This window comes from Dromiciops gliroides, chromosome 3, assembly GCF_019393635.1.
Source record: "Dromiciops gliroides isolate mDroGli1 chromosome 3, mDroGli1.pri, whole genome shotgun sequence".
Taxonomy (NCBI): domain Eukaryota; kingdom Metazoa; phylum Chordata; class Mammalia; order Microbiotheria; family Microbiotheriidae; genus Dromiciops; species Dromiciops gliroides.
In genome coordinates, this window is record NC_057863.1 from 617321397 (window position 1) to 617375153 (window position 53757).

General features: G+C 43.3%; 1 pseudogene; it reads left to right on the forward strand.

Moving 5' to 3' along the window:
• The first annotated feature begins 2576 nt into the window (after positions 1–2576).
• On the forward strand, positions 2577–52607 carry LOC122748154 (annotated as a pseudogene).
• Positions 52608–53757: the final 1150 nt, after the last annotated feature.

Below are 53757 nucleotides of genomic sequence, written 5' to 3' on the forward strand. Positions count from 1 at the left end.
GACTTGAGTTCAAATCCGGCCTCAGACACTTAACACTTACGCACTGTGTGACACCCTGGGCAAGTCACTTAACCCCAATTGCCTGACATACATACATACATGAATGAATAAATAAATAGATAAATAAATAAATGAATGAATATTGTTGACTTGAGTAAGTAGAAAAGGAGCTGCTTCTGAGTTTAACCAATCAAGGTATTTCTGCTTTAGGGTTTCCTCCTCTTGGGAGTTGGGGGGGGTTCACTCTGTACCCTGCAGGGCTGAAACAATGATGTGGCAACACCTATGTCTGAGAGTTTGACCTTGAAGACAATTCTCAAATTTTTCAGGATACCTAGCATAAAAAAGATGAACATACTAGATAGAGATAGATCCCAGCTCAGGGTCAAGAAGATATGTATTTAGGGGCAGCTAGGTGGCACAGTGGATAGAGAACCGGCTCTGGAGTCAGAAGGGCCTGAGTTCAAATCCAGCCTCAGACACTTGACACATACTAGCTGTGTGACCTTGGGCAAGTCACTTAACCCCAATTGCTTCACCAAAAAAAAAAAAAAGAAGATATGTATTTAGTTCCCACCTTTGACACATACTGACTGTGGGACCCTGGGTCACAGCTAATCATAATAAGTGGCATTTATACAACAAGCTTTGAGGTTTACAAAGTGCTTTATACAGGGGCAGCTAGGTGGTGCAGTGGATAAAGCACCGGCCCTGGATTCGGGAGGACCTGAGTTCAAATCCAACCTCAGACACTTGATACTTACTAGCTGTGTGACCCTGGGCAAGTCACTTAACCCCAAATGCCTTAAAAAAAAAAGACAAAGAGCTTTATATATCTTATCTCATCTGGTCCTCCCAACAGCCCTGCCAGGTAGACACTATTATTATCCCCTTTTACAGATGAGAAAACTGAGGCAAAGGTTAAGCGATTATGCCCAGGGTTATGCAGCTAGTGTCAGAGGCAGGATTTGAACTTGGCTTTTCCTGACTCCAAGTCCCACACTCTATTCACTGTGCTAACTAGCTGTTTCATTTACTTAACCCTCAGTGCCCCCAGAAAAATCTCTCAGATTCTAAGTTGCCAAGCAGGTGCCTGTCATCTCCTTTGAGAAAAGGAGTTATCTCACCAGGAGTCTCCCTGCACCACTGAAAACACGAGTCTGATTTTAGAAAACTAGCCTCTCCAATAATAATATTCTTCCCTCTAGATCATTTTGTAAAAAGCACTATGTACGTGCATAGTGTATATACATACATTCACATATATACATACATACACACATACATACATGTTATATATATTTTTAAAGCATTTTATCCTCACAACACCCCAAGAATGCAGGTATCATTACCCCCATTTGACAGAAAGGAAAATTGAGGCTCAGACATGGAAAGTGATTTTCCCAAGGCATCTTGCAGGAACTAGTTTTTAAGGCAGCTAGGAGTTCCAAGAGGCAGAGATGAGAAGCTAGAACACTCCAGGCATAGGGGAACAGCCTAGGTGGGAAATGGACGGCCCAGGAATCTATTTACTTCTTCCCCTATCTCTACTGGCCAAAGTGTGGACGGGAAATCTCTTTGCCCTCAGTGTAAATGAGGTTGCAGTTAAAAAAAAAGAATCTCCTAAGAAAGAAAGAGAAAAACACCCCCAATCACACCAACAAAAGTTCAAACGCACAAAATCTCAGAGAGACCCCACTTAAAGCAGGGCATCGCCAAAGTCGAGCCCTATTGGGGAACCTCACTCCAATATGCCTGATCCCACCCCCTGCCTCCAAGGATTTAGAGTTGTAAGTTATCTAGCCCTGTCTCCTCATTTTTACAAATGAGATAGCTGAGGCCTGGTTTGGGGGAGGGAGGGTGGAAATGGATAAGCTTGTCCAAGGTTGTATAGGTAGTGAGTTACAGTCAGGATTTGAACCCAGGTCCTCTGATGCTATATCCCTCCCTTTTTCCAGAGGCCCAAAGCAAAAAGGAAGCAGGGCATAAATAAGGGAAATGTTATCAGCTGTAAGGCCCACATGTGCAAAGCGATTTGCATGTTGGTCCAGAACTCTCTTCCTACTTCCTTCTAAGGCCCCAGAGCCTGCACAGTGGATAAGCGACTCTGCTGAGAGCTCTTGTGACATGATTTGTTTTTATTTATTCCTCTATTAGTGAGGGCATTCATTGGTTTCCAGCTGAGCCCGTCCTCCAGCAGCCCCAAGGCTAGGGTAAGCATTAACTCTGAAGTACAGACAGCTGGGGATTTTTTTTTTTTAACTTTCAGCAAAGAACAAATCAAAGAGAATGCCTTAAAAAAAAAAATTAGATCCCAGAGTGTCAGAACTGGAAGGGAATGTGAAGCTCATCCAGTGCAGTGTCCTCCTTTCATAGATGGGGAGATGGAGGTCCAGAGAGGGTAAGGGACTTGTCCAAGGTCAAACAGAGTGTTTTGTGAGAAAATAATAGGAGTTTGGGGACTTCCAGGGGCCCCAAAACTACACCTACTTGAGAACTTTGTTCCTGCCAGAGGACATCAGCATGATGGCACTGACAAACTGCCCTCAAATCCAGTGAACTAATAGATTTGAGAGATGCTAGCTTTGAACAATGTGAATGGGCGGGGTCTGCTCCTGCCCTCAGTGATCTTGCAGAGACTCAAGGTCTCTGGGGTGCCAGAAAAGGGTGAGTGCAGATGCAGCCCGCTAGAGTTCCCTCTTCTCTAGGCTTTCCTATCTTTCAGAGGCACGTGTTCTCTCTATACTAGTAGTAGTAGTAGTAGGCCTTCACCAGTCGTGGATGACCATGGATCAGCACCTTGAAGAGCCACTGTACTAATATCTAATATAATATATCTAACATCTAATATACTTTAATAAATGCTTCATGCCCCAAACTGGTGCAGTAGCCTCTGATTTCTAAGTAACAAATATATTAGAAACCCCAGCTAATTTTCCCTACACTTGGGACAGAAATAGGTAACCACACATTAAATTTTAAACGTCACAGTTTTATCCATACAATTGTAAATTGTGAGTGCACAAGAGGGCCAGAGAACAAGGGAAGCTACAAATGAGGGGAAGAGATCCTAGAATATAGAATTTAGGGTATAGAGAACACAGAATGTCAGAGCTGGGAGGGCCCTTAGAACACAGGATGTCAGGGCTGGGAGGGCCCTTAGAACACAGAATGTCAGGGCTGGGAGGGCCCTTAGAACACAGAATGTCAGAGCTGGGAGGGCCCTTAGAACACAGGATGTCAGAGCTGGGAGGGCCCTTAGAACACAGGATGTCAGAGCTGGGAGGGCCCTTAGAACAGAGATTGTCAGAGCTGGGAGGGCCCTTAGAACAGAGATTGTCAGAGCTGGGAGGGCCCTTAGAATATGAAATATCCACCTGGGGTTTCGGTGTAGAGGTGGTCTTTGGCAATCAGCAACCTTAACTCTCTTCCTTTACCTAGTTATTACCACCCTCATCCTTAACCTCATGGATTTCTCTCTCATAGCACCATCTTCCCAAAAGGATACCTGGACTAGTTGTTCATCCCTGGAGAAGAGGCATCTTTGCCAAGAAAACCCCAAATGGGAAAATGAAGAGTCAGACACGACCCTTTACTTTCATTTAATTTATTAATAAACTCTTGCTGCTAACTTTAGCCTCATATTGTAAGGACAAGGATGTGTGTGTGCATGCCCATGTGTACATGTGTGTACATACATGTGTGTATGTATATGCCTTTCAAAGTAGGAATCCAGACTAGGTAAATATGATTAAATGCAGACACCTTTATATGGCCTAGAACTTTCCTTCAAGCTAACAAATAATTATTGTTTTCAATAGAAATAGCCACAGAACCCTGAGTGATGAGTTCCTCATTGCTCTCCCCAAGGGAGAGCTATTGTGTTGGGGCTGTTGTGTCTTGATCTTGGCACACGCGCGTGCGCATGCGCACGCGCACACACACACACACACACACACACACACACACGGGGTTATCCGTAATTGGTTCACCCAGTAGGTAAGATCATTGCACTCATAAAGCCAAAATTATGCTCTTGGTTCTCATGAGCACCAGTTAACTCTGCCCTGTCTCGAGGCTGCAGACTATCCTTTAGGCCCAATGGGAAGGGGTCAGCTAGGTGGCACAGTGGATAAAACACCAGCCCTGGATTCAGGAAGACCTGAATTCAAATCTGGCCTCAGACACATGACACTTACTAGCTGGGTGACCCTGGGTAAGTCACTTAACCCTCATTGCCCCTCAAAAAAAAAAAAGATTTCCAGGCCCAATGGGAAAGTGCTACATCTGGAGCCAGAAGTCTGATTTGAAGTGCCTGATCAGACACTAGCTGTGTAATCCTGAGCAAGTGACTCAGTCAATCAGTAAACATTTATTAAGCTCTTAGTATGTGCTGGGAAGACAAGTCCCTGGCCTTGGGGAGCTTACCCTCTAAAGGGAAAAAGATCACAGAAAAGAACAATGAAAAGGGGGAGAAGGGAGGTGACCCAAGGAATGACAGCTGGTGAGAAATGAAGAGCTGGCCAGCCTGGGAACCCTCTTTGAATGGACACTGAGTGGAGAGTTTTTGCTCCACCCTCCAGTCCTCCCATCACAGGAGCAGAGGGTGCAGAGGTTACTGATGAAGGGTGTGAATGAGGCTCATGCAATCTCTGTGGTGATGAATTTCCTGGTGATGAGAATTCCTAGGATTATTCTAGAGTCCAGTCCAAGAAACGCAGACTGGTGGGGAAACAGGAAGGTTGTGACAAAAATTCCTTATAAGGGGGCAGCTAGATGGCAGCTAGATGGTTCAGTGGATAGAGCACCAGCCCTGGAGTCAGGAGGACCTGAGTTCAAGACTGGCCTCAGACACTTAACACTTACTAGCTGTGTGACCCTGGGCAAGTCCCCAGTTGCCTCACTAAAAAACAAAAAACAAACAAACAAACAAACAAATTCCTTATAAGCCTTAAAAGTATAGAAATGTGAGTTATGCTTCTCAAGAAGGCCTCTGAGATGGAAGGTCGCAGCTGTAACCAGCAGGGTGATCTGTGATGTCCAGAGGAGGCAACTGTAACAAGCTGGTGGAGTCAAGCTAAAAGAGGACCAAAGGCCTTGTCATAAGGGGGTCTATGGAGGGAACTGGGGGTGTTTAACCTGGAGATAAGACTTAACTGCCATGTTATTATTTGGAAACTATGGAAGAGGGGTTAGCCTTGTTCTTCTCCAGCTCCGAGGGCTGAACTACAAGCAGTGGGTAGAAATATCAGAGAGGAAGATCAAGACTCTATGTAAGGGGGCAGCTAGGTGGCACAGTGGATAGAGCACCGGCCCTGGATTCAGGAGGATCTGAGTTCAAATCCGACCCCAGACACTTAACACTTATAATAGCTGTGTGACCCTGGGCAAGTCACTTAACCCCAATTGCCTCACCAAAAAAATTAATTAATTAATTACTTTTTTTTAAAAAGAGAGACTCTATGTAAGGACAAATTTCCTGGCTGGCTCTTAGGTTTTGTCCACAAGTAGAATGAGTTGCCTTTGGAGGGAGGGAGTTTCTCGTTGCCGGAAGTCTCCAAGTGGAGGCCAGATTGTCCCTTGTCAAGGATATTAAAGAAAAGGGATTCTTGGTGAGGTTGGACATCACTAAATGATTTCCGAAGGACCATCAGGCTCTGGGAATCTGTGATAATACAACATATACATGAAAGTAAAACGGAGAATAATTGGGGTTCAGTGAGGAGTGATTAGGAGGCTAGCCACAACTCTCTTCTACCATGTTTTACCCATATCTCTTTTCTTCTCCTTCCCTCTCCTTTTTCCTCCCAGCATGGGTGCCATGAGCCAAACTGGTGAGAAGGGAAGAACATTCCTTGCCCTGGTCTTCCTCACCTTTCCTCCCAGAAATGGGTCTGATTGTTTTGTTTTGTTTTGTTTTTTGTCCTCCTCAGTTTCTTTTTTTTTTTTTTGCAGGGCAATGAGGGTTAAGTGACTTGCCCGGGGTCACACAGCTAGTAAGTGTCAAGTGTCTGAGGCTGGATTTGAACTCAGGTCCTCCTGAATTTAAGGCCAGTGCTTTATCCACTGAGCCACCTAGCTGCCCCCCTCCTCAGTTTCAGGTGCTGGAGGAGAGACAGTGAACCTCAATGGGATTCGAGAGTTCCAGCCATGGTGACCTTGGAGCCAGGGCCTTGTAGCCAGCCAACCTGGGATGGAAGCCCTGAGAAAGCATGAGCCACATCAGGGAACCTGAGACTACGTGGTCCTCATCACCTAGGAGGCCAGTGAGGGAGGTTGCCACCATCCCCTCGCCCTACCAGGCTTCTCTGGCATCCTTAAAAGGATTTGGGGGGGGCAGCTAGGTGGCGCAATGGATAAAGCACCAGCCCTGGATTCAGGAGTACCTGAGTTCAAATCCGGCCTCGGACACTTGACACTTAATAGCTGTGTGACCCTGGGCAAGTCACTTAATCCCCATTGCCCCGCAAGAAAAAAAAAAAGGATTTGGGGGGCAGCTAGGTGGTGCAGTGGATAGAGCACCGGTCCTGGATTCAGGAGGACCTGAGTTCAAATCTGGTCTCAGACACTTGACACTTACTAGCTGTATGACCCTGGGCAAGTCACTTAACCTTCATTGCCCCCCCCCCACACACACACACAAAAAGGGTTTGGGCATCCAAGACAATCCCAAAGGACCAATGATAAAGCATACTATCCACATCCAGAGAAAGAACTGTTATTGATTGAGTACAGACTGAAGCATGCTATTTTTCACTTTTTTTCTTTTGAGTCTTTTTATACAAAATGACTAATATGGAAATGTTTTACATAATTGCACATGTATAACCTATATCTGATTGCTTACCGCCTCAGGGAGAGGGGACAGGAGGGAAGAAGGAATAGAATTTGGAACTCAAAACTTAAAATAAAAATGTTTTCTAAAAAAAAAAAAAAAAGGATTTAGGGGGTGGCATCTGTCAATGGCTCCAGTCCCACACTGATGTATTATTAAATCTAGGAGGGACTCCCCTGCACCCTAGTTCCATTAGCTACTAACAGTCAGATTAGCTTTCACTCAGAAATATTAATTTCAAAAGGCATAATCACAAATGTATGATCTTATTTCTCCAACATGGGGAGACATAATCCTCCTCCCCTATTGCACCGGCTCAGTGCAGGGAGGGGAAATGGATCCAGTTCATAGCTTAGCTCCAGTCCCATGGAGCACAGTCTCAGTGCCTGGTCCAAAACCAATCTCAGGCTCAAGTCCCAGAGACCCTGGTTTCTTGTGGCTTCTATGCTAGGATGGGCAGCTGCAGCAACCCTCCTGCAAGAGCCTTACCTTCTCACCTCCAGCACCTAAATCTGAAGAGAACAAGCAAGACAGAATGGGAACAAACGTCCACAGGCCCATTTCTCAGAACCAGGGGTCAAAGAGAAGGACAGTACGGGAGGAAAAAGAACTTCCCCTCTCCCGGGGTCAGTTCATGGCACCCATGCTGTGGATGATCTTTGCAGTCTGGATATAGCAGAAAGGGTGTTGGAAAAGAGGCACCAGCTGGCTCAGTCTTGACATTTTGAAAGATGTGGGCGGCCAATCAAAGGGGGCTATGCATGGTGTAGGGGATGCAGAGCCTTCCCTGTTAAGAATTCCCTGTTAAGCCAACTGGGCATGCTCAGATAAGCCTGGGTTACACTGGGCTGTAAAATGAGCCAGTTCCATTCAGCTTCAAGGTTCTACTTCTCCATTGGGCTCTTGCATTATTATACAAATCTTTGTTGTCCCCTCCATCTCGGGTGTCTATGGCCACTCAATGGGACTCCTTCATAGAGAGTTCCATTCAGTACTTCCATTAGCAGTGGGATGTGATGCAAAGGTCACTGGATTTGGAATCCTGTTCATAGCACCTAGAGCTGGAAGACCCCTTAGAGAACATCAAGTCTAAAAGATGAAGAAACTCAGAAAGGTTAAGTGACTTGTCCAAACTAATAAGCAGCAAGTCTGGGAAAGAAGCCTAGGTCCTCTGACTCCAAAACCAGTACTCTCAGAGGACCTGAGTTCAAATCCCATGTGGTTATTTGGTCATGTAAGGAGCTAAAATTCTAGCTAGTCTGTCTAAAATATCTAATGAGTGGTCACCAATAAATTATAAGCTTTAGCAAGAGTTTAGTCTTTTAAGCATTTATTAAGGAGAATAAGAATTTGGTGAAGAGAAAGAGGCCTAGATGCCTACATCTATCTATCTCAGGGAGCGTGCATTTTAGCTCCACTCTCCATGAGAGTCCTCTCGAAAAAGAGTGAGCCACACCTCCTTCATCCCACAAGCCTCCTGTGAAACTGGGAACATCCCATCCACTCGCATACACATTTCCAAGCTAATTGGCTGGTAGCCTTGATTGACAGTACCCATGAGCAAATGCCACTTCCTGATACCAAGGAAAGCTGTATGGCTTGCCCTCAGACGCCTTCTCCTCATGGCAGAGCTTTCCTACAGTAACTCCCCAGCAGGTGATGTCACTCTAATCGTTACAGTCATTTTAGTAGCATCCAATTTTTCATGACCCCATCTGGGGTTTTCTTGGCAAAGATACTAGTTGTTTGCCATTTCCTTCTCCAACTCATTTTACAGATGAGGAAACTGAGGCAAACAGAGATTAAGTGACTTGTCCAGTGTCACATAGCTAGTAAGTGACTGAAGATGAATCTGAACTCAGGTCTTCCTGACTCTAAGCCCAGAGCTCTATTCACTGAGTCATCTTGCTGCCCTAAATCCCAAATCTGTTACTTATTTCCTCTCTGACCTCGGACATGTCACTTGGCTTCTCTGGGCTTTGCTTTCTTCCTCTTCCAACTCTGAATCCTATGATTCAATATGCAAATGCCTTAGGATGAGACACTGGAAGAGAGAGGAAGTAGCCAGGCTCTCCCTTAGTCTCAAAACCTTCCTGCATCTCAGCAGCCCATAGACTGAATTGTGGCAACAATATATTGCTCATGTTTAAAAAAAAAACAAAAACAAAACAAAACAAAACAAAAAAAAGCTATGTTCTAATTTGCAACTTGAATCCATCCCTTCTCTGTCAGGAGGTGGGTAACATTCTTCTTCTTTTTTTTAAATGCAAAACATTTCTATAAGAAGAGGAGGAGGAGGAGAAGAAAGCAAGCAAGCAAGCAAGAAAGAAAGAAAGAAAGATTTTTTTTAAAGTGAAAAAAATGTTTCAATCAACACTCAGATTTTGTCAGTTCTCTCTGGAGATGAATAGCATTTTTTAATCATTTGTAGCATTTTAATCATTGTACTGAAACAGAGTAGCTAAGTCTTTCACAGTTGATCATCCTTACACTATTGCTGGTTCTGTTCACTTCACTTTGTATCAGTTCATATAAGTCAGGTGGGTAACATTCTTCATTAAAGGTCTTTAACCATAGTGGTTGGTCACTGCATTAAGCAGAATTCTTAAGGCTTTTGAAACTGTAAAAATGGTTCTCTTGGTTCTGCTTCCTAAACAGCATCAGTCCATGCAAGTCTTCCCAGGTTTCTCTGAACCCAGGATACTAGTGACAGGATCATAGAATCATAGATTTAGACTTAGGAGATATCTCCAATGGAGAGGCCATTCACTCCAACCCCCTCACATCATAGGTGAGAAAACTGAGAGAGAGAAATATAAATAATCAGATATGTATAAGATAAATAAAGGAAATGAAAGGTAATCTGAAAGGAGAAAGCACTAGCAGCAAAGTGAATCAGAATAAGGTATGACCCATGTAAAGAAACAGTTTGGTCCAGTTCACATCCTGGACTGGATGTTTCCTAACTGTGTGACTGAACAAATTGCTTCCCCTTTTAGAAGTTCAACCATTAAATGGGGATGGGTAGCACAGTAGATAGAACACGGGACCTGAAGTCAGAAAGACTGACTGAGTTAAAATCCGGCCTCCGATACTTACTAGTTGTGTGTCCCTGGGCAAGTCACTTAACCCTGTTTGCCTCTGTTTCCTCATCTGTAAATGGAGCTGGAGAAGGAAATGGCAAATACTCCAGTATCTTTGACAAGAAAACTCCAAATAGGGTCAAAAAGACTTGGACACAACTGAAACTATTCAACAACAAAGTATTTATTTACATGACCTTCCTCAGAGATAGGAAATGATGAGAAAAGTCCTTTGCAAACCTTAAAGAAACATGAACTGTTTGTATTTAAAGTCTTGAAACCAGGATCATGAACAGAAGAAACTGACTAGCCCACATCCAAACCCAACCTTGGCATACTTCTGGTCCTCGGATGCCCTCTGCTGGCCAAAGGTGCCAAAAAGTCAAGGTTTCCCTTCTTGCTGCCCTCCCTCATTTACAGAAACCCCACAAAGGACTCTCCTTTGTAGCAGGAGGAGTCTCTTGCAGATCTCACCAAAATTTTGAATTGTTTAACCCTGAGTGGGAACTCCATTCCATCTCACCTTATACCCTATAGCTGGAAGGGATGTTAGACTCTGGGTCTCTCATTTACAGAGGAGGAAACTGAGGCCCAGAGAAGCTGTGACTTGCTCTGAATCACATAGCTAGTAAGGGTCCCAAGAGGGATATAAACTTAGAACTTCCTGACTCCAAGTGCAATGTCCTCTCCCCTACACCATGCTGCCTCTCATTTGGAGGGCAATGAGGTTAGAGGACAGGGGCAGAGTCAGTGTACACAAGGGATTATTTTTCCCCCTGAGAAAAGCAAACTGACTTAAGAAGAAGATGAGCCTATGATCCTGACTGATCTCATTTTTGGTTTAACCCTATAAACCAACTAAAACAAAACAAAGGAAGACAAACAAGTGATTTGGGGCAAGTTCACTTAACTCCCCTGTTAAATGGAGGTCTAAAACAAACTGTTTGGACTAGATGTTTTCTGAGGTTCCTCCCAGCTTTATATCTACAATCCTGTGATCCCAGGAGGAAGTTACAAAGAGGCAAATTTAGGTTTGATTTGAGGAGCCATTTGCTGTTTGTCCTCCATCTTGAAGAGGACTACTGACCTCCTAGGTGATATCTTGACTTGCACATGAATTGAATTTAAGTGAGACAGAGCTACACAAAGTTGTTAGCCTCACTCTCTCTTCCAGAGCCATCAAATTCCAGCAGCAGACCAAAAGTCAGAATGAGTGGTGATGGCTTAGGATGCAGACCTTGGGGTCTCCCATGTCTGACCAAGCTCAGAGCAGTCCACAGCACCTCCTTCAGCTGCCTTCATGGCTGTTGGAACAAATTTTTCTCATCTGCCTATTTCCAGAGAAATCTGCCCATGGTTGGGGTAGACATCCCTCTGACTCACCAGTGGGTTTGTGGACCATCAGTTCCCCTCAACCTGGTTTAGCTCATCTGCCAAGATGGTTTTACCATGGTATGTTGGCTGCATATGCTAGTTTCTTGGAACCACAGGTGAGAGTTGGGTTAAAGGTAGACACCAAAGGTGGATGAGCAACTCTGGGGTTTTTTTGTTTTTTTGCTTTTTTCTTTTCTTTTTTTTTCAGGGCAATGAGGGTTAAGTGACTTGCCCAGGGTCACACAGCTAGTAAGTATTAATTGTCTGAGGCCAGATTTGAACTCAGGTCCTCCTGACTCCAGGCCCAGTGCTTTATCCACTGTGCCACCTAGCTGCCCCCTTAACAAGATAATCTTTTTTTTTTTTTAAGTGAGGCAATTAGGGTTAAGTGACTTGCCCAGGGTCACACAGCTAGTAAGTGTTAAGTGTCTGAGGCCGGATTTGAACTCAGTTACACCTGACTCCAGGGCCGGTGTTCTATCCACTGTGCCATCTAGCTGCCCCCAGATGAGCAACTCTGAAAAGGGCTTGGCAAACCCTCACACCAGAGGTGCTGGTCCTCCTGAACACCCCATAGACCCCAAAAGGAAACATTTGAGCCATGTTAAAGTAGAATGGGCCATATCTCAATGAAATAGGTTCTCCCTCCCCACAGGCCTCCTGAGCAAAAGCTGACCCATCAAGCAAAAACATGACTTGCGTATGTATTTTTTTATTTGAGGGGTGGGGTGGGCAATGAGGGTTAAGTGACTTGCCCAGGGTCATACAGCGAGTAAGTGTCAAGTGTATGAGGCCAGATTTGAACTCAGGTCCTCCTGAATTCAGGGCCAGTACTTTATCCACTGTGCCACCTAGCTGCCCCAACTTGTGTATGTTTTAGGGAGGATCCCTGTTCAGGCGTGGGTTGGACCATGAGGTTCCTGAAGTCCCCTCTCCTTCGGGTCTGAAACTCTAGGATCTGACCATTTTTGATGATATTAGGCAGGTGACATCACTCCTGTAAAATGAAGGAGATGGACCTCAAAGGCACTTTCCCATCTTCACCTTTCTCTTATTTCCCAGAATCCCTGTCCAACAAAAACAGCTTTCTCATGTAATAGCTCACTTTGTAAAATCTCTGTAATCTACATTAATTACCTCATTTGATCTTTACCACACCTCTGGGTATTATTCCCATTTGATTAAAGAAGAAACAGAGGCATGCAAAGTGATAGCAACCTTCCCCGAACTACTGACCCAACAAATATTTATTTGTTTGTTTTTCAATTGTATATAAAAACTATTTTTAACATTCTTTTTTTAAATTCTGAGTTCCAAATTTTCTCCCTCCCTCCCATCCCCCTTCATTGAGAAGGCAAGTAATTTGATAGCGGTTTTACATGTGCAGTCATGCAAAAACATTTCCATATTAGTCATATTATAAAAAAAGACACAAATCTAAAAAAAGAAAAGAGAGGTGGTTTTTTTTTAAAGTATGATTGGATTTGCATTCAGACTTCATCAGTTCTTTCTCTGGAGGCAGAGAGCATATTTCATAATGAGTCTTTTGGAATTATCTTGGATCACTATATAGCCGAGAAGAGCTAAGTCATTCACAGTTGTTCATTATACAATATTGCTGTTACTATGTACAGTGTTCTCCTGCTTCTGCTCACTTCACTTTGTATCAGTCCATGTAAATCTTTCCAGGTTTTTCTGAAGTCACCCTGCTTGTCATTTCTCACAGCAAAATAATATTCATTGGGCAGCTAGGTGGCGCAGTGGATAGAGCACCGGCTCTGGAGTCAGGAGTACCTGAGTTCAAATCCGGCCTCAGACACTTAACACTTACTAGCTGTGTGACCTTAGGCAAGTCACTTAACCCCAATTGCCTCACTAAAAATAAATAAATAATATTCATTATAATAATGTTCAATCATTCTCCAGGGGATGGGTATTCCCTCAATTTCCAATTCTTTGTCCCCACAAAGAGCTGCTATAAATATTTTTGTACATATAGATCCTTTCCTTTTCTTTCCATCTTGTTGGGATTCGGACCTAGCAGTGGTATTGCTAGGTCAATGGTTATACAGTTTTATAGCCTTTTGGGCATGGTTCCAAATTGCTCTCTAGAATAACTGGATCAGTTCACTACTCCACCAACAATGCTTTAGTGTCCCAATTTTCCTACATCTCCTCGAACATTTGTCATTTTCCTTTTCTGTCATATTAGCCAATCTGATAAGTGTGAGACAGTTGCTCAGAATTGTTTTGATTTGCATTTTTCTTTCTTTCATAGTGATTTAGAGAATTTTATATATCTGTATGACTATAGATAGCTTTGATTTTGTCATCTGAAAACTACCTGTTCATATCCTTTGACCATTTATCAATTGGAGAATGACTTATATTCTTTTTTTTTCAGCAACATTAATTTTATTTTCCAATTACATGTAAGGGTAGTTTTCAAAATTCATTTTCATAAGATATAGAGTTCCAAATTTTTCTCGCTTTCCTCCCCCCTCCATAAGATCACAACCAGGTTATATATGTACAATCCACAAGTGTTCTTTTTTTTTTTTTTTTTTTGCGGGGTAATGGGGGTTAAGTGACTTGCCCAGGGTCACACAGCTAGTAAGTGTCAAGTGTCTGAGTCCAGATTTGAACTCAGGTACTCCTGAATCCAAGGCCGGTGCTTTTATCCACTGCGCCACCTAGCTGCCCCCTTACAAGTATTCTTTTAATTAGTTCTTTCTATAGGGGTGCATAGTAAGCTTCCTCATTAGTTCCTTGGGATTGTCTTGGATCATTGCATTGCTGAGAGTAATTAAGTCATTCACAATTGCTCATTGAAAAATACTGCTGTCACTACTCACAATGTCCTCCCAGCTCTGCTCACTTCACTATACATCGATGTTCATTAGTCTTTCCAGGTTTTTTGTGCATCATCCTGTTTGTCATTTCCTGTAGCACAAGACCATTCCACTACAATCATATAACACAGCTTTTTCCATCATTCCTCAATTGATAGACATTTCCTTGATTCTCAATTCTCAGCCTCCAGCAAGAGTTGCTATAAATATTTTTTGTACAATTTTCCCCTTTTCTCTTTTTCATGATTACTATTGTTAACTGTTTCCCTTCCATCCTATTCCCTTCCCCATGATATTTATTCTATTATCCATCTTCTTTCATCCTATCACTCTTCAAAAGGGATTTGTTTCTGTCTGTCCCCTCCCCCACTCTGCCCTTCCTTCTTTTGCCCCTCTCTCTTTATCCCTTTCCCCTCCTATTTTCCAGCAGGGTTAGAGAGATTACTCCACCCAATTGAGTGTGTACATTATTCCCTCCTTGAGCCAATTCTAATGAGATTGAGGTCTTTGAGACAATTCTGATGAGTGTTAGGCTCATTTACTGCCCAGATTAAATAATTACTCTACCCAGTTGGGTGTGTCTTTTAGTCCCTCCTAGAGACAGCTCTGATGAGTTTAAGGTCTTTGAGCCTTTTCTGATGAGTGTAAAATCCATTTAGTGCCCTGTTCCTCTCCCATCTCTTCCCCAACTCCATAAGCCTTTTCCTGTTTCTTTCATGTAGGATTTCACCTCTGCCCTTCCCCTTCCCCCAGTGAATTCCCTTCACCCCTCAATTTAACCCTAAAGATGTCATCACCTAGCCAGGTGACACAGTGGACAAAGCATCACCCCTGGACCCAGGGGAATCCCAGCCAAAATCCGACCTCAGACACAAGGCAGTTGCCCACTGTATGACCCCAGGTATGTCCCCCAGCTCCAATTTTTTATGGTTCTCTAGGGTCTTGTATTTGAAAGTCAAATTTGCCATTCAGTTCAGGTCTTTTCATCACAAATATCTGAAAGTCTTCTTTTTCATTAAAGTCCCATTTTTTCCACTGAAAGATTATGCTGAATTTTGCTGGGTAGGCGATTCTTGGTTGTAAATCCATTTCCTTTGCCCTCTGGAATATCATATTCCATGCCCTCCAGTCCTTTAATGTAGAAGCTGCTAGATCTTGTGCTATCCTGACTGGGGCTCCACAGTACTTGAATTCTTTCTTTTTGGCATCTTGCAACATTTTCTCCTTGACCTGAGAGCTCTGGAATTTGGCTATAATATTCCTTGGAGTTTTCCTTTTGGGATCTCTTTCTGGAGGTGATTGGTGGATTCTTTCAATTTCTATTTTAGCTTCTGCTTCTAGAATTTCAGGGCAATTTTCCCTGAGAATATCTTGGAAAATGATGTCTAAGCTCTTTCCTTGATCATGGTTTTCAGGTAGACCAATAATTTTCAAATTATCTCCCCTGGACCTGTTTTCCAGGTTGGCAGTTTTTCCCAGAAGATATTTCACATTGCCCTCTATTTTTTTTTTATTTGGATTTGCTTTATTGTGTCTTGGTTTCTCATAAAGTCACAGGCTTCCATTTGTTCAATCCTCATTCTTAGGCAATTATTTTCATCAGAGAGCTTTTGTACCTCCTTTTCCATTTGGCCAATTTGACTTTTCAAGCTGTTGACTTTTTTCTCATGTCTTTCCTGCATTGCCCTCATTTCTCTTTCCATTTTTTCCTCTACCTCTCTAACTTTATCTTCAAAGTCCTTTTTGAGCACCTCTATGGCCTGAGACCAATTCATATTTTTCTTGGAAGCTTTAGATATAGGAGCCCTGATGTGGACATCTTCCTCTGAGGGGCCCCTTGGTCTTCCTTGTTACTGAAGAAACTTTCTATGGTCCTCACCTTTCTCTGTCAGCTCATCTTGCCTTTCTTTTACTTGACTTTTAGCTCCTTAAAGTGGGGCTCTGTTTCCAGGCTGCAGTATCCCAAGCTTCAGAAGTCCCAGGTGGTATGATTTAAGGAGGATCAGGTTCTTCCCTTGCCTGGCTTGTTGCCTGGTCCTTAGATGACCCCAGACCAACTTGCCAATCAACCAGCTTTGTGTGTTGTGGTTGTTAGCTCTGACTAGCCTGTGCCCCTCCCCCACCTGGGCCACTGCTACTCAAGCCTACCTCCTGGTTCTCAGCAGGGGTGTAAAATCCAAGTTCTGCCTTAGCACCAGCATAGACCCCTGTAGTCTCCCCCTGCCCAGGGCTCAGCCCTCTCACCAGACTGTGAGCTTAGTTCCAGACAACACTGGTGCTTCAGCTGATTCAGAGGCTCTGAGGGTCTGCTTGTCTGGTGAGGCCTTCCTGGGACTGGATCTGTGTCAGGGTGACTGTGGGGTTGGGCTCAACTCCTGTATCAGCACAGCAGCTCCCTCCTTCTGACTTCCCAAGCCGTTCTTGGTTAGAAGATGATTTTAGCACATTCTTCTGTGAGTTTTGCTGCTCCGGACATTTTCCTATGACCTTATTTGGATGTTTTTTGGAGCGATCATGTCATGAGTTCGGGAGCTCACTGCCTTTCCTCCACTATCTTCTGGTGGTGATATCAACCTGAACAGCCAGCCAGTCTAAGTTGCTCACATTCCCTCACACACACCACCACCGTCTCAGTCAACAGCCATGACTTATATTCTTTTTTTTCTTTTCTTTCTTTTTTTTTTTTTGCGGGGCAATGGGGGTTAAGTGACTTGCCCAGAGTCACACAGCTAGTAAGTGTCAAGTGTCCGAGGCCGGATTTGAACTCAGGTACTCCTGAATCCAGGACCAGTGCTTTATCTACTGCACCACCTAGCTGCCCCCCCATGATTTATATTCTAATAAATTTACTCAGTTCTCTGTATATTTGAGAAATGAGGCTTTGATCAGAGCTAATTCTGGAGGTCTATAAGTTTTTAGTTCTTCCAAGGCGGTATAACCTAAGGAGAAGTGTGGTCACTGCTCTCCTGGCCTGTGCTCTGGTCAGTGAGTGACCACAAACACTCTTTTCCACCCTGGACCCTTGACCAGGGTCCCAGCTCCTAGTAATGCTCCTCCTCACCTTGGCACTACAACCCAGAACCCCATATGAGCGATTCAACAGAGTCCTGCTCCTAGTGCCAGCAAAGGGTCCACTATAATCTTTTTCTGACCAGTTGTCCAACCCCCTTATCATTTGTGGACTGAGAGCTCCAGAAAATACAACTGACTTAGTCACCCCCCAAAGCCTTCTGCTGTCTTGACAGGGTGACGCCTTGCACTGGTTTGCACTCTACTCTCATCCTAGTGAGACAGACTTTTCCTATGGACCTTCTAAGTTGTCTTTGGCTGGAAAAAATGTTTTACCCCATCCTTTTGTTGGTTCTGCCACTCTAGAATTCATTTTAAGGCATTATTTGAAGTTGTTTGGAGGGGAATTTGAGAGAGCTCAGGTGAGTCCCCACTGTTACTCTACCATCTTGGTTCCTAGTATTTAAACCAGGGGCTCTTGCTCATCTTTTGTCTCCAAGACCATTTCTTAGTACATAATGCTTACCATGTCTTCAGAAACCATGACAACTGGTCACCTTAGCCAGGACAGGAAGATAGTAATCCTCACATAAAATCCACTGGTTTTTCATACCATACTCCACTCCCCTTTAGCACTATAGTATGCAGAAGTAGCAACATCAAAATAACTACCATTTTGGTAGTACTTTAAGTTTTCAAGGTACTATACACATATCATCTAATATAATTGAGCTTCATGAGCAGAGCTATAAACTAAGGTATAACACTGGGGTTTTGCTCTAGCGTGACAGCTTTTTTTTTTTTTTTGCAGGGCAACGAGGGTTAAGTGACTTGCTCAGAGTCACACAGCTAGTAAGTGTCAAGTATCTGAGGTCGGATTTGAACTCAGGTCCTCTTGAATCCAGGGCCGGTGCTTTATCCACTGTGCCACCTAGCTGCCCCTGAACTCTTTCAATAGGTAGAAACAACTAAGTAGTACCTAGAGTTAATGAGGAGAACTAGATAATCTAGGAAGTTTGCTCCCTTGATTGCCATCCCTCCCTACCTTGACCCTAACTTACAATCATAGGATAGATTTCAAGCTGGAAGGAACTTCAGAGGCCAAATGGACTAACCCCTTCTTTTTATAGATGAAGAAACTGAGGCCCAGAGATTTCATCATTCAACCAAAACTCTCCAAAGTTATAAGTGATCTCTTAATTGCCACATCCAATGGACTTTTTTCTATCCTCATTATTCTTGACCTCTCTGCAGCCTCTCACATGATTGACTCCCCTTTTCTCCTAATTATTTTATTCTTTCAGTTTCCATGCTGCTGCTCTCTCTTGGTTCTCCTACCTGTCTAACCACATCTTCTCCTCAGTCTCCTTTGCTGGATCTTCATCCTGGTCATACCTCCAAACCATTGGGACCCCCAGGGCTCTGACCTGGGTTTTATTCTCTTCTCCCTCTATACTATTTCACTTGTGATCTCATCAGCTCCCATGGATTTAATTACCATTAATGGTTCCCAAATCTACTTATCCCATACTACCCTCTCTGCTGACCTCTGATTTTGAATCTCCAACTACCAAGACATCTTAAAACAGATGTCCAGTAGATATCTTGTTAATTGTAAACTCCTGGAGGGGAAGCTCTTTTCTTTTTTTTTTTTTTTGGGGGGGGGAGGGGGGCAACGAGGGTTAAGTGACTTGCCCAGGGTCACACAGCTAGTAAGTGTGAAGTGTCTGAGGCTGGATTTGAACTCAGGTCCTCCTGAATCCAGGACCAGTGCTTTATCCACTGAGCCACCTAGATGCCCAAAAGCAACAAGTTTTTTTGTTTGTTTGCTTGGTTTTGGTTTTGCAGGGCAATGGGAGTTAAGTGACTTGCCCAGGGTCACACAGCTAGTAAATGTCAAGTATGAAAGGTCAGATTTGAACTCAGGTCCTCCTGAATCCAAGGCCTGTGCTTTATCCACTGCACCACCCAGCTGCCCCCCCCCCAGTAGACATCTTAAACTCAACATGTACCAAACTGAACTAATTATTTTTCCCCAAAATCTTTCTCCAAACTTCCCTATTACCACTGAGGATATTATCACCCTCCCAGGCACTCAAGCTTGTAGCCCGTATGTCACCCTCAACTTTTCACTGTCTTTCATCCCTGTCCCACCCACCCCCATCCAACCTGGGGCCAAGGTCTGTCAATCTTACCTTTGTGACATCTCTTGTATATAAACCTTCTGACACTGCCAGCCCCCTAGTGAAGGTCTTCATCACCCTCTCCCTGGACTATTGAATTAGATCTCTAATGGGTTTCCCTACCTCAAATGTCTCCACACTTCAGTCTATCCTCCACTCACTTATCAAAGTAATCTTATTTTTAAATTGTGTGTGTGTGTGTGTGTGTGTGTGTGTGTGTGTGTGAGACGCAATTGGGGTTAAGTGACTTGTCCAGGGTCACACAGGTAGTAAGTGCCAAGTGTCTGAGACTGGATTTGAACTCAGATCCTCTTGAATTCAGGGCCAGTGCTCTATCCACTGCTCCACCTAGCTGCTCCAAAGTAATCTTAAAGTGAAGATCTCCCCATGTCATCCCCTTATTCAACAGATTCTGATGGCTTCCTATTGCCTTGTGGATCAAATAAAAAATCCTCCGTGACACTCACAGTCCTTCCTGCCTAGCCCCCTCCTAACTTTCCAGTTTTTTTACATCTTATTTTCCCCCGACCCCACATACTCCATGATACAGTGACACCATCGTCCTTATTGGTGTTCCTCCAACAAGACACTCCATGTACAGACTCTGGGCATTTTTACTGACTGTCCCCCATACCTGGAATTTATCCCCTCCCCCTCTCTGCCTCCTGACTTCTCCAGCTTCCTCTGTGTGCCAACTAAAATCCATTCTTCTATGAGAAGCCTTTCTCTAGCTCTCTTGATACTAGTGCCTTCCCTCTACTGATTATTTCCAATTTACCCTATGTATAGCTTATTTGTACATAGCTGTTTGAACACTGACACCACCATTAGACTCCTTGAGAGCAGGACTATCTTTTGTTTTTCCTTGTCTCCTCAGCACTTAACACAACACCTGGTACACAGTAGGAAATTAATAAATGCTTATTGACTGACTGGTTTAAACTGATAAGCATCAGAGGCAGAATTGGAACTCAGGTACTTTGACTCTAGATTTTCCCATATAGCACATTGTTCCCTCACCTGTTAAGGTCATCCTAGCTCTGGCTCTCTGCCCATAGAGGCCTAGGCCCCAAAGATTCTATGTCCCCATGGCAATCCCCATGGGGACTTGGAGCAATGTTTATTCTGCTTAGTCCAAGTAACAGGAATGCTAGTTACTGCACTGGTCCAAGAATAGCTCTTTGGGGCAGGCACCACAGGCATGATCATCCCCAGTTAGCAAACAACAAGCCTCAGTGACTTCCTCCCTCCAGGTCCAACAGTCTGTCTGTCATAACCTGCTGCTCATGACATTTCTTCCCTACGAACAGCATCTTCCACTCTAGGAGCTGAATTCTAATCCTCCTTCTGACTCTCAAAGTCCTTGTCACTTTTGTCATTTCTTCACCTGCAAAATGAGCTGAACTTACTCTGATCTCTTAGGCATGTGTGCTCATGTGAGTGTGGCCTCGCTGTGTGTGTGTGGTCAGAGTTTAAAGTAGAGGGCTTGGTTCTTTCTATGGACCAGGGCCTAGCTTCTTCAACTATGGGTCGAGACCCCAATATGGGGTCATGCAACTGAATGTCGGGGTGGTGAAAAATTTGGCAACAGTGAAGTTATGTATATCTATTTTATATAGTTGTATACACAGGGTCGCGTAAACATTTCTGAGGAGAAAAGGGGTCATTAGTGGGAAAAACTTTTTTTTTGGTTTGGTTTTTTGGGTTTTTTGGGGTTTCTTTGGTGAGGCAATTGGGGTTAAGTGACTTGCCCAGGGGGGAAAAACTTTAAGAAGCCCTGGGCTTACGGTCTCTTCTCTCTCTCTCTCTCTCTTTCCATACATGTATGTGTATATATATATATATATGTGTGTGTGTGTATGTATATGTAAGTGTGTATATATGTGCATGTGTATATATGTATCAATGTATGTTTACACATACACATACATGTATGTGTATATAGGCATGTGGGTACACATATGCATGTGTGTAATGAAACAGACTTCCCCAGCCCAGGGCTTCTTAAATCTTTATGTATGTGTAAATACACACATGTTGTAGATATATACATATTTAACATGTTTAACTATGTTTAAACCTATACATGTGTGTATGTGTATATATGTACATGTATATGTGTGTATATAAACACATCTGCATGTGTGCATGTGTAGGTATATATATGTGTAAGTATACAGATTTATGTGTATGTGTATATATATGCATGTGCATACACATACATATGCGTATGTGTGTATATATGTATGTTTATATGTATCCTGCCATCCCCAACCCTTGACCCGAAGATATCATTGCTAAGTATATTCCCCCCAAAAGGGGAAACACAGAAAGGAAAAGGCCAGACACAACAAGATATTCATGGCAGCAAAGAATGGGAAACAAAATGGATTGCCATTGGCTGGGGACACAATCTCTCCCTGATGTGACCCAGCCATATTGGCCCACTTATTCTTCCCAATATGTGAGTCTCTGTCTCCCGCTTCTGTGATCTTGCTCTGGCTGCTCTTCATTCTGGAGAGCCCTCCCTCCTCACAGGAGCCTCTTGGCACCCCTAATTTTCTTCAAGGCTCAGCTCACGTACTACTGAGACCATGAGGTCTTTCCTAAATCACCAGGGAAGAACTAATGACACCCTTCCTTCTGTAACTTGTTCAGTAGTTTTAGTCATGTCCAACTCCTCATGACCCTATTTGGGCTTTTCTTGGCAAAGATTCTGGAGTGGTTTGTCATTTCATTCTCCAGCTCATTTTACAGATGAGGAAACAGAGGCAAGCAGGGTGAAGTGACTTGCCCAGGGTCATACAGCTACCAAGTGGCCAGATTTTCATTCAGGTCTTCCAAACTCCAGACTCAACACTCTATCCATTCTGCCCCCTAGCCACCCTTCCTTCCATAACTACCTTGGATTAATTTTTTATATAGCATATACATATATAGAGGATATGTGGGTGTGTATATACACATATATATGCAGGTACGAAGAATATATGCAATATACAGTATGTGTATAAATTTAGATTTCCCTCCTTTAGAATATAAGCACTTTGAGGACAAAGACTGTTTAACTTTTCTCTTTACATCCCTACTCCTTAGCACAAGGCATAGCACATAGTAAGTGCCTAATAAATGCTTGAAGGGGAAAGGAAACAGTATTCACAGAAATTTTGGCCCAATAATTAACACCAAGAAAACAGGTTCTCCACCAGTCAGCACCACATCATCCATATGTGGAACCATCAGCTACAACAAATAGAGAACGCTGTGGACAAGTTCACTCACCTTGGCAGTAGACTTTCCAGGGATGTACACAGACGATGAGGTTGACCCACGCATTGCCAGAGCTAGCTCAGTGTTGGGGAAGTGCCAAAGGAAAGTGTGGGAGAGAAGAGGAGCCATTGTGCTGACCTCATTGCTGGATGCCTGTGAAACCTGAATGGCTTCCATTTGAATTGTCTTAGGAAGGTTCTGAAGATCACCTGGCAGGATAAGGTACCGCACACTAAGGTCCTTTCTGGAGCTAAACTGCCAAGCATTCAAACTCTACTGCCGAGGGGGCAGCTAGGTGGCGCAGTGGATAAAGCATCGGCCCTGGAGTCGGGAGGACCTGAGTTCAAATCCGGCCTCAGACACTTGACACTTACTAGCTGTGTGACCTTGGGCAAGTCACTTAACCCTCATAGCCCTGCCAAAAAAACAACCTCTCTCCCCGCCAAAAAATCCCCAAACTCTACTGCTGAGAGAGAGAGAGAACGGGCGCACAAGGATTTCAATGGCCTGGCCCCATTGTTTGAAGGCCAAAAGTACATTTACCTAGACTATTTTTTGGAGAACTCACACAAGGCAAGCGCTCACATGGAGGTCAGGAAAAATGACACAAGGACACTCTCAAGGTCTCTGGAATTGATTGTATGGCATGGGAGACACTGGCGCAAGACCGCCCAGCATGGCGTACCCACATCAAAGAAAGCACTGTGCTCTAGGAGCACAGCAGAATTGCAGTAGCTCAAATAAAATGCAAGATGCACAAATTTAGAGACATCTCCACTCCAAATGTTCCTATGGACTAGTTATGTCTGACCTGTGGTAAAGCCTTCCAAGGTCCTATTGGTCCAATGAACCACAGTTGGATACACTGTACCTTCACCTGAACACAGTGATGGTCCTTTTTGAGTATGAAAGATGATCATCCACCATATGCCAACACTGTTCTAAGCACTTCACAAATATTATCTCATTTCATCCTCACAACCCTAGAAGGTATGTGCTACTATTATCCCCATTTTATAGTTAAGGAAACTGAGGTAGACAGAGGTTAAGTGACTTGTCCCAGGTCACACATTATCCTTAAAATCCCTAGATGTCTAGAGGCAGCTAGGTGGCATAGTGGATAAAGCACCGGCCCTGGATTCAGGAGGACCTGAGTTCAAATCCGACCTCAGACACTTGACACTAACTAGCTGTGTGACCCTGGGCAAGTCATTTAACCCTCATTGCCCTGCAAAAAAACAAAAAGAATGAATGAATGAGCAAATAAATAAATAAATGAACTAATAAATGAATGGATAGATAGATAGATAGGTAGATAGATAGATAGAAAGAATCCCTAGATGTTAAAGGAACTAGGTTTAAATCATGCCTCTGTCATTTATTCTCTGTGTGATCTTAGGCAAATACTTTAACTACTGTGAGCCTTAGTTTCCTTCTCTGTAAAATGAGGTCAGTGGAACCAGAAGGTTCCTGCTCCTGGGGCCCTTCCATCCCTCAGACTGTAAGAAGTCGAAGGTCGACATCAGAGAACTCCTCCTAGATTCTCCATTTAAGGAGGGGCCACCCCAAGGTGGATACTTCATCATTTCCCACCTGACTGCAGGACTTCACCTGCTCCCAGCTCCTATCCCTTTCTCTCTACCCTCTCTCCTTCCCCCGCTTTGAGTTTCTTATTATGTTTTGTCTCCACCATTAGACCAGTGACCTCCCCAAGGGCAGGGACTCGTCTTTTGACCTTCTTTGTAGCCCTGGTGCTTAGCCCAATACCTGGCACATAGTAGGTGCTTAATAAATGTTCATTGATGATTTAAACAAATATTTAAAGCCCTTTCCAGCTCTAAAGTCATGACCTTCCTAGATGACTTCTCAGCCTAGGTAGCTGCAATGGTCCTTCATCAAGTCTTGTTTGTTTTTAGTGAGGCAATTGGGGTTAAGTGACTTGCCCAGGGTCACACAGCTAGTAAGTGTTAAGTGTCTGAGGCTGGATTTGAACTCAGGTACTCCTGACTCCAGGGCCGGTGCTCTATCCACTGTGCCACCTAGCTGCCCCTCCTTCATCAAGTCTTAAAGACAGGGGATCCCTTTTTCCCAACCAGACCTGGGCATCAGTCCCTTCCAAAAGTGGGCGAGGCCTGGGAGTGGGGAACCATTATGTCTGGCGTCTGATAGGGTGAAAATGGTTGTCAGGCCTGCAGACTGGGGTGGAGGGGGATAGAGCCTCACTAAGTAAGCCTTCACAGACATAGGACCCCTTTAACTATACCGGACGGGCCCTGGTTAATTTCGCTAACCCCAGACCTCCTCCCCCACCCCCAGAGTGCTCCATTATGAGCCAAGAAAAGAGTCTCTTGGTGGCTTATTTGGAACATGTGGCTATAAACTCCACTCCAGCCTGACCCTCAGAGCCCTTAATCTTTTCGGCATCTCTCCCTCCCCTCCCCCATGGCACTTCTCCCATCTCCTTGGGGGCCCAGGCTGGCTCCCACCATCACAGCTGAAAGCAATTCTATTAACTCAGCAAGCTCCAGATGGGCCCTGCTCTGATCCCAGGCGGGCTTGGATGCCTTTCAGTAGCGGTGGGGAGAGAGGCTTTGAAACTAAAGGACAGGGGTGGGGAGCAGCCTAAGGGGAGGAGCCCTAGGGGAGCATTGGGGGAATCTGAGACCTGGGTTCCAATCACACTTCATGGTTGCCTTGCTGTGTGGCCCTGCAGAAGTGGCTTCCTCTCTTTTTCTGTAAAATGAAAGAATTGGACTTAAACCTGTTCTAAGGGCCCTCCCAGCTCTGACATTCTGTGTTCTAAGGGTCCTCCTAGTTATTACATTCTACGTTCTAAGGGCCCTCCCAGCTCTGACATTCTGTGTTCTAAGGGTCCTCCTAGTTATTACATTCTACGTTCTAAGGGCCCTCCTAGCTCTGACATCCTGTGTTCTAAGGGCCCTCCCAGCTCTGACATCCTGTGTTCTAAGGGCCCTCCCAGCTCTGACATCCTGTGTTCTAATGGCCCTCCCAGCTCTGACATCCTGTGTTCTAAGAGCCCTCCTAGTTATTACATTCTATGTTCTCAGGGCCCTCCCAGCTCTGACATCCTGTGTTCTCAGGGCCCTCCCAGCTCTGACATCCTGTGTTCTCAGGGCCCTCCCAGCTCTGACATCCTGTGTTCTAAGGGCTCTCCTAACTCTGACATTCTCATTCTTTTTTTTTTTTTTTCAGGGCCATGAAGGTTAAGTGACTTGCCCAGGGTCACACAGCTAGTAAATGTTAAGTGTCTGAATGTGGATTTGAACTCAGATCCTCCTGAATTCAGATCTGGTGCTTTATCCACTGCACCACCTACCTGCCCAACATTCTCTTTTCTAAGGCTTCTCTTAGCTCTGATGTTCTATGACTCTAAGGCCCCTTTCCACTCTAACCTTGGAACATTATTCCAAATATCCCAAGGCTCTTCTAGCCTTGACATTGTATGTCTCTCTATGTTAACACTAGATCCAGCAGAGGTGGATAACAGGCTTGTCAGTGGCAGAGCCATAAACTCCACCCAAGCTGTGCTTCCTTGTAGGGACCAGGGGCAGGGATCAAGGATTGCTGATGTTACCAATAAAGAGGGAGAAAACAGCCCTGCTCCCCTCCCAGCTGTGGGGGGCTGCCCCCTCAGCTTCCCTGTGAGCGTGATGCTGATTAGGTGGGGGGGGGGAGAGCTTAAAGTCATACAGATAACAGTAGCTCTCACTTATATAATACTCACCATAGCCAGGCACTATGCAAAGCAACTAACAATTATTATCCCATCCTTACAACAACCCTGGGAGGGAGGGGCTATTATTATCCCCATTTTACAGTTGAGGAAACCGAGTCAGACAGAGGTTAAGTGATTTGTCCAGGGTCACACAGCTAGCAAGTGCCTGAGGCAGAATTTGAATTTAGGGCTGCTTGATTCTACCCATTCTATCAATTTGCTGCACTCTTATTCTTTCAGAAGAAGAGACAATGTGAACTCAGTTGGCACAAATCTTAACCTGAATCTAACACCGTAGGATCATGGGTCCAGAGGTAGAAGAGAGCTCAGTGTCCACTTAATCTAAACAAATAGATATTGAGGTGGGGATGAGAGGAGGAGGTTAAGTGACTAGCCCAAGGTGAGATAGACAGTAAGTGAACAAGATAGGATTTGAACTCAGGCCCTCTGAGGCCAGGATCAGGCTCTTTCCACTTGTGAGAATTGAAACGCCACCCCCTGCTGAGAGAGACATTGTGAGAACCAGGCCTGAAAAGAAAGCATGTGACTTAGCATCCGGAAGCAGCCTGGTGTCCAGAAGTTACTACCTGTTGGTTGTGTCAATCAGTGCTACCAGCCAATTAGCTTGGAGCTCTGTGTGTGGATGCCCCTGCTTCCTGTTTCAGAGAGGGCTTCTGGGAGAAGTGGCGAAGGATCTGGGTCTTTTCTTTTCAGGAACCAGCTGTTGGCGGCAGGAACACTCTCTCTCTCTTAGATAGCTAGATGAAGGCTGTTTTTCCTCTCTCTCTCTCTTTGCTAACCCCTAACATACTTTAATAAATGCTTAATGCCCAAAGACTAGTGCTAAAGCTTCTCATTTAAGGCGACCACTCATTAGATTTTAAACATCACAGTTAGATATTTTAGGCTTAACACACTGTATTGCTATTTGCCTTTGTGTTCCCTGGTTTCTCCCCTTCTTGCACCCCTTTTCCTCCTCCTCCTCTTTCCCTTCTCCAATCCTATAGTTTAGAATAAAGAAAAATCACATCCAGAAGTTGGTAAGTAGGGATAGGAAAAATCAAGGTAGTCCTCCAATAGGAAGTAGCACTTGAATTAATCCTTGAAGATTAAATCCTTGAGGAATTCATGAAGAGGGTCTTGAATCAGGGAGAGCTTTCCAGGAGGGGGAGACTACCTGTGCAAAAACAAGGAGGTGGGAGATGAGAAGTTAAAAAACAGAAAGTGTGTGGATAGAGCACTGGCCCTGGATTCAGGAGGACCTGAGTTCAAATCCAGCCTCACACCCTTGACACTTAGTAGCTGTGGCAAGTCACTTAATCCCAATTACCTCACCAAAAAAAAAAAAAGAATGAAGAACAAACAACACGTCTCCCAGCAAACAGACAAGTGATCTCTCTGCACAAGGTGTCAAGTGAACAGGTCAGTTCACTGACCTTTTGACTGGAAGACTGATTTTTCCCCAGGCCTTCCACACCTGCTCCCTCTCCTACCATCTCCTTGGGAAGCAAAACTCAGCTGATTTCCTCTGGTGGTCCATGAATATTTATTAAGCACCTACTGTGTGTCAGGTGCTGGAGATATATAGAGACAATAAGAGGGGGGTGGGGGCATGCCTTCTGTCCTCCATGAATTTATGTTCTCCTGGATCTATGTGGACTTTCTGGTTGTAAGGAGCCATCTGTCTTTGACTCATCTGAGTTTACAGTAGGCCAATGAATTAGAAGAGTTACTAGCAACCGTTTCTAAAACCTGTAGAGTTCTAATATTCCTGTTTACAAATGAAGAAATGGGCTCAGAAAGGGTGAGGGTCATATAGCTAATGACAGTATCAGAGTTCCCTCCAAATCACTAGACCATATCTAGGACACCCCAGATGCCATCAAGTCCAAATTCTCTTATTTTTACAGATTGAGAGCTGAGGCAGCTAGGTGGTGTGGTACTTGTAGTCAGGATGACCTGAGTTCGAATCCTGACTGAGACACTTTTTGACCCTGGGCACTGTCATTTAACAATCATTCTGTGCCTCAGTTTCTTCATCTTGACATGGGGCTAGATCAATTAGGACATTAGAATAATGCAGAAGAAGTTTCTCCTTTGAGAAGCAAAACCAAAGGTGACCAGATAACAGGACAGACATATCGAGGAGTCAAGGGACTATTAAAGTCAAGCTTAGCCAATTAGATATCAGGACTGATGCACCTAAGGAGTAAGGGGAGATAAAATTCTATAGCAGGAAAGTCAGTTGGACACAGCTACTACCTGAGCTAGGAGACAGAGATAACTCCAGAGGTCTGGACTATCATTCCAAAAGCAAGTTCTCCCTGACTCTCAGGGATCTTTCCCAGCCCACCCCCAAAGGGAACTTTCCATTGTAGGGTGGTCACCCCATCTATCTTCTATAAAAGTTTTGGCCTTCCTTCTGTTCTAGGAGGAAGAGGTTTCTAAACCATCTCCTCCCATTGAAGCTAACTCTTCAACTTCCCTCTTGGTCACTTTCTCTAGCGTCCAATAATAGACCATTTTAATTCTACTTGGACTTTGTTGAGAGGAATACCTAAGGATCTCTTTCCCTTGTGACAATCTGTAAAATCTTATTGTTTTTGGTTTTTTGTGAGGCAATTGGGGTTAAGTGACTTGCCCAGGGTCATACAGCTAGTAAGTGTTAAGTGTCTGAGGCCAGATTTGAACTCAGGTCCTCCTGACTCCAGGGCCGGTGCTCTATCCACTGAGCCACCTAGCTGCCCCTTGTAAAATCTTGTAATAGTACCTGCCTCAAGGTTTGTTGTGAGGATCAAATGCATTAACATACATGAAGTATTTTGTTAACCTTAAAGCTCTTTATAAATGCTAGCCCTCAAGATTATTATTGTTGTTGTTCGGTTGTGTCTGACTCTTTGTGACCCCATTTGGGTTTTCTTGGCAAAGATACTGGAGTGGTTTGCCATTTCCTTGTCCAGCTCATTTTGTAGATGAGGAAATTGAGGCAAATAGGGTTAAGTGACTTGCCCAGGATCACACAGCCAAGATGTGTCTGAGGCCAGTTTTTAACTCACAAAGTTGAGTCTTCCTGACACCAGGCACTCTATGTACTGAGCCACTCAGCTACCATTATTATTATTATTATTAATTATCATTATAATTACTAAGACTCAGGAGAAGGTAATGACTTTCTTAAGGTCACACTGGTGGTATCAGAGGTGAGATTTGAACCCAGGAACTTTGACTCCAGGTTTAATTCTAATCAACCATATGCTTCTTTATAATTGAAGAAACTGAGGCCAAAAGTAGCCAGGGCTAGAGCCTCCCAGACTCTGGTGGAAAAATTTCCTTTAAATTCAGATCAGTTCAACAAACTCTATTAAATAAAAACAATGGCAGCTAGATGGCACAGTGGTAAAGCACTGGCCCTGGATTCAGGAGTACCTGGGTTCAAATCCAGCCTCAGACACTTGACACTTATCAGCTGTGTGACCCTGGGCAAGTCACTTAACCCTCATTGCCCTGCAAAAAAAATAAAAATAAAAACAAAAAGCTGAGATAGGCCCTGCCCTCAAGTTGTTTATAATCTACTGGGGGTTGAGGTGGGGGAGGGAGATAGAACATAAATACAAATGAATGTGATACTTATTAGCTGAATGAACTTCAGCTAGTTACCCCAGTTTCCTCATCTGTAAAATCAAGAGGGTTGGAACTCTCAGGCTTCTCCCAGCTTGAAATCCCAAGACCCTTACTGAGAATTCCAATGGATCTTTACTCTCTTCTCTCCTCAGATCCCAATCCCTCAGTCTGTGTGATAACTTTCCAGGTCCTCCCAGAAATCCTCCAGGGCGGGGATCTACCCAAGGAGATTCAGACCTGTAAGAGGCAGGATGGAGTAGTGGATGAGAATGCTAGAATTAGAGTCAGGAAGATCTGGGTTCAAATCCCATCTGAAATAATCAACTAAATATGTGTAAGGTACCTACTATGTGCCAGGCACTGTGCTAAACCCTAGACATACAAAAGGAGGCAAAAGATAGTCCCTGCCCTCAAGGAGCTCCCAATGTAATGGGCTAATATATGACCTTAAATAAGTGATTTAACTTTCTGAGCCTCAGTTTCCTGATTTGTAACACGGTCTAGATGACTCATGAAGTCCCTTCCAGATCTATATCTATAACATTATTATAAGGTCTCCTATATTCCAGGCCTAGTCTTTTTTTTTTTTTAACTACTGCTTTAATTTTTTTCTTGGCCAGGCCACAAGGCTCAGCAATAGCTGGCTCTCACCTACAAAATATAAACATTTTTTTTCCTGGATGAATGAAAGGAAGAAGAAATGAATCAGGAGAGGGAGCTGAGAGTTTCAAAACCTTGAACAGACAGACCACATGCCCCTCCCTCAGCTCCACAATCCATATTTATAAAGCATTTTAAGGCTTACAAAGCAATTTCCTCCCAAGAATCCAGTAATCTACAGAGTCCAGGTCTTGTCATCCAGATTTGGCAGGGTTACGATAGGGAGGAGGGGCCCTTTCCAGGCCTGGGATTTCATCCCTTTGTGGAAACTCCCCCTACAGATATAGATTAGCACCTAATTTGCAATTTAGAGTCTCAGAATTTCCTGAGGGAAGGAGACTTTAAAGTGACCTGGGTCGCAGCCTATATGAGTCTGAGGCCTGATTTAATAATTGCACATATTGCTTTGGTACTTTAAAGTTTCCATACATTATCTCCTTTCAACCTCCAAAGCCAATGAGGTACAGTATACCTATTATCTCCATTTTACAGATGTGAAAAACTGAGGCCTGGAGAGATTAATTGATTTATCTAAAGTCATGCAGTTAATAAGAGTCAGAGGCAGGATTTAAATCCAGGTCTTCCTGACTCCAAGTCCCATTCTTTATATCTACCATGCCATTCTGCCTCTTTTTACCATTTTACAGGGGAAGAAACTGAGGCTGAGGGAGGTGCTTAGACTGGAAGGTGGGGGGGGAGGGGTGGTTCCACTACATTACTGCCAGGAAGACAATCACCTCATGGGAGGTAAAAAAAGACAGTTGGGGACCCCATCAGGAACCCCTGAAAATTACTGTATATGCACCACTCCCCTGGCTTCTGATTCTTCCCTCACCCCCAAACCCCAAGCCCACAACAGGGGGCTCTTCTGAAGCTGATGGCAGCCAGAAAGTCACCCCTGAGAGAAGGAAGAGACTGCCAAAGGGTTCATTTTACTATAAGACTGACAAGAAAAACCCAAGGGAAAGGTTATTTCCAAAGGAGATGACTCATTTATTTTCTTGTTTGTTTTTTTGGTTTGGTTTGGTTTGGTTTGGTTTGGTTTTACAGGGCAATGAGGGTTAAGTGACTTGCCCAGGGTCACAGAGCCAGTAAATGTCAAGTGTCTGAGACTGGATTTGAACTCAAGTCCTCCTGAATCCAGGGTCAGTGCTCTATCCACTGCGCCACCTAACTGCTCTGGCCCATTTATTTTCAAATAAAGGAGAACCGCTTTAAGATTCACATTATGGGGGGCAGCTAGGTGACGCAGTGGATAGAGCACTGGCTCTGGAGTCAGGAGGACCAGAGTTCAAATCCGGATTCAGACACTTAACACTTACTAGCTGTGTGACCCTAGGCAAGGCACTTAACCCTAATTGCCTCACCAAAAAAAAAAAAATTCACTTTATGGGTCCCTGGTTTTGATATTCCATGCCACACTGGGCAGTGGGTTGGAGTCTCCAGGCACTTCTGGGCACACACACACACTCACACACGCCTTACTAAAAGAAATGCCACAGTTCTTTCCATATCACAAGGTCAAGGTCATAAATTTAGAACTGAAAGGAACCTCAGCAATCATCCTATCCAACCTTCTCCTTTTACAACTGAAGGAAACTGAGACCCAAAGAGGTACAAGTTCCCATAGGTAGCCAGTAACAGCTGGAAATGTACTCCAAAGTCATCTTTCTTCAGTCATTAATTGAGAAGGAAAGGGGGAGGGAGCAGAGCATAGGAGGGAGGGAGGAAAACAAAATCATTCATCCAATTTATTGAACAAACATTCATTGGTTGAGTCTCACAAATATCTCTTTAAGTATGTGTTACGTACAAAGCAGCTCATGGAGTGCTGGGGATAGAAGACCCTCCAAATTGTGATGAAATAATGGGATTTAACAGATACTCAAAGACCCACCTGGAGATTAATCTAGACTGATTGAATCAAGTGAGAGTGATTGACTGCTGATTAGCCTACTTCAAGTTAACTGGATGGTAATCACACCTGGATAGCCCTTAAGAAGGTATTGTTCTCAGAAGCTAGACTGTGAATTCAACTTGAGAACACCTTCAAAGCCAATGGATTTGGATGACACCAACCAATCAGCTTGAAGCAGTGTGTAAGGACCGCCTCTGTTCCAGACCTATAAAAAGCTTCCAGAATCAGCTTGCTGGAGACTTCTTGATTGAAGCAGGCTCTTGGCAGAGGACTTGAGGAAGAACCAAACCAAGCTGGAACTCTAGGCTTTTTCTTAACTTTCTGAACTCCATGTGAATATCTGTATGCTTTAATAAATGTTTAATGCCCAAAGACTGGTGCTGAAGCTTCTAATTTAAGGTGATCACACAGTATAGATTTTAAATATCACAGTTTGGCAACCACAAAGGGACTGCTGAACCCCTCAACCTTCTGATCTTTACATTGGGTAAGACAATGCTTCATTTTTGTGGATTTTCTATTTTGATTTTATCTTTACCTGTTTTTTATAAAGCATAGGTCTTATGAAAGGACTAACAGAGAAAAATAAAGGGGTTGAAGAAAAACAAGAGAAACTTTATCATCATCATATTTTAAGAATCTACTTCTATTGCCATAAACTGGGACTTATTTTGCCAAAATGCAGAAGTAGACAGCAAGATATTAATATGAGATGATAGCATTTGGATTCATTGTACACTTGTACAATCTGGTCTTCGGAGGCTGTACAGAGTTTAGATAAGACAGTGTCCCTGGCCTCGTGTTACTGATGTTCTAGCTAGAGGAGATAGGATTTAGCGAACATGAAACATAGTGTTATGAGATAGGGGCATTAGAGATGTGCAAAGTGGGTCCCATAGGGAAGGTTAGCGATCAGCAAAGTCAAGGAAGACTTGCCAGTCTTTTTTTTGGGGGGGGCAGGGAGGCATTTGAGTTAGGTTAAGAACCTCACAAGGCCCACTATAAAGTGCCTCAAGGAATCAAAGCCAAATCTTCTACCCCAGCCATATAGTCCTCTCTCCTAATAAATCTTTTTATTTTACAAGATTCGCAGTGACCTTCCAATTCTTTGGGTGAGCTATCCCTCCAAACTAGGTGGACAGACAGACAGACACACACACACACACACACACACACACACACCACCACCACCACCACCAGTATTGTTGTGAGGCTCAAAGTGATCATTTTTGTAAAGTGCTTTGACCCTGTCTAGCACATAGCAAGCACTGTATAAATTCTAGCTATGCATCTTGTAGCTTCTAGCTTCACAGTATCTCTCCACTCATGTAACCACTGCCCTCATCAATCTATCAATGAACAAGCAAACAAGCATTTATAAGGTTCCCACTATACCACAAACTGCGCTAGAGTGTAACACGCATGTCCATTTCTCTTGTAATCAAATCCAGGTTCACACATGTTTCCTGAAGCTGTGATTTCTGGATGACCGCAACAGAAAGACAAAAATGAAATAGATGCTGCCTTCAAAGAGTTAACCTTCCAATGAGAGAGTCAACATGTGTATAAATGTGCACAAAGCCACAAAGACAAACAAGTACGCCAAAATAGATGCAATATAAGGCAAGCCCTCATCACTTCTTAATACCCTCCTAATCAGTGTCCCTGAGCCCATTGTGTATCCTTCCCAACCCATCCTCCACACAGCTGCCAAGATAATCTTCCTAAGACCTGGCCATAAAATCAAAGATTTGCACAGAGATCATCTAGCCCAGTGGGTATTTAACTGGTTTGGGGTTTTTTTTTGGATCATGGCCCACTTTGGCAGTGTCTGGATAAGCCTATGCACCCCTGCTCAGAATTGTGTTTTCAAATGCAAAAAATAAAATACATAACATTATAAAGGAAACCAATTATATTGAAATACATTTATCAAAAAACAATTTTTCTTTTAATTTATGAACCTTGGTAAAAATTAGTCCACCATTCTCATTTCACAGATGAGGAACTGAGGCCCCAAAATGTTGAGTGACTTGCCCAAGGTCACGCAGGTGATATAAATGGCGGGGCCAAGATTGGAATCAACTTTGTTCTTATCACATTCTACCTTGTATCCTTCTTGTTGGAGTATATGCTATCCTCTCACCCTGCATTAGACTGGAAACATCTCTCTGAGCTTCAGTTCCTCATCTTGAAATAAGGCCTTGGATAAAGCACTGGCCCTGGATTCAGGAGGACCTGACTTCAAATTAGGCCTTAGACACTTGACACTTACTAGCTGTATGGTCCTGGACAAGTCACTTAACCCTCATTGCCCCATAAAAAAAAAAAAAAGAAAGGCCTGTGACTTATCTCTCTAAGATCACCTAATCTGTAGCAGAATGCCTCAAAAGTTCTTAATGTTCGTTGAATTGAAATATATAATTTGTACCTTATTTCATATGTCCCCTTATACTCTACCTTCTAACCATACTAGACTATTAGCCATTCCTATACATATCCCATGCTTTCATACCTGTGCTAGGAGGGGCAATGGGGCTTTTATGGATGGAGTTCTGGACCTGGAGTCAGGTACACCTTAGTGCAAATCCTGCCTCTGTTATTTATCAGTTGTGTGACCTGAAATAAGTTAACCTCACTGAGACTCAGTTGCTTCAGCTGTATCTCTCTCATAAAGTTGTTATGAGGCTCAAATAAAATTATATAGAAAATTAAACATATATACATAAATATATATAATAGAGATAAATGAACAGCTGGGTGGCACAGTGGATAGAGTGCCAGGCCGGGAGTCAGGAAGACCTGAGTTTACCAGCCTCAGACACTTACTACCTGACCCTAGGCAAGTCACTTAACCCTATTTGCCTCAATTTCCTCATCTGTAAAATGAGCTGAAGAAGGAAATGGCAAAAGAATCTACAATCTTTGATAAGAAAACCCCAAAGGAGGCACATAGAGTAGGACATGACTGAAACAACTGTGTAATTTAAAATTCTAAATGTGGGTTCTGATCTGTCCTCCCCAGTTTTGGGGGGAAACTGGCTAAAATCACTGATAAATGAGTTTAGGTTTTTTAAGGGTTTATTAAAAGATATAAGATAGTAAAGAAAGAGAAAGATAGAGAACAGATTTCTTATAACACGGAAATCCTAGCCTTCCTAAACCTCCTACCTCTGAAGTCCTCTGCCACCACACTGATGTCTCCCACCAAAAGAGAGAACTCTCCCCCCAGTGTCCACTTCCTCCTTCATGTTCTCCTCCCAGAAATGGGAGGTTCTTCAAGCTGATTGGCTATCATCATTCAAATACATTGGTTCACTGGACCCAAAGGTGGTCTCGATGTAAAGTTCAAACTTTTTAGCTTCTGAGAACAATACCCTCTTAAATACCAGTCAGATATGTTTACAATCTAGTTAACTGGAAGTAAGCCAATCAGCAGTCAGCCTCTCTCACCCAATTCAATCAATTTCGATCAATCTCCAGGTGGGCCCCTGAGTATCTGCTAAATCCCCTCATCTACCACATGGCATTATCTTGACACACAACTAAACAAAAAAAGATACATAAATATGTCTATATGATATTATATGCTACATAATATATATAATATATTTTCTATCTATATATACATACATAAAGATATGTGTGTATATGTATGTGTATGTGTATATATATATATTTATACACACACACCAAACTATAAGAATGATCCCTCTTAATGATCATGCCTTTTCTCTGTTGATTATCTCCCATCCTGTCTATAGCTTGTTTATTCGTAGTTATTTATATGTCTTCTACCCCATTAAACTGTGAGCTCTTTAAGAGCAGAGTTTGGCATACAGTAGGCATTTAATAAGTATTTATGGACCAAATGGATGAATGAATGAATGTCATAGGATTTGGAAGGGAGCTTAGATGTTATCAGATCCAATATCTTCATTTTACAGATGAGGAAACTGAGGCCCAGAGAATAAGGGCCCTTGCTCACAGTTAGGCAGCTATTAAATATAACTAAGTATAATTATTTTTACTATTTTCTCTTTACTTGGCCTGCCCACCCTTCTTTTTTTTTTTTTTTTTTTTTGCAGGGCAATGAGGGTTAAGTGACTTGCCCAGGGTCACACAGCTAGTAAGTATCAAGTGTCTGAGGTCCTATTTGAACTCAGGTCCTCCTGAATCCAGGGTTGGTGCTTTATCCACTGTGCCACCTAGCTGCCCCCAAGAAAAGCTTCTTGCAGAAGGAGGGACATTAGCTGAGACCTGAAGGGAGCCAGGAGGCAGAGCCTTCTAGGCATGGGTGAGAGTCAGGGAAAATGCCTGGAGTCTGGAGATGGAGTATCTTGTGGGAGGAAGAGTCAGGAGACGAGTATGGATGCATCAAGGAGAATATGGAAGGAATATGGCATGAAGAAGACTGGAAAGGTTTAAGGGAGCCAGGTTATAAAAGACTTTGAATGCCTAATAGAGGATTTTATATTTTTTTTTCTTCTTTTTTTTTAGTGAGGCAATTGGGTTTAAGTGACTTGCCCAGGGTCACACAGCTAGTAAGTGTTAAGTGTCTGAGGCCGGATTTGAACTCAGGTCCTCCTGACTCCAGGGTCAGAGCTCTATCCACTGTGCCACCTAGCCGGCCCAAGAAACTGGAGTTTTTTAATGAACAGCTAGTGAGATGTGGTCAGGCCTGCATTTGAGGAAGGTCAATTTGCCTGCTGAGTGGATGACGGTTTGGAGTGAGGAGAGACTTCTTGTAAACCTCTCTTTTAACTTAATTATCATTCAGATGCCTCTGCATCTGAATCTTGGGAAAATTAAAATGGGAAGAACTTTGGCAATTTCTGAATGGGAATGTTAAAGTTCATGCCAATTTCTCCCTATCACATGATACTCTTTCAAAAACTGATCAGGGGGCAGCTAGGTGGCACAGTGGATAAAGCACCGGCCCTGGATTCAGGAGTTTCTGAGTTCAAATCCGGGCCTCAGACACTTGACACTTACTAGCTGTGTGACCCTGGGCAAGTCACTTAAGCCCCATTGCCCTGCAAAAAAACAAAAACAAAACAAAACAAAAAACTGATCAGACAGACCATAAGTGACCATAGAAGGGGGAGCTACAGTGCTTAGGAAATAGACCTGATCCTTGTTCCCCAAGGGGGAACTGTGTAAAAACATTTGAAGCTTACAAAGAGACCACAAATATATCTGGGCCAAACCCAAAGACGTTCTGCTCTGGCAAGCATACTACATGAGTAACTAGATATTTGTAACCAGGCAAGTTGAGGTTGATGGTTTTACAATTAACCCTTTTGCCTATAGGCAGGGGACTGAATCTCTGGAATTCTCTCCTCCCCACAGGCTTAATCCCAATAATAACTCTCATTTCTACATTGCTTTCAGCTTTGTAAAACATTATTCCTTGAAACAACCCTGTGTGGTAGGTATTGTAAATATATTATCGCCATTTTTTAGAGGCAGAAACCAAGGCTCCAATGGTTTGCCCACAATCACACAGCTGATAGTTCCCTAAGGCTTTAAAAGGGGCAAAGGGCTTTCCTCTCAACAAGGAGGTAAAAGTAATGGGGATAATGAGGGTCTCCCCAGCCCCCACCTTGATCCCCATGGATGGAACTGAACTGAGCATCGCTAGATATTTTTGGTTATGCCCATGGCTAAACAATTAAGGACTTTTACTTTGGGATAACTAAACAATTCTTTTATTAGTCTCATGGTCCAGGTGATGGCAGCAAAGGGTGCCTATGTTAAAGAGAATTGGCCAATGAGCCAACAAGAGCTTCCTATTCATTACCCTTAAGAATGATACAACTTGGGGCGGCTAGGTGGCGCAGTGGATAAAGCACCGGCCCTGGATTCAGGAGTACCTGAGTTCAAATCCGGCCTCAGACACTTGACACTTACTAGCTCTGTGACCCTGGGCAAGTCACTTAACCCCCATTGCCCCGCCAAAAAAAAAAAAAAAGGCAATGGGGAGGGGCAGCTAGGTGGTGCAGTGGATGAAGCACCAGCCCTAGATTCAGGAGGTCCTGAGTTCAAATCTGGCCTCAGATACTTGACACTTACTAGCTGTGTGACCCTGGGCAAGTCACTTAACCCCCATTGCCCCGCAAAAAACAAAAAAAAAAAAAAAAGAATGATACAACTTGGGGGCGGCTAGGTGGTACAGTGGATAAAGCACCAGCCCTGGAGTCAGGAGTACCTGAGTTCAAATCCAGCCTCAGACACTTGACACTTACTAGCTGTGTGACCTTGGGCAAGTCACTTAACCCCCCACTGCCCCCCCCCAAAACAAACAAACAAACAAAAAAAGAATGATATAACTTCCTCTCTTCTTTCTCTGGAACATGGTATGTATCTCTCTGTCTCTCCTCTCTCTTCTCTCTCTCTCTCTCCTCTGTGTGTGTGTGTGTGTGTGTGTGTGTGTGTGTCTGTCTGTCTGTCTGTCTCTCTCTCTCTGTCTTATCTCTCTCTCCTCTGTGTGTCTCTGTCTATCTCTGTCTCTCCTCTCTCTCTGTGTCTCTTTCTGTCTCTCTGTCTCCTCTCTCTCTCTTTCTCTCTCTCTTCTCTCTCTCTCTCTCTCTCCTCTATGTGTATGGCTGTTTGTCTCTTCTCTCTGTCTATCTCTGTCTCTCCTCTCTCTGTGTCTCTTTCTGTCTCTCTGTCTCCCCTCTCTGTCTCCTCTCTGTCTCCTCTCTCTCTCTCTCTCTCTCTCTCTCTCTCTCTCTCTCTCTCTCTCTTGCCCCCTCCCATTAGGGGTGCCTCTCCCTTGGATGCTTACAAATCGCAGCCAGAGGAGACAGGACCTCATCTGCTTTGTGTTTCTTTCCCTGAGAAAAGGTGATGGATCCATGATTATGAAAGATGTCCATTCCTTTTATTCCCTTGGGTTTTTCCCAGATGACATTTGAAGTTTTTCTTTCTTTTTTTTTCTTCCTTTTTTTTTTTAAGTGAGGCAATTGGGGTTAAGTGACTTGCCCAGGGTCACACAGCTAGTAAGTGTTAAGTGTCTGAGGCCGGATTTGAACTCAGGTACTCCTGACTTCAGGGCCGGTGCTCTATCCACTGCAGCGCCACCTAGCTGCCCCCTTCCCTTTTTTTTTGCAGGGCAGTGAGGGTTAAGTGACTTGCCCAGGGTCACACAGCTAGTAAGTGTCAAGTGTCTGAGGCTGCATTTGAATACAGGTCCTCCTGAATGCAGGGCCAGTGCTTTATCCACTGTACCACCTAGCAGCCCCTTTTAATATGATTTTATATATATATATAAATATATATATATATATATATTTGTGTGTATGTGTATGTATGTGTGTGTGAGGCAATTGGGGTTAAGTGACTTGCCCAGGGTCACACAGCTAGTAAGTGTCAAGTGTCTGAGGCTTCATTTGAATACAGGTCCTCCTGAATCCAGGGCCAGTGCTTTATCCACTGCACCACTTAGCTGCCCCGTGCTTATGAAAGATGGACTTTGCCACCCTGGGAGTTGAGTTTCTGGCTTCCTTGCTAAATGCCAGTTGCTCTGTGGGAGGAATCCCTTGTAGTTGCTACAATATTTCTCAAAAGAATAGACAGGAAGAATGAGCTGAGTCCTAACCTGCCATATGAGAAGACATGAACCTTGAAGTTTTTCAGACTATGCAAAGATGAAGGTGAAATGGTTGTTCAATAGTCCCACCAAATGTTATGTGTTATGATTTAAGTTTTATATATTATATTTTTGGTAAGAACTTCCCAGCAAGGTATAATTAATAGCTAATATTTCTATAGGGCTTTCAGGTCTATGAAGAACTTTACAAATATTATCTCATTTGATCCACACACCCGATCCTCAGAGGTAGGTGTTATTATTATCCCCATTATAAAGATGAGAAAACTGAAGCAGAGAGTGAGTGACTTATCCAGGGTCACACAGCTAGTAAAGGTCTGAGGCTGGATTTCTACTTAGGTCTTCTTGATTCTAGGTCTGTCTACTGTACCATCTAGCAATCAATCAATCAATACACGTTTATTAAGCACCTACTATGCCCCCAGGTATTGTGATAAGCACAGGAGATACAAAAAGAAGCAAAATATAGTGTTTGGCCTCAAGAAGCTTATAATCTATTGGGGAAGAAAACATGAAAGTATATACAGATATATACAGGATACAAATATATACAGGACAAATATGCAAATATATACAGCATAAATAGGAAGTAATTAACAGAGGGAAAGGCAGTGTACAATTGAAATTAGAGGTTATTATTTCAAATTTTATGTACTTATGAAACATTTGTATGGAGAAAAGAAATAGCTGGCTATAGCTGAAGTTTCTTAAACTGTGGGTTGTAACCCCATATGGGGTCACATAACTTAATGTGTGGGTTGCAAAAAATTTGGCAAATGGTAAAAGGTTATGTGTACCTATTTTACATACCCATATGCCCGAGGCTGTATAAAAATTTCTCAGGTGAAAAAAGGTCACTAGCAGAAGAAGCTCTGCTCTACCTGATTTTATATAGTATGTTGAGTATCTTTATAATTCCTTTTTAGGGAGATCTTAACATGAAATATACCTAAGCTTTAGGTAATTTTCCCCCAGGGCTCTTGAGTAGGGGTGTAAAGAGACAAAGATAATGAGAGAGGCAGCTAGGTGGCGCAGTGGGTAAAGCACAGGCTCTGGATTCAGGAGGACCTGAGTTCAAATCCAGTCTCAGACACTTGACACTTACTAGCTGTGTGACCCTGGGCAAGTCACTTAACCCTCATTGCCCAGCAAACACCCTCATTGTCCAGCAAGAGAGAGAGAGAGAGAGAGAGAGAGAGAGAGAGAGAGAGAGAGAGAGAGAGAGAAACTAGGGAAAAAAAAAAAAACCCCAAGATAATGAGACAGAAGGCTCATCCATGAGGCCAGACTCTACATGAATGAAGTCATGTAGCTTTGTGAGACCAGAAATGTGCCCTTTAGTGAGAGAAGATACATCGAGTGTCATAGCACTCCTATGCCCGGGTAAAGAAATACAAAACCAAGGAAGCAGCTAGGGCCCTAAGGTCCAGGTTCAGGCCTGCCTGGGCAATACACACTTCAGCTGCCATGTGCATCATCAGTCATCAAAGCACCAGGGAAAGAGGCACCTACTCCCCTCCATCCGGCCTTGAGAAGCCTGAGAGCATCCCAGGTCACATGTTACAAAGAGAGAAGAAAAGCGAGGGCAGAAGATGTCTCACTCTCAAAGATGTCTCATTGTTCCCAGCTCAGTGGTCACTCCTCTTTGACAGAGATTCATTGCTAACATCCTTTGGGCTGATGGTCAAATAAGGGCATTGCTTCATCTTCCCAAAGTGCAAGGTTGGGGGGCAGCTAGGTGGGGCAGTGAATAGAGCACTGGCCTTGGATTCAGGAGGACTGAGTTCAAATCTGACCTCAGACCACTTGACACTTACTGGCTGTTGACCCTGGGCAAGTCACTTAACCCTCATTGCCCTGCAAAAACAAAACAAAACAAAACCAAAGTGCAAGGTCTTTAGCATTCAGTCACCTGTCTCACTAGGAGTGGCTGGGGAAGCTCTGCTTGGCTCCCCATATGCTCAATGGGTATGCTAAAGCCAAAGCTTGAGTGACAGGGGTCACAGGGATCTCAGTGTTGGGAAGTCGATCAATCAACAAATGTTAAGCACTTACCATTTGCCAGGCAAAGGGCAGCTAGGTGGTACAGTGGATAGAGCAGAGGGCTAAGAATCAGAAAGACTCATCTTCATGAATTCAAATCCAGCTCAGACACTTCCTAGACTGTGTGACCCTGGGCAAGTCACTTGACCCTGTTTGCCTCAGTTTCCTCATCTATGAAATGAGCTAAAGAAAGATATGGCAAACCACTCCCAGTATCTTTACCAAGAAAACCCCAAATGGAGGTCACCAGAGAGCAGGACACAACTGAAACAGGACCCAACAGCAAACAATAAACAATAGGGACTACTACCAGAGTGTTCAAATTCCTATTTCATATTCCTTCATAGGGAAGCAAGTGTAGTATACGAAGGCCTGTATACTGAAGGAATATGTATCAGTCAAGGGATCAGAGGTCACAAGGAGGGTGAAAAGCAGCATGAGTGAGGACAGGAAAGGGAGAAATCAAGATGCTTGTGGTCAGAAAGAAATGTCAGAGCTGGGAGAGGCCTTAGAACACAGACTGTCAGAGCTGAGAGGGCCCTGAGAACAGACTGTCAGAACTGGGAGGGCCCCTAGAACATAGACTGTCAGAGCTAGGAGGGCCTTAGAACAGAGAATGTTAGAGCTGGGAGGGCCCTTAGAACATAGGATGTCAGAACTGGGAGGGCCCTTAGAACACAGGATGTCAGAGCTGGGAGAGGCCTTAGAACACAGAATGTTAGAGGTGGGAGGGCCCTTAGAACATAGGATGTCAGAACTGGAAGAGGCCTTAGAACATAGGATGTCAGAGCTGGGAGAGCCCTTAGAACACAGGATGTTAGAGCTGGGAGGGTCCTTAGAACATAAGATGTCAGAGCTGGGAGGGCCCTGAGAACACAGGATGTTAGAGCTGGGAGGGCCCTTAGAACATAAGATGTCAGAGCTGGGAGGGCCCTTAGAACACAGGATGTCAGAGCTGGGAGGGCCCTTAGAACACAGGATGTCAGAGCTGGGAGGGCCCTTAGAACACAGACTGTCAGAGCTGGGAGGGCCCTTAGAACACAGGATGTCAGAGCTGGGAGGGCCCTTAGAACATAGGATGTCAGGGGCAGCTAGGTGGCACAGTGGATGGAGCACAGGCCCTGGAGTCAGGAGTACCTGAGTTCAAATCCAGCCTCAGACACTTGACACTTACTAGCTGTGTGACCCTGGGCAAGTCACTTAACCCTCATTGCCCTGCAAAAAAAAAAAAAAAAAAAAAGAACATAGGATGTCAGAGCTGGGAGAGGCCTTAGAACACAGACTGTCAGAGCTGGGAGGGGCCTTTGCAGAGGACCTGTGATTTCATCAATGCAAATCAGCAACTACTCCTATCTTTCTAGTTTTAAAAAATCACCCAGATGATTCCTGATTCCCAGGTCAGCTTTCATACAAATGAAAAGTGTCACATAAATAAAATATTGGTGTATCAGTCCAGTTTTTAAAAGACAGAAGGTGCTTTCAGTTCCAAAGACACAGAGCAGGTAAGGGACTTGCTCAGGGTCACACATGGCAATATGGACATTGGTTGGACTTGAACCCAAATTTTCCTGATTTAGGACTTAGGATAAGAGAATCATAAAATCATAGCATAATAATAACAATAACAATAATAATAATAGCTCTATCACATATAAGAACTCTGCTAAGTGCTTTACAATTATAATCATTTGATCCACACAACCCTGAGAGGTAGGAGCTATTATCACCCTGATTTTAGAGATGAGGACACTGAGGGCAGACAGATGTTCTGACTTTCCCAGAGGCCATTCAAGCCATTATCAAATAGAGGCTGGGCTGGAACCAGGTCTTCCCAGGATTATAGATTTAATGCTGATGGGGATGTTAGCGGTCAAAGGAAGGATTACAGCTCGTTCCCCCCCCCCCTCCCTCCCCCCTTTTCCCCCTTCCCCCCCCTGCCATTTTACAAACAAGGCAACTGTCCCTCCTCTAGGCCAGACTGACTTTCTGTTAGATTTAGAAAGGCTCCCCGCCCTCTTGTAGCCCCGCCCCTTTCCTTTACTGAACAACGAATAGGGAATGGGTCATGTCAGGTAAGGCAGCACAGCCCCAAAGGCCTGTTTCTTCTTGTCCCTCACACCACCAAACACCCACGCAGCCTTCCTCCTGTGAGGGTGGAACGGGAGCATCTTCCCCACTCGCTGAACAGAGAGAAAGAATTCACCCAGGCTTTGATTTAAAAAAAAAAAGATAATAATTATTAAATTCTCTGACTTGTGTGGTGGGCAGAGGACTATTTCCGAAGAAACTCTAATGGGGAGAGGGAGGGGAAGCAGGGCAGGGATGACATCAGCAGCAGCAGCAGCCAGCCAACTTCAAAGCCTTCATTATGGAGTGCATTGTGGTGAAATCCAGAAAGCTTTCTTCTGAAAAGCATCCCCCTTCCTGGCTATGGGTCACCCATGCTATTCAGTGCCCCCTCTGGAAAATGGGGGGCTTGGGTGAGATAATCCCCAAGGTTCATTCTGAGCATCTAAGGTTTCCTGTCTCATCTTTCTGAGTGAGTAGACCCACAAAAAGTACCATGAAGATTAGAAGGTAGTAGGCATCCTGCCGTATATATCGGAAATACTCTTGAAACTACTTAGATGGAAGTTTTCCTGGGCTGAGGATCCCCAGAAGGACCACCCTATTCCCTAGGGAGCTTGGCAACTTGTATGTTCAACCCTGGTTTAATATCCACACCATGGCCCACTCTGTCCCACACACAACTGTAACTAACATTTGTTTACTGTCTTAGAGTTCATACAGTGATTGAGCATGGCACCCCAGGAGGCCAATACTATGGGTACAATTATCATCCCCATGCTACAGATGAGGAAGATGTAGGCTCAAAAGGGTTAAGTGATTTATTTGCTGTTGGTCACACTGATAATAAGTATCAGGGGCAGAATTAGAACCTGTCTCCCTGACTCCAAATTCAGTTCCCGTTATCTACCACAGCACATTGCTTCTCAAAGGCTAACAACTAAAGAATATCCCCATGGTGCCTCCCACAGAAAAAAAATCATTCTCTCCTATCTGAATTTCTCTCTTCTTTCCTGGCAATTGTCTGAATCTGTGCTATCCTTCAAAGCCTACAAGGTTGAAATAAGGGTGGGGGAATGACTTGATTTATTTTTGTTTAAAAGGACATTTATGGGGCAGCTAGGTGGCACAGTCAATAGAGCACCAGCCCTGGATTCAGGAGGACCTGAGTTCAAATTCAGCCTCAGACACTTGACACTTACTAGCTGTGTGACCCTGGGCAAGTCACTTAACCCCAATTGCCTCACCAAAAAAAAAAAAAAAGAGCCAGCAAAGGAGACCAAGTGCTCACTTAGGCAGGAGGAAAACCAGCAGCAGCAGGTCACTTGAGCTGAGCGTGGGTGGAAGCCAGGCATGGAGGGTAGGTGAGGAGACTGTGCATTCCAGAGATTAGGGGAAACTCCCAGCTCCATCCTTTGATGCCCCATGATCCAGTCTTGGAATTTGCAGGGGAGCCCAAAGAGGGAGGAACCTCCAGCTCCTTACATTTGCAGCCTTTTCTCATCCAAAGCCAGGAATGTTTTTTGTTGTTTTCTGTTTCTGTCTAACAGCTTTTGGAGCTGGTTACCAATGGGAAAGGGGTGGGGAGAAATCAATTAATGAAAGAGCCTTAAATCATTTATGTGAAATTTATCAAGGGCGTATTCTACAACTATGGTTTTTAATGGAAAAAAATGTTCACTATTCTTTTTTTTCTGACTTCTGCCTTGTTAACTCAGTTCTCATGTTGCAGAAAATCTATTATAAAAACCAGGAACAAGTCAGCCCAAAGAGATAGGCTAATATTTCAATTCCCATTTTTAAATTCTCATCTCTTCTTTTCCCTGCTCTCTCTGATCTTGCCTCCATTACTTCTGCACTCACCGTAAATGTTTCACTGAAGGACAGCTTATTTTTCTTCTCATCCTTGAGTTTCTGGATATTCATTTCTTAAAGAATCCAGGCTAGTAGAAGGAATGCGGAACTTGGAATGCATGGAGTCAGAAGACCTGGGTTCAAATCTTGCCTCTGCCTGACATAATGGGCAGGTCACTTTCTCTTCCTGAGCTTCAGTTGCACCATCTGTGAAATGGGAGCCTTACAAGGTTGTTGTGAGGAAAGCACCTTGTATACTATAGATAGACATTTTTATTTTTTATTTCTATTTTATTTATTTGTTTGTTTGTCATTCATTCATTCCTTTGTTTGTTTATTGCAGGGCAGTGAGCATTAAGTGACTTGCCCAGGGTCACACATAGACATAGACATTTTTAATGTGAGTTGTCCTTTTTTCTTCTTCTTCTTCTTTTTTTTTGGCAGGGAAATGGAGGTTAAGTGACTTACCCAGGGTCACACAGCTAATAAGTGTCAAGTGTTTGAGGCTGGATTTGAACTCAGGTTCTCCTGAATCCAGGGCCAGTGCTTTATCCACTATGCCACCTAGCTGCCCCCATAAGCTGTCCTTTTTAAAGCACTTCTCCTAGAGCTACTGGCTCCTTGGCAAGCTATCTGTCCTGCTGATTAAAGATGTAGAGACTTCAAGCTGGGTTTTTCTCTGTACCACCACATCCAACATGGCAAACAAGCAGCAAGTGAACAGGGAGAAGGGACCTGGGAATGAAATCACACTTCTGGCCGACATTCCCAACCAATGAGCCCTAGCTAGGGTACCCTTGTCCTGGGTTTATTTCTCCTTTGCTGTGATACCACGTGTGACCTTGTACCTTCAACCAAGCTGACTCAGTAAGGAAAGATGTTAATTGATAATTTTCTAGTATCTCTAATAGGTGAATATATAGAATGTCTGAGTAGGGAGAGAACTTGAAACATAGTGTTGGAAATGGAAGGAGCCTTAGAACATAGAATGTTAAAGCTGAGAAGGGCCTTAGAACATAAAATGTTGGAGCTGGAAGAGCCCTTAGAACATGGAATGTCAGAGCTAGGAGGGCCCTTAGAACTCAGAATGTCTGGGGTAGCCAGGTAGTACAGTGGATAGAGCACCAGCCCTGAAGTCAGGAGGACCTGAATTCAAATCCAGCCTCAGACACTTGAGACTTACTAGCTGTGTGACCCTGGGCAAGTCACTTAACCCTCATTGCCTCACCAAAAAAAAAAAAAGAACATAGAATGTCTAACCTGGGAGGGTCCTTAGAACACAGGATGTCAGGGCTGGGAGGGCCCTTAGAATACAGAATGTCAGAGCTGGGAGGCCCCTTAGAATACAGAATGTCAGAGCTGGGAAGACCCTTAGAACATAGGATGTCAGAGCTTAGAAGAAACCTTTAGAACATAGAATGTCAGAGCTGGGAGGCCCCTTATAATACAGAATGTCAGAGCTGGGAGGGCCCTTAGAACACAGGATATCAGAGCTTATAAGAAACCTTTAGGGGGCAGCTAGGTGGCGCAGTGGATTAAGCACGGGCCCTGGATTCAGGAGTACCTAAATTCAAATCCGGCCTCAGACACTTGACACTTACTAGCTGTGTGACCCTGGGCAAGTCACTTAACCCCCATTGCCCCGCAAAAAAAAAAAAGAAGAAGAAGAAGAAGAAACCTTTAGAACCTGTAGAATGTCAGAGCTGGGAGGGCCCTTAGGACACAGAATGGCAGAGCTAGGGGCAGCTAAGTGGCACAGTGGATAAGGCACCAGCCCTGGATTCAAGAGTACCTGAGTTCAATGTGAATCAGGGTTGTGGCTCTAAGAGTGAAGGAAGAGGAGGGAATGTATGTGAGAGATTTTATTAAGGTAGAAATGACAAGATTTTACAATAGATAGGATATTTTAGGCCAGTGAGAGTCAGGAGTCAAAGATGACACTAAGATTTTAAATGTGAATGAAGTGAAGATGGTGTCATCTTCAACAGTGATAAAGAGGTTGGGAAAAGGGCAAATGTTTTTTTTTTTCCTTTCTGTCATTTGGTACAAGAAAACTTGAATAAAAGAAAATAATGAAAGTGAAAAAAAAAAAAGAGTACCTGAGTTCAAATCTGGCCTCAGACACTTGAAACTTACTAGCTGTGTGACCCTGGGCAAGTCACTTAACCCCCATTGCCCCGCAAAAAAAAAAAAAAAGAATGGCAGAGCTGTAGGGGCCTTAGAACAGAGAATTGAGAACTAGGAGAGATCTTAGAGATCATATATTCCAATCAACTCATTTTGCGAATAATGAAACTGATGTCAGAGAGAGGAAATGACTCTTCTCCAGGCTGGATAATCCATGAAGAGCCTCCAAGGGGCAGTGCACAGACGCCAGGCCTCAGAGTCAGACAGACCTGGGTTCAAGGCCAGCCTCTGACACATCCTAACTAGGGAACCCTTGGCAAGTCACTCAACTTCTCAGTCCAACTTCTAAGGTGCAGAGAAGGTATAACCTGCATTGGTAGAGGGAGTTCTTTCCCTTTATTAATGAAATCACAGGCCTGAGTCCTATCCCTATTGTAAGTAGTAAAGGTGGGACTCGGTCCTATTGACTGTCCAATTGTTTTTCCCTGTTACAAGTTATCTCCTTCATCTTCATCACCCTGGACATGATATCACTCTATTAGCATCATCATTTATGAGAGGAAAAGGTTCAAGAGTTGATCCTGGGGGGTAGCTAGGTGGCACAGTGGAGAGAGCACTGGCCCTGGATTCAGGAGGATCTGAGTTCAAATTCGGCCTCAGACACTTGACACTTACTAGCTGTGTGACCCTGGGCAAGTCACTTAACTCTGATTGCCCCGACAAAAACAAAAAACAAACAAACAAAAGAGTTGATCCTGGAGCTGGTAAAGACTTGGGTTCCAGCCCTGCCTTGGATTGATTGTATGACCCTAGCCAAATCACTGCCCCTCTCAGTGGCCCCAGGGAAGTTATTCTGATCTATATCAGGAAGGGAAGTTTCTATATCTAGAGTTCCCCAGGCTGATAAAATCATAGATCCAAGGCAAAAAACAAACAAACAAACACAAAAATACCCCTTCATTTGCATATTTCCATACTAGTGATATCCAATGTAGCCAGATCAGATCCAAGTCAAATCCAAGGGTCAATAAACACTTTTTTTTTTTTTTTTTAGTGAGGCAATTGGGGTTAAGTGACTTGCCCAGGGTCACACAGCTAGTAAGTGTTAAGTGTCTGAGGCCGGATTTGAACTCAGGTACTCCTGACTCCAGGGCCGGTGCTCTATCCATGTCAATAAAACACTTTTTGGGGAATCCACTATAAGGGCCTGTGCCTGGGAAGTCAGTAGAAATGGACAAGATAGGTCTCTACCATTTCTTACGGACTGATTTGGGAGATTAACATAAAAAACAGTGAGAACAATTTGTAGTAAATTATATGACTAATTCAACCACAGCAGAATTCAATCTGTCAACAAGCATTTATTTATCAGCTGCTTGGAGCTCCCCTAGTCCTGCTTGTCCTATTAAAGAAAATCCTTATCCAAATTAATGGAAAGAAGGAAGCCCAGAACAATCACAAAGCTCATTGTAAATGGCCTAGCAGCTGACATGATAGTATAGATTTAATCATATTGCTCATCTCCTTAATGGAGGAAAAAGGAACGGAATAAGTATATCTATGGTACCTACTATGTGCCAGACCACTGTGCTAAGTGCTTTACTAATGCTATCTCATTGGATCTTTAGCTTGCTTTTCTTTCTTTTTTTTGGGGTGGGGGGGGGAGGGCAACGAGGGTTAAGTGACTTGCCCAGGGTCACACAGCTAGTGTCAAGTGTCTGAGGCCATATTTGAACTCAGGTCTTCCTGAATCCAGGGCCAGTGCTTTATACACTGCACCACCTAGCTGCCCCATCTCATTGGATCTTTACAACAACCCTTCAAGGTAGGTGTTATTATTATCCCCAAAGGTTAAGTAACTTGTCTAGGATTATACAGCTTATAAGTATCTGAGTCCAAATTTGAATTTAGGTCCTTCTGGCTCCAAGCCCAGGACTCTAGATCCACTGAGCCATTTAGAATGCCCATCATCGCCACTATTATTCAATATTGTATTAGAACTATTAGCTATAGCAGTAAGAGAAGAAAAAGAAATTGAAGGAATTAGAATGGGCAGTGAGGAAATAAAGCCATCATTCTTTGCAGATGATATGGTGGTATACTTAGAGAATCCTAAAGAGTCAACTAGGGGGCAGCTAGGTGGCATGGTGGATAGAGCACCGGCCCTGGAGTCAGGAGTACCTGAGTTCAAATCCAGCCTCAGACACTTAACACTTACTAGCTGTGTGACCCTGGGCAAGTCACTTAACCCCAATTGCCTCACTAAAAAAAAAAAAAAGAGTCAACTGAAAAACTACTTGAACTAATTAACAACTTTAGCAAAGTTACAGGACATAAAATAAATTTACATAAATCATCAGTATTTCTATATATTACTAACAAAGTCTAGCAGTAAGAGATAGAAAGAGAAATTCCAACTGTAGACATTATAAAATACTTGGAGTCTATCTGCCAAGACAAACCAGGAAGGATACAAGCGCAATTACAAAAACACTTTTCACACAAATACAGTCAGATCTAAATAACTGGGGGGGAAATTGATTGCTCATGGGTAAGCCATCAATAAAAAAATAAAAAAGACAAGTCTACCTTAGTTTACTTATTCAGTGCCATATCCATCAAACTAACCAAAAAATTGTTTTCTTAGAGCCGGAAAAAACAATAACAAAATTTATCTGGAAGAACAATAGGTCAAGAATATCAAGACAATTTATGAAAAAAGGTTGCCTAGCTGTACCAGATCTCTAACTGCATTACAAAGCAGTGATCCTCAAAACTATCTGGTACTGCCTAAGAAATAGAATGGTAGATCAGTGAAATAGAATAGATATACAAGATACAGTAGTAAATTACCATAGTAATCCAGTGTTTGAGAATCCAAAGAGCCAATCTTTTGGGACAAGAACTCACCATTTGACAAAAATTGCTAGGAAAACTGGAAAGCAGTTTGGCAGAAACTAGGCATAGACCAGTATTTTACACTATGTCCCAAGATAAGGTCAAAATGGGTACATGATTTAGACATAAAGAAGGGTGATATAATTAGCAAATTAAGGGATTATGGAATTGTTTACCTTAGATCTATGAATGAGGGAAGAATTTATGACTAAAAGAGAAAGAAATACATGTTGTCAAATGGCTAATTTTGATTCCATTAAATTAAAAAGGTTTTACACAGAGAAAACCAATGCAATCAAGATTAGGAAAGCAGAAAACTGGTAAAAAATATTTTTTTACAGCAAATTTCTTTGATAAAGGCCTGATTTCTCTAATATATAGGGAGCTGAGTCAAATTTATAAGAATAAAAGTCATTACCCAACTGATAAATGGTCAAAGGATATGAACAGGAAATTTTCAAATGAAGAAATCAAAGCTATCTACAATCATATAAAAATTCTCTAAATCACTATTGATTAGACAAATGCAAATTAAAACAATTCTAAGGTACTGCTTCATACATATCACATTGGCTAATATGACAGAAAAGGAAAATGAGTAATGTTGGAGGAGATGTAGGGAAACTGGGACAGTAATGCATTGTTGGTAGAGTAGTGAACTGATCCAACCATTCTGGAGAGCAGTTTGGAACTGAAAAATTGTGCATGCCCTTTGACCTAGCAATACAACTACTAGGTCTGTATCCCAAATAGATTTTTTAAAAAGGAAAAGGAAAAGACCTATTTGCACAAAATTATATATTTATAGCCACTCTTTTTGTGGTGGCAAAGACTTATAAATTGAGGGGATGCCCTTCAATTGACAAATGGCTAAACAAGTTGTAGTATATGATTGTGATGGAACACTATTATGCTATAAGAAACAATAGGCAGAAGGCGACTGGGACCAAATGGTAGGCCCAGGATCACCATGGTTCTTAAAAGGCTTTCCAGCTTTTTATCTCTCTTTTTTTTTTTTTTTTTTGGCAGGGCAGTGAGGGTTAAGTGATTTGCCCAGGGTCACACAGCTAGTTAAGTGTCAAGTGTCTGAGTCTGGATTTGAATTCAGGTCCTCCTGAATCCAAGGCCAGTGCTTTTTCCACTGTGCCACCTAGCTGCCCAGGTTTTTATCTCTTGTTCAGTCCACAACTTCAGTATATTTTTGAAGGAACATTGGTATTACAGCTGTTGCATTTAACAAGGAACTTGATCCTGTTCAAAAACTCTTTGTAGACAAGATTAGAGAATATAAATCCAAGAGACAGGCAGCTGGAGGACCTGTTGATATAGGTCCTGAATATCAACAAGATCTGGACAGGGAACTGTTCAAGCTTAAACAGATGTATGGCAAAGCAGACATGATACATTCCCAACATTCAAATTTGAAGACCCCAAATTGAAGAGGCACCAAAACCCGTCTTGAGGAGTAACTACAGAATGTATCTTGCTGTTTAATTCTTTGTCATGAATTAGTCTATGACTAATCAATAAATTTTAATTTCACTTTCAAAAAAGAAAAAGAAAGAAAGAAACGACAGGCAGGATGGTTTCAGAAAAACCTGGAAGAACTTACATGAACTGATATAAAATGAAAACATCATATCCAGTAAAAAGAATATTGTACGATGATCAATTGTGAATGACAAGTATTCTCAGCAATACAATGATCTAAGATGATTCTTTTATTTTTTTTTTTCTGCTGGGCAATGGGGGTTAAGTGACTTGCCTAGGGTCACATAGCTAGCAAGTGTCAAGTGTCTGAGGCCAGATTTGAACTCAGGTCCTCCTGAATCCAAGGTCAGTGCTTTGTCCACTGTGCCACCTAGCTGCCCCAATCTAAACTCATTCTGAAGGACTCATAATGCTATCTACCTCTGGAGAAAGAACTAATGGGATCTGAGTACAAATTGAAACGTACTTTTTAAACTTCATTTTTGGGGCAGCTAGGTGGCACAGTGGATAGAGCACTGGCCCTGGATTCAGGAGAACCTGAGTTCAAATCCAGCCTCAGACACTTAACACTTACTAGCTGTGTGACCCTGGGCAAGTCACTTAACCTCAATTGCCTCACCCAAAAAAACAAAACAAAAACTTCATTTTTCTTCATGGTTTTTTTTTGGAGGGGGGGACTCATCTGTGTTTTCTTTCATAACATGACTAATAGGGAAATGTTTTGCATAGCTGCACTTGTAAAACCTATATCAAAATTGCTTGCTTTCTCTCCATCCATTGGGGAATGGCTGAACAAGCTGTGGTATATGAATGTGATGGAATACTATTGTGCTGTAAGAAATGATAAGCAGGGGGGCAGCCAGGTGGCGCAGTGGGTTAGAGCACTGGCCTGGAGTCAGGAGGACCTGAGTCCAAATCCGGCCTCAGACACTTGACACTTATTAGCTGTGTGACCCTGGGCAAGTCACTTAACCCCAATTGCCTCACCAAAAAAAAAAAAAATGAGCAGGCAGATTTCAGGAAAACCTGGAAAGACTTAAGTGGACTGATGCTGAGTGAAGTGAGCAGAACCAAGAGAACACTGTACACAGTAACAGCAGCATTGTATGATGATCAACTGT